Below are 72,089 nucleotides of genomic sequence, written 5' to 3' on the forward strand. Positions count from 1 at the left end.
CAAAACATGAAATATGTTTCACCTTCGTGGAGCGCTGGTGTGTGGAAGACCATGTTTATGCCTCTGATTTGCTTTTTTTAACGTTACCTGGAGATGCCTTTAAATGACAAAGAGTTGGATACTGTGGTATGACATGGCAACAGAGCTAAATTAGACCAGATATCCCAGGAATCGTGCTGAACTGCAACAGTTTAGTTTGAAAGTTTGGTGATTTAACTGGGGGTGTAGATCAGGGGATTTTAGGGTCACTTTTGTCAGATGTAAGCCTGTGATGCCTTTTGGGTCACTCTTGTGATTAAGAGCTATTCGTACAGTATGAATTATTAATCAGATATGTGGAAGGGTCCAAAATTTATCCTGAGAGTTGTGCACCTCTACTGCACTGCAGGAAACATTAGGTGGAGGTTACTGTGGCCACAGGAGGCAAGACTAGTTAATAAAGAGTTTGCTTATACTTTTTGCTTCCTGTCCCGTGAATGTTTATATTTTAAAATTTATCCATTCTTTTTCAATACTGCTTATTCTCAAGATTACAGGAGTCCTGAGCCTATCCCATATGTCTTGGGGCAAAAGATGGACTACACCAGTGGCGATTGCTGTAATACTGAAAGGGAAACTCAGCTTACCCAAAAACGTCCAAAAATAAGTGATCAAATGTATACTGTTGTGTGTACATTTCATTGACAAAATATGCGGAACAATGTGTTCAACTATTGTTAAGAATTTGCATCTAATCACTGGTTATGATCCTCTATGCAGATCTCCTCTAGAGCAGTGATGTTTTGGGGCTGTCATAGGGCAACACGGATTTTCAACTCCCTCCACAGATTTTCTATGGGGTTGAGATCTGGAGACTGGCTAGGCCACTCCAGGACCTTGATACGCTTCTTACGAAGCCATTCCCTTGTTGCCCTGGCTGTGTGTTTGGAATCATTGTCATGCTGAAAGACCCAGCCACGTCTCATCTTCAATGCCCTTGCTGATGGAAGGAGATTTTCACTCAAAATCTCTCGATACATGGCCCCATTCATTCTTGCCTTTACACAGATCAGTCGTCCTGGTCCCTTTGCAGAAAAACAGCCCCAGAGCATGATGTGTCCACCCCCATGCTTCACAGTGTGTATGGTGTTCTTCGAATGCAATTCAGTATTCATTCTTATCCAAACACGATAACCTGTGTTTTTATCAAAAAGTTCTATTTTGGTTTCATCTGACCATAACACATTATCCCAGTCCTCTTCTGGATCATCCAAATGCTCTCTAGCGAACCGCAGGCGGGCCTGGACGTGTACTTTCTTCAGCAGGGGGACACGTCTGGCAGTGCAGGATTTGAGTCCCTGGCGGCGCATGGTCTCTGTAGGTCATTGACTAGGTCCCCCCCGTGTGGTTCTGGGATTTTTGATCACCGTTCTTGTCCTTCGACAGCTCTTTGGTTTTGGCCGTTGTGGAGTTTGGAGTGTGACTGACTGAGGTTGTGGACAGGTGTCTTGTACCGATAATGAGTTAAAACATGTGCCATTAATACAGGTAAAGAGTGGAGCCTCGTTAGAAGAAGTTAGACCTCTTTGACAGCCATAAATCTTTCTTGTTTGTAGGTGACCAAATACTTATTTTCCACTCTAACTTGGAAATAAATTCTTTAAAAATCAAACAATGTTATTTTCTGCCGCCCCCCCCCCCCCCCCCACACACACACACACATTCTGTTTGTCATGGTTGAGGTTTACCCATGCTGACAATTACAGGCCTTTCTAATCTTTTCAAGTAGGAGAACTTGCACAATTAGGGGTTGACTAAATACTTATTCGCCCCACTGTATATGAAAATAAAAGTGCACTGTTCAGTTTTTTTTTTTTTTTTTTTTTTTTTTAATCCAATCCATTGCAGAAGCAGTTCACAATCCTACCACACTGTAGAGGTAGGAGTTTGAAGATTGTGCTCCTTGGAAAAGGGAAGCAGTCAGGTCTGTCAATCAAGGGTTAGCTCGTCATCTCCCTCGTCAGGGAGAATCCAGAATCCAAATTCAGTGTATTTCAAGGGTCATCAAAAAAACCTAGACTGTTTAAAACAAGGCTATTATAATCTAATTCTTTATCTAATTTTTAAGTAATGTTATGTTTAACAGTATTAACTACAGTTTAGCTCAATTTAATAATTGAGTTGAGTCTGTCCTCTTTTTAAACAAACAAAAATACTAATACAAAAATACATTCATCATTTAAAAAGAAAAAAACCTCAATGTTGCAATTGTCAAACAATTTAGTATCACAGACAATAGGTTTCGTGAGTGCATATGGTTCAACTGCTGTGACTACATTTTTACACTTGAGTGTAGTTCGCACATTTGCAGTAACTCACCAAGATGCTTTCAAAGAGCTTCCACTAGCTCCAGGCTCAAGGAATTCCGGTTCCACTCCCTTCTCTATTCGTCAACATACAGGATGACAATTATTTTACTAACTTTAGTCAATAAATTCTTATAAACGACCGAACTGGCCAGCTAATGCTAATGTTAGGGCCGAGTAGCTCGATAGGCAAAACTTACCAAGGATGAGTAAACTGCACTTTAGCCTCACGGACACCGTCTCAAACTCAGCCCACACTGATAAGGAAGTGCTACAAAAGGCTAACTCGCTTTTTGGAGGGATACTAACCGAAAAATGTTGAATAAATTTGCTCAGTGGCTCTCCTATGCAGCACCTCTCTGCTGGAGTAGCTTACGACGCGGTCAGTTGAGAGAAGGGGTTGGTCTCATCGTGTTGTTGGTAAATTTCCATTGGCCTGGTGCTACAGCAGAGGGGTGGAGACTCTTTTAATTTATAATTCACATTTTGTGAATTAGATAATTTGTAAACTAAAATAATTGAAATGCAAATATAAAATAGTAATATTAAGTTTTATCATGTTATTCAATTAAAAATATGTACTCAATTGTCTATTGGGTTACATTTACATTTCTTAGAAATACTGTAAGGTAAATAAATGATTTCAACCAAATGAGAGGCAATGACCAGTGTTGTTAATCTTACTTTAAAAAAGTAATTAATTACAGTTACAAATTACTTCTCCCAAAAAGTGATTGCTTTCGTAACTCAGTTACCTGAATGTAAGAGTAATTAGTTACTAGGCAAAGTAACTGGTGAAAATGTTCATGTTTTGTTTATTTTTTCCTCAAAAAAAAAAAAAAAAAAAAAAACACACACCAACATAGGTCACACTATGTGAAGTTTAAAAGGTTTTTGGGACAATTGGCCCTAGCCCAATTCTTTACCCTAATTTACCCTTTACCCTGAATCAACAGTTAAAAGTTGTTAAAATTGATCCCATTATTGCATTAGTTCCCTTCTGTCTACTTTTGACATGTGTAAGTTTTAAAACTGTTTCATCATTTAAAGATGGATTCAAGTCAAGAGTTTGCCGATTTAGGAGTATTTTAGATAAAAAGTTACTTAAGTTCGCTCGTAAGGTTCACTACAACAGAGCCTTCCTAAGAAGTCTACTGCTTTAAGATGGCGGCTGTTCCAAACCTGTACATGTTGCCAACACCGCCGTGTCGGTCATTTCGCATCTAGCTCTATATATATGTGATTTCTACCACGTCCACCATATCTACCATATCATGTGGGTTTGTAGGCTATCGGCTACAGTCAGGTATTATCGGAGCCACCTAGCAATCGCGTTTGCTTGGCGTCACAACTTTTTTGCCTCCTCCCCATTCCTGCTCTGCTCTGTCGTCCCGGTGAGTCCGTCTCCCTCAGACTTTTCTCGCGTCATTCAACCAATATAGTAATGCATGCCTTTCCATCCTCAGTAACGGTAACGGCGTTGGTATGATGAGAAAAGTAATTAATTAGATTACTCACTACTGAAAAAAATAACGCCGTTAGTAACGCCGTTATTTTGTAACGCTGTTATTAACAACACTGGCCCATGACTAGCATGGGTCATTGCTATCTGTTGAGGTAATTATCGAGGGTTGATTGATTAAATATTTGCTTGATTGATTGAATATTTGCTCGTGCTCATATATACCATAAATAATACATATTGCCATATTTTTCTCTTATTGATATAACAAGTAAATGATTATTGCTTGCTATACTAGGTTGCAGTATAATGCTTAAGTGTTACAAAGAGTAAAGAGGGTCGGGATGACAACTGCATTGCTTCATGGCCGCATCATTGCGTAACTAGACGTTCCGAGACATCTTCAGCACCTGGCGTCTGGACTTTCGTCTAGACCTTCGAGGACAATTTTCCATCCGAGGACATCTTCCATGGCCGCAGCGTTGCATAACTGAAGTGTCTGGGTCATTTTGACCATTGTTTACATGAGCCTTTGCTTACATACGTGTACTTACTTAGTTCCACCTACTTGCTCACACATATCCAACCAAAATCACATGGGTGTCTCCAGCTTGCTCTCCCCTCCCTCAGGGCGGCACCCTTTCTGTGTTAGGACAAACCCCTAAATAAAAATAGCAAGAAGGGTTTTTCCTTAGATCAATTTTGGTGACCATACAGCATAATCTAGCATTTCTCTGTCTGGTCACTCTTTTGCTCTCTTTGGCCAAGAAAACTGAGTGTCTTCTCTCCTTATTTTTGAGTAATTTTACAAATGTCTACCTAAGGGTCTATTTTTGATATTTTTGAACTTGACACTATCAATATAAAGTCCACAAGACCATTTTTTCCCCTTTCAAATATTTGAAACAACAAAGTAGTACAGGGAAGTACGAAGGCCCAAGTGAGTAAAAAAAAATTTGATGTAGTACTATTTAACCCCCCTCCTCCTCTTCCTACTCCACCAACAACACACATGCATTTTCTTATTTTGGGTCATTTAGGGCCAGTGGTCATGAGCCTCCACCAAAATGGCTATTTTAAAGCACACGTAGCTTTTCTGAGAGCGAGTGAATGACGTAGATGCATGCGTAAATGTTGTGCATGTTTGCTTGATGCAACGGGCAGAGAGACGCAGCATTATTCATATCCTGTTGTAAAATGTCACGGAGTCATGTGTATTTATTGAAAAGAATAAACAAAAAAACCTTGAGACTGATTTGCAATTCAAACAGAAACCTTAAGCATCATTGTTTTCCTGCGGAACCCCGCAGAGAGACTCCGAAGCCAGCAGCCATTTTGAATTCCAAACACAAAGGAGTATAAATTCTATTCTATGTAAAAGCCGTGCGTGTATTCATTTTTTAATGTGCTCTTCTATTGCATGTCAAGATCACGTTTGCCTAAAGGAGACTCAGTGGAAATGAATGAGAGCTTTTTTTGCTCCCTGGGCTCACGTCTCCCCTTATGTTTTATTAATATCTTATTTGTTTTGGTCTCCCGACTTGTAACCTCCCTTGTTCGACACCTCATACACAACAAGCCATAGCATTCATGACGTTAACAGCAAAACACACAACAAAAAAGCCCCGTGATCTGCATTTGCTTGCGGGAACCAATGTGGCTTTTTAGATAGACGCAGAGACGAATACATGTAGTCCCCGGGTTACGAACGAGATCCGTTCCTACGCCGGCGACGTGTCCCAAATTTCCGCATAAATCGGAATTAATTATAGGTATGCCTATATACTCCCTAAATAACTATCCAAAGACATGTACTATACATTATACTAATAAAATAAGGTAAAAAATAAGGTACATTGATATTACTTCCCTCTGGTGGCACAGATCAACCCATAGTTCTTCTTACAACTGACATTGATTAATTTGTTACTGTCAAATTATGAACACACTATTAGAAAAAAAAATAGAATAATGACAAAGAGTGTACAATCATGCTATAATGTAAGGGGAGAGGCATCACCGAGTCTGCACTGTTTACCGTTTCTCTGCCTTCTTGAAATGTGAACTGGCATTCACCCCACTTCCCAACGTGAATGCAACACCCAAAACTAACAATGTAGCACAGGAGTGACGTGAAAAAACGTCTTGACCACACACACAGTGCTAGCCAAAATATTGGCACCCCTGCAACACGGTCATATAATTCTCAATTTCTCCCAGAAAATGATTGTAATTACAAATGCTTTGGTAGTAATATCTTCATTTATTTTGCTTCCAATGATAAAACACAAAAGAGAATTGTGTAAAATGATAATGATTTAATTTTTTTTCCCAAACTCCAAAAATGGGCCGGACAAAAGTATTGGCACCCTTTGAAAAATCATGTGATGCTTCTCTAATTTGTGTAATTAACAGTGCCTGTTACTTACCTGTGGCAAATAACAGGTGGTGGCAATAACTAAATCACACTTGCAGCCAGTTAAAATGGATTAAAGTTAACTCAACCTCTTTCATGTGTCCTTGTGTGTACCACATTGAGCATGGAGAAAAGAAAGACCAAAGAACTGTCTGAGGACTTGAGAAGCAAAATTGTGAGGAAGCATGGGCAATCTCGAAGCTACAAAAGTAGAGCTTTTTGGGAAAAGACATCAACATAGAGTTTACAGGAAAAATACTAGGCCTTCAAAGAAAAGAACATGGTCCCCACAGTCCCTGTTTCTGATTCCCTGTTTTGGGGTTGCTTTGCTCCCTCTGGCACTGGACTGCTTGACCGTGTGCATGGCATTATGAAGTCTGAAGACTACCAACAAATTTTGCAGCACCGACAGATTGTGCGGACGGTGGATAAGCACCTCGACTAACTTCCAAACAAGTTCAAGCTGTCCTGCAGTCCGAGGGTACACCAGTGTCAACCCGTACTATTTGTCGGTGTCTGAATGAAAAGGGACTCTATGCCAAGATGCCCAGAAAGACCCCACATCTGACCCAGAGACATAAAAAGCCAGGCTGGAGTTTGCCCAAACTTGAGAAAGACAAAAACGTTTTGGACGAATGTTCTCTGGTCAGATGAGACAAAAGTAGAACTTTTTGGGAAAAGGCATCAACATACTTTTTACAGGAATAAAAACGAGGCCTTTACGGAAATGAAAACTGTCCCCACAGTCAAACATGGCGGAGTTCCCCTGATATTTTGGGGTTGCTTTGCTGCCTCTGGCACTGGACTGCTTCACCGTGTGCATGGCATTATGAAGTCTGAAGACTACCAACAAATTTTACAGCATACAGTAATGTAGGGCCCAGTGTGAGAAAGCTGTCTCCCTCAGAGGTCATGGGTCTTCCAGCAGGATAATGACCCAAAACACACTTCAAAAAGTGCTAGAAACTGGTTTTAGAGAAACCACTGGAGACAAGTCCAGACCTGAATCCCGTAGAACACCTGTGAAGATATCTGAAAATGACAATTTGGAGAAGGCACCCTTCAAATCTCAGAGACCTGGAGCAGTTGGCTGAAGAATAACTGTCTAAATTTTCAGCAGAGCATTGTAAGAATCTCTTTGATGGATATCGGAAGCGGTTATTTGCAGTTATTTTGTCTAAAGGTTGTGCTACCAAGTATTAGGCTGAGGGTGCCAATACTTTTGTCTGGTCCATTTTTGGGTTTTTGTGTAAAATGATATTGATTTTTTTCCCCATTCTCTTTTGTGTTTTTTCATTACAAGCAAAATACATTAAGATATCACTACTGTCAGGAAAACGCGGGCAGGCAGGTGGTGTGGACCCAATTCCAGGGAAACAAAAAGCAGCAAGGCAGGTGGCGATGACCTCAAAAAACGTTTTAATAACAACTAACCAAAAGAACAAAGTACAACCAAACTGGGGATCAAAAAGACAATGTTCAAACCAAAACTTACTTAAACGGAGGGACTGGTACACGAGAGCTTGGACAGGACTTGAAATTGACGTTGACATAGACAATGATACAACAAGGAGTGAAATGAAAATGAGAGCTTATATACACACACGCTGACAATGGGTAACGAGACAACGAGGAACAGCTGGGCAACACATGCAGATTGGAGGATACACTAGGAGGAGGTGCAACTGGTGAAATCAATGGGCAATCACAGGGACATGTCACACTAGGAGAAAACCAACACAAAACCTAACAACTACCAAAGCATTTGTAATTGCAATCATTTTCTAGGAGCAATTGAGCATTATCTGACAGAATTGCAGGGTTACGAATTCTTTTGGCCAACACTGTATACTGTAGTATAATGAAATACTACATATGGATATCAATTATTAACAGAATCCGTGACAAAGAGTCCAACCCTCACTGGGAACAAATTTGACTTATTACCAGCAATGCGGACAAAACTATGACGCTGGTCGTACAGGGACCGAACAGCCCTTACCAAGGGGCTCGGTACCCCATACTCCCGGAACACATGATCAAATGCCTTCTCCACATCTACAAAATATATGTAGACTGGTTGGGCGAACTCCCATGCACCCTCGAGGACCCTGCCGAGGGTGCAGAGATGGTCCAGTCATAATAATCAAAATCATAGTGTTTAATACTGTAATTTTTATTTTTACCCTTTCTTCCCAGGCTACACCAAATCATCGTATAATGACAGAGGTTGCCACCAAAGGCTCACTAAAGCATCTCGCTGTATTTAAAGACGTCATAGCACCCTCATCACATGCAGTTCCACGAGGACTTCATCTAAGACGGTGTGACAGAAGCTAGGCAGGTGAATCCCACTGGACCTTGCGGGCGAGGGATAAAGCCTTGTTGAGTAGCTTGATGGGTGGTTAGGGGTTTGTGTAGGGTAGTAACTGTGCAGCGCTATTTAAAGATCACAGTTCAGCCAGTCGTTTTGTTTACAGAGCTCTACTTGCATGTCACATAACAAACGGTGTGTGAAGTTAATCACTAACAACCCACTGGCCATGCTTCATTTTGTGTTGAAAGCAATTGTGGCTACTGCAGTGACAGTAATCTAATACGTTAGATGCATCACACTAACACAGGAATATATGTAACCGGTGGTGTTCGTCTGCATTGTGTATTAAATAATGATGGGAGCCAGGTCTGCTGTTGCGATGAGCTTTTCATTGCTGACAAAAGTTCACAAAAAGAACATCCTCCTGTCAAATTTGGCAGTAGTAACGTGCCCCTATTCAAATTAAAAAACAAAAAAAGGTAATGTAATACTTATAGATGAATGCATGTATGGAAATGAAAGTTTCTTCAGGCACATGGTTCTTACCTCCCCATCGACACCCATAGAAAAGAAAAATAGGAGAACTAACAAAGTGCACCCAACTTAAAAGAGAATGTGTCGCATTAATAATTGACATAGAGGAAACAAACAATATGGAAATTCAAAGTTCCAATTTTGAAACAGTCAAAGTTGCAAGAGACGTACTCGAACGGATTGCTGTGGTCCTGGTTCCATGAAATGCTCAAGTAAATCCATACAAGCGATAGATTATGAATTGGAACACAATATCCAAACAAAACGAGCTGAATACGATCAAGCTGCGCTTTAGTACGATACAGTGGTATGAAAAAAAATCTGAACCTTTTGGAATTTCTCACATTTCTGCATAAAATCACCATCAAATGTGATCTGGTCTTTGTCAAAATCACACAGATGAAAATTCAGTGTCTGCTTTAACTAAAACCACCTAAAAATTTACAGGTTTTTATATTCAAATGAGGATAGCATGCAAACAATGACAGAAGGCAGGGAAATAAGTAAGTGAACCCTCTGCCTAAGGAGACTTTAAGAGCAATTGAAACCAATTTTTTACCAAACATTTTAAGTCAGGTGTGCGCCCAATCACTGATGAGTGGTTTAAAGCTGCCCTACCCACTATAAGACACACACCTGGTAAGAAATGTCTTGAGAAGCATTGTCTGATGTGCATCATGGCTCGGTCAAAAAGGCTTTCTGAAGACCTGCTGCGATCAAGGATTGTTGATTTGTATAAAGCTGGGAAAGGATACAAAACCATTCCTAAAAGTCTCTTTTTTCATCAATTGACAGTCAGAGAAGTTGTCTACAAATGAAGACAGTTTGGCACTGTTGCTTCTCTCCAAAGGAGTGGCCGTCCACCAAAGGTGACGCCAAGAGTTTAGCACAGAATACTAAGAAAAAAAAAGTACCTTAGAAAGTCTGCTAAAGGCGTAAAGAAATCACTGGCACAGTCCAATATCTCACAACTATATGTAAAAATATGGCCAGGAATGGTGTTCACGGGAGGACCCCACGGAGGAAGCCACTGCTGTCAAAAAAAACATTGTTGCTCATTTAATGTTCACAAAAAGGCACTTGGACACTCCACAGAAGTCTTGGCAAAAATATTTAGTAGACTGATGAAACCAAAGTTGAATTGTTTGGGAGTAACACACAACATCATGTGTGGTGGAAAAATGGAATAGTTTACCAACATCAACACCTCATGCCTACCGTGAAGCATGGTGGATAGAGCACCATAATTAAGGGCTGCTTCCTGCCTCAGGGCCTGGACAACTTGCAATCATTAATGGAAGAGTGAATTCAAAAGTTTATCAGGATGTTTTGCAGGAAAACCTGAGGCCGTCTGTCAGACGGTTGAAGCTAAAAAGAGGATAATTGCTGTAACAAGACAATGATCCAAACATTACTGATTGGTTATTGATAGGCTTGCTGTCCTTTAATTGCCAGGTTAAGAAAGTTGTTTCATGGACGAAGACCACAAAAGTCTCCTGTTGTACCAAATGTTTTATTTGATGACAAAGCACAATACCTGTTTGGTTTATGTCTAAGGTTCAGTGCTCATTGTTCAGGGTAACACATTGTCAATGACATTGACTGATTGATTGTGATTGACTCAAATTATATTGATTTGAAAAAATAAATATGGGCACTTATTTGAAATCAAAACTTCTTGTCTTTGTTTTGTTCAGAATAGTACTGTTCATGACATCATGAAAAACTCTGGTTAGGTCAAAGGCAAATCTATGCCGAATCCACCACAAGCATTTTTGACCTGCAGGTGTTCAAGAGCTCGGGTGAATATACATTTATGTATATCATCGGTTATCGTATCAGTATCGGCATTGAGGAACAGGAAGTTATTGGTATCGGTTTCAAAAAATGGATATCATGCACCCCTATTTTTAAATTGCCAAACTTCACTGTTTTCTGAGTGAATCTCGGATCCATGCGGGCTCCAGTAGGTCTTCTGCAATATTTGCGGCGACTGTGGTGTAATTCAATGGAAGATTCATCTGAAAAATCCACCTTTTTCCACAAAACAGTGAAGTTTGGTGGTGGCAAAATCATGGTCTGGGGTTACATCCAGTATGGGGGTGTGCGAGAGATCTGCACGGTGTAAGACAACATAAATAGTCTGAAATATCAACTAATCTTAGCTGCCTCTTACATTCCTAACCATAAAAAGTTACAAATTCTTCAGCATGATGGTGCTCCATCGCATACTTCAATCTCTACCTCAAAGTTCCTCAAGGCAAATAAGATCAAGATCCTCCAGGACTGGACAGCCCAGTCACCAGACATGAACAGGATGAAAGAGGAAGCATGGAAGACGAAACCCAAGAATGTTGATGAACTCTGGGAGGCATGCAAGACTGCTTTCTTTGATGTACCTGATGACTTCATCAATAAATTGTATGATTCCTTGCCGAACCGCATGGATGCAGTCCTTCAAGCCCATGGAAGTCATACATAATATTAAATTTGGATCTCACAGAACCACTACTTAATTCGCTTATGTTATGTAAAATATTTTTGTATTCGAAGTACAATTTTTGTTCCATTTTCACACACTTGTCTTGCCAAAATTTGACCTTTATGTGTTCATTAAAAATGATTAATCTTTTTTCAGTGAAACTAATCTATTTTTGTACATTCAACATAATTTGGGAGGGAATACCGTATTGGCCTGAATATAAGACTGTGTTTTTGCATTGAAATAAGACTAAAAAAGAGGGGGTCGGCTTATATTCGCGGTCTAGACGTTATACCCATTCACGACGCTAGATGGCGCCAGCTATGATTTAAGCGATGTTCTGTCATGACAGATCTCAGCTACTCTCAAGTTTAACCAGTTTGCATTATTTTATTGCAATGTTTTTCCTTATTCAGATTTGTTTCAAGACTCCAGTTGCAGTTAGACTTCACTTTAATGGTTAATGCAGTTATTGCAATTTTTTTGTTTTATCACAATAGATTAGTTTATTTACATTTACATTAGGGCTGTCAAATGATTAAAAATTTTAATCAAGTTAATCACAGCTTAAAAATTAATTAATCGTAATTAATCGCAATTCAAGCCATCTCTAAAATATGCCATATTTTTCTGTAAATTATTGTTGGAATGGAAAGATAAGACACAAGACGGATATATACATTCAACATACTGTACATAAGTACTGTATTTGTTTGTTATAACAATAAATCAACAAGATGGCATTGACATTAACATTCTGTTAAAGCGATCCATGGATAGAAAGACTTGTAGTTCTTAAAAAATAAATGTTAGTACAAGTTATAGAAATTTTATATTAAAACCCCTCTTAATGTTTTCGTTTTAATAAAATTTGTAAAATTTTCAATCAAAAAATAAACTAGTAGCTCGCCATTGTTGATGTCAATAATTACACAATTCTCATGGTGCTGGAACCCATAAAATCAGCCACACCCAAGCGCCAGCAGAGGGCGACAAAACTCCAAAAAACACAAGTAACAAGTGCACATGACACTGTGCTGTCATTTTAATCTGTTTGAGCGGGGCATGTGCGTTAATTGCGTCAAATATTTTAACGGGCTTAATTTAAAAAATAAATTACCGCCCGTTAACGCGATAATTTTGACAGCCCTAGTTTACATCTGTAAATGTTCAGATATTAAGATTAGAATGAGGCAAAATAACATGTTATAATGTTGTTATAATCATTTGTTTCGGATGTACTGTAATTGTTTTCTGGATAGAAATTAATTTGGTGTTCAAAAAGTCTTTTTTCAAACTTGAGTCTTGAAAAAGAGGGGGTCGTCCTATAATCAGGGCCGTCTTATATTCAGGCCAATACGGTAATTAACCCTTTAACACCTAAGCCTATTTTGGCCGAATTTGAATGAAATATAAAGGCAACATCAAATGCAAAGAAAAAAATGATCACAATGGCCAAGTTGGGTCCCTTTTTTCAGGACATCTTGAACTTCATGTCCAAACTGTTGTTTTCTTCACTGACCAATTATAATCCACATTTTGGACTTTAAAAGACAAAAAAATCCCAAAATATTTTTTCAAAATTTGTAATGTTGATGTCCCATTGACAACCAAACATGCTCGACCAACCGTTTTGAAGCTTGATAATATTTCTTCAACTTGTTAGGATAAACATTCAATAGAAAAAAATAAGATTGAATAGTTTTATGTTTAACAATTCAACACAAACAGCAAGTATGGTCATAGGCATTTTTGGCCTTTACACATACTATGGTCAAAACAGGTTATATACAGTGTAAAATAGTGAGAAAAAAAATAAAATTATATCATGTAACACAAAAAATGTTGGAGGATATCTCTTTGTGAAGTTAGGTATTATACCCATCACCTTATCTAAAGTATATACATACATACAATCAAGCTTCTCGAACACTCATCTTTATAAAAACTGAAAAGATTATAGTGAAGAAAAAAAAAAAAAACATTGAAAAAAGAAAGTATTTTCAAAAATATTGACAAGTAGTTCAGTTCAATTCAAATTTTTCTGGCATACGACCCAATAAAGTCGTTTTTTTTTTTTTTTTTTTTTGCGCACTCAATAAAGCTTCTGCATGAACAGGTCACGGAGCTGCGTCACACACAACGTCACACAGCCTACTCTTTCGACGTTTGCACGCTGCTGTCACTTCTACTCGCCGAGACTCATCCCATTCATTCTGCACGTTTCAAAGTCGCTCGCTCAATCCAACCGGCCGTTGCTTGCTTCACATGCCTCCTTTTCCTTAGTTGGCGCCTCGCTCGGAAATTTATTAAAAATGTCCACATTCGGTTCGTCCTTCTTGACATCACAACGGCTCTTGGGATATGTAGTCTTTTGTGCTGCTTTCGGTTTTGAAAAAGGACAAGAAATGATGGAAATCTGGAGATACATGGTCCATGCAGCGTTTTAATGAATATTTATGAGTGCAATAAAACTATAAAACTCAAATGACATTATCTCCCGTTTTTCTTGATCGATTGAATTCAAATAAAAACTGGTGTGGACATCAACTTCCGCACTTTCAAATGAGACCAACCAGCGGCACGTGGGTGACGTAATTACAGCGTGACGAAGCTTCAAAGACGACATGCATAAACGTGTCGCTGCCGACACGTTCGGTGTTAAAGGGTTAAAAGTCAGGTTATTAGCAATTGTTTCTACAAAATGGAAAAGCGACAAGACTTTTGTCAAGGACTGTATTTGCCTGTGTGTTTACACAACAATTGCTATTTTCTTCTTCCTGGGTTGACTTTTATTTAGCCCAAAATTGTTTGATACGTAAGCTGTTGTGAATACTGGCCCTATTGTGATGTAAGAGTTGGGATAGTTTAGGCAATGCATGGCAATAATAGCACTACCAAAGCGAGTTGCACTGCCATGACCAGTGAGAAAGTAAGAAATTTGCATTAGGTTTGGATTCCCTCCCACGCCTAGCGGCATTAAAGATGGACGCGAAGTGGAAGGCGTTAAGAGAGCAGAGGTCAGGTGGGCTCAGATGGAGATGGATATTCGTGGAAAGAACCAAGATGAGCCTCCAAGGGATGAGTCACGCACACTTAGAACTCAATGTCCCCTAGGAGCCTTTGCTGGCCACTGCTTCATTACCCAGGCTTCTTACCTGCTTTTTTTCACTAAAGTTCCGCCGCGCCCGCCGTCTATGAACCCGCTGCCAGTTTGAGGCGTTATAAATAAATATGTCCGGTGGAGGTGGAGTTGGCTGGCAGAGAACACAAGATAATACAGCAGGAAGGAGAACAGGAAGAGGAATCTATTTGTGTGCGTGGAAATGAAAGAAAGTGGGCGAGGCAGTTCAAGGCTGGAGAGATGCATTTGCATTTAATTCGGTGCGCGGCTATAAATATGTATTGTATCCAAAATTATTGTTTTATTCAAATAGGGGGTTTACATACAAAACATCTGTCATCTGAGTATCTTCTGAGATACACCATTTGGATAAAATGTATCAGGATAACGGCCTGTTTGTTGGGAAAAAAAAGGTCATCCATTGTATCTGTTTATCTTTTAGTGGATTAATTTTCTTGAAATATTATTTCTGATATGTACATTTGATTAAATTCAGACATTTTGTTTTGGAAAAGAAAGCCCTGTGTTGAGAATCTGAAATCGTGTGGGGAAAAATTATACATAAATAAAAAACAATATATTCTGTACGTGTGGCAGTAGCACTAATCTATTCCTGACCTCCAAGTGCTCTTGCTTCGTCTCTAATGTTCTCTCTTCCTCTCTAGGGATCACACCGAGACACAGATGAGTGAAGGGTTCACCGGTTGCCATTATCGGTCCAGCGAGTCTGGTCCAGCCAAATATGAACCACTACACATTTCAGTGAGACACATTTGTTAGTCCAGTTATTCACTGCCATGCCATTTCACTTTGGGCAAAAACTGATTTTCCAAATAATGTATCTTCATCAATGCCAACGAAGTGCAGTCGATATCAAGAGGTTTAAATACCCGTGTTTAGATGCCAGGCTTTAGTGATTAAAAATAAAGAGATCAAGGTACAGTGCCCTCCATAATTATTGGTACCCCAGAAAAAGATGTGTTTTTTAGCTTCTAAAATTTTTTTATTTAATTCAAATAATATGGGACCTTAATGGAAAAAAGGAGAAAAATCCAACCTTCAATACAAGTGCATTCATTCAGTGGGGAAAAAAATCCCACATAAAGATAAAATTATTTGACATCAAATAATGTGTCTCACAATTATTAGCACCCCTGGTGTTAATACTTTGTACAACCCCCTTTTGCCAACAAAACAAGGTCTGGGGACTGAGATGGCCATGGGAGGAGCTTGATTTTGTGTCTGGTGAACCATTTCTGTGTAAATTTTGCCATATGTTTAGGGTCATTGTCTTGCTGAAAGACCCAGTGACGACCCATCTTCAGCTTTCAGGCAACAGATTTTGATTTAAAATGTCCTGGTATTTCAAAGCATTCATGATGCCATGCACCCTAACAAGGTTCCCAGGGCCTTTGGAAGCGAAACAGCCCCACAGCATCACTGACCCACCCCCATACTTCACAGTGGGTATGAGGTGCTTTTCAGCATGCGCATCTTTCTTGGCATGCCAGACCCACTTAGAGTGTTTGTTGCCAAAAAGCTCAATCTTGGTCTCACACAAAAATACGCACGGTCCCAGGCTTCAACTGGGACCGTGTGCTTTGGTCAGATGAGACCTTGTTTGGTTGGCAAAACAGCTTCGTACAAAGTATTAACACCAGGGGTGCTAATAATTGTGACACACATTATTTGATGTCAAATAATTTTTTCTTTATGTGGGATTTTTCCCCACTGAATGAATGCACTTGTATTGAAGGTTGGATTTTTCTCTTTTTTTCCATTAAGGTCCCATATTATTTGAATTAAAAAAAATATTAGAACCTAAAAAACACATCTTTTTCAGCGGTGCCAATGCCGATCGATCGGGTCCGATCACGTCATTTTCAAAGTCTCGGAATCGGCAAAAAAATATCGGACATGCCTTTTTTTAAATATACATATATATACACACATATATATATATATATATATATATATATATATATATAATTTTTTTTTTTTTTTTTTTTAATCGTTTTCTAATTGTATTTAACGTTACAGACAAAATGTCTTACAGAGTAGTTTTGGCTTAAAGTAGGGCTTTCAAATTTATTGCGTTAACGGCGGTAATTAATTTTTTAAAATTAATCACGTTAAATAATTAACGCATGCGCTGCACGACCCACTCACGCATTGTCGCGTTCAATCTATAAAGACGCCGTTTTACCTATAGATAGCGCTAAAAGGCAGCGTATAATGAGTACAGAGACTTTTGACAGCCTTTGGAGCCATTTTTTATGTGGCTAAAGCCTTACAATACCTCTCTCAGCAATTAAAAATATCGTGGGAGGCAATGTGGGGAAGAAAGGTAGTAGTTGATCATTTTCTTAACGCTTGTTCTTTCCTAACGCAGAGAAGATATATCAATTGGCGCCCCTACGCACAATCATGGTTGCACTTCCCATCATGCATTTGGGCAGAAGTTAAATGGCTGCAGTATCATTTACTGAAAGCTCAACAAATACACTAGATGGCAATATTTAGTCACAATATACAAAGTCACATTTATCGTTTAAGAATTACAAGTCTTTCTATCCGTGGATCCCTCTCACAGAAAGAATGTTAATAATGTAAATGCCATCTTGAGGATTTATTGTTATAATAAACAAATACAGTACTTATGTACTGTACGTTGAATGTATATATTCGTCCGAGTTTTATTCATTTTTTTCTTAATGCATTGCCAAAATGTATATGATTGGGAAAAATTATCGGGAATGATTGGAATTGAATCCGGAGCAAAAAAAAAAAAAAGCAATCGGATCGGGAAATATCGGGATCGGCAGATACTCAAACTAAAACGATCGGATCGGGAGCAAAAAACATGATCGGAACAACCCTAGTGCCAATAATTATGGAGGGCACTGTATATCATTTCTGGCATTTGAATAGGGGTGCGATGACTTTGTTGTACAGTGGATCACAAAGATGAGTACACCCCTCGCATTTCTGCAGATATTTAAGTATATCTTTTCATGAGACAACACTGACAAATAGAAACTTTGACACAATAAAAAGTAGTCTGTGTGCAGCTTATATAATAGAGTTAGTTCATTTATATTCCCCTCAAAATAACTCAAAATATAGCCATTAATATCTAAACCCCTGGCAAAAAAAGTGAGTACACCGCATGGGAACTATGTATATCCCTAAATGTCCAAATTGAGTACTGCTTGTCATTTTCCCTCCAAAATGTCATGTGATTCGTTACAGGAGTGCTGTCAGCATTGCTGCAGAGATTGAAGAGGTGGGGGGTCAGCCTGACCAGGCGAGACCATACGCCGTACTCTACATCAAAATTATGTGCATGGCTCTCACCCCAGGACGAAGCCTCTTCGGAAGACGGTACACAAGAAAGCCCGCAGTTTGCTGAAGACATGTCAACAAAGCACATGGATTACTGGAACCATGTCCTATGGTCTGATGAGACGAAGATTATTTGTTTGGTTCCGATGGTCTCAAGCATGTGTGGCGGCGACCAGGTGAAGACTACAAAGATAAGTGAAAATGCCTACAGTCAAGCATGGTGGTGGGAATGAAACCCCCCCCCCCCCCCCCCCCCCCCCCCAACACCTCTTCAATCGCTGCAGCATTGTGGACAGCACTCCTGTAACGAGTCACATGACATTTTGGAGGAAAAATGACAAGCAGTCCTCAATTTGGACATTTAGGGATGTACGTAGTTCCCCTGCGGTGTCCTCACTTTTGTTGCCAGGGGTTAAAATATTAATGGCTATATTTTGAATTGTTTTGAGGGGAAAATAAATGAACTCTATTATAAAAACTGCGGCGGCACGGTGGCTGAGTGGTTAGCACGTCCGCCTCACAGTTCTGAGATCAGGGGTTCAATCCCAGGCTTCAGCCTTCCTGTGTGGAGTTTGCATGTTCTCCCCGTGCCTGCGTGGGTTTCCTCCCACATCCCAAAAACATGCATGGTAGGCTGATTGAACACTCTAAATTGTGCGTGAATGGTTGTATGTCTCCTTGTGCCCTGCGATTGGCTGGCAACCAGTTCAGGGTGTCCCCTGCTTACTGCCCGTAGTTCGCTGGGATAGGCTCCAGCACCTCCACGACCCTCGTGAGCAAGAAGCGGCTTGGAAAAGGAATGACTGAATATATAAGCTGCACACAGACTACTTTTCATTGTGTCATTTTGTCAGTGTTGTCCCATGAAAAGATATATTTAAATATCTGCAGAAATGCGAGGGGTGTACTCACTTTTGTGATACACTGTATGTACTGTATAGTGGCTGGCTGAACAATTACATGTCCCGATTTGCATCATCATGAAATGCTTTAATGCAGACTCTTTTCATTTCAAACAGCTGCCTTGGCTGCAAGTCGAGTACTTTTTTTGAAGTGCTTTACTGAATTTTTCAGCAGATGGCAGACTGTAAATAATACTTTTTTTTATTTTTATGTGTTTCTTTTTTTAAAGTTCCAGCTAGGAAAAAACAACAACAGATTGAGTATTAAATGAAATGGACATGGTTGTGCAAATACAGTTTATGAATATAGCATCATTTCAATTCTTTGCCTTGGCTGGTTTTAAACCACAACCTACAGTAATTTTTGGACTATAAGGCACACCTGACTATAAGCCACCAGAAACCAAATTTGACACGAAAATGGCATTTGTTCATAGATAAGCCGCACCTGACAATAAGCCGCAGCTGCCCTCACTGTATTATGGGATATATACAGCAAAGGATTAACCGGTAACACTTTATTTGACAGCAGTGTAATAAAGGACTGTCATAAGACAGTCATAATTATGAGAGGACACTGTCATGAGCATTACTTAATACTTATGATAGATGCCATTTAGCATCATCTGGCAAATTATCTCACTTTTGAATGGATGTAAAAGATCTGAGCTGGACATAAATGGAGTTAGTGACAAAATTTGCCGGATGACACTTAATGATATCTGTCATAAGCATGAAATAATGCCCATGACAGGGTCATATCATAATTATGAGGGACTTATGACAGTCTTATGACAGCTCTGTCAAATAAAGTGTTACCTATTAATGCAAATAAATCAACAAATATACAGTGTTGGGCACACAAAAAGTAATTAGTTATAGTTACTCACTACTTCTCCCAAAAAGTAACCGAGTTAGTAACTGAATTACTCTATAGTAAAAGTAACTACCGTAATTTTCGGACTATAAGCCGCTACTTTGTTCCTTCAATTTGAATCCTGCGGCTTATCGTCCAGTGCAGCTTATTTGTTGATTTATTTGGGTTAATAGGTAACACTTTATTTCGCAGCGGTGTCATAACACTGTCATAAAACCATCACAATTAATGAAATGACATGATCATGGGCCTCACTGAATGCTCATGTGATAGAATAGAATAGAATAGAATAGAATAGAATAGAATAGAATAGAATAGAATAGAATAGAATAGAAAGTGTCATCCGACATTATGTCACTAACTCCATTTATGTCCAGCTTGGATCTTTTACATTCATTCAAAAATGAGATAATTTGCCGGATAACACTAAATGACATATGTTATAATCATTCATTAATGCCCAGGACAGTGTCATGTCATAATTATGATTGTCTTATGACAGTCTTATGGCACCACTTTCAAATACAGTGTTTCCAAATACCATTACTAGCAAGTAATAAAACAACTGGAAAAGAAACTGAAGGAATAATTAGCACATAAAATAATTGTAATTCTGTAGCGCTGCAATGCATGCTAGGAGGCATGTTGGACAACAACAGTGTTGACAGCAGGTGGCAGCAGAGGTTGACTGTCTCCCAAAAGGGAGCACTGGTGGCCAAATGAAGCTTCTTGAAGCAATGACGCTTTGCAGCCAATTAGTTCAAAGCCTCATGGTGGTTTATTTGGTCTTATAGCAGTCGTATGATGCCGCTGTCAAATAAAGTGTTACCGGTTAATATCTTTTGCTGTAAATTTCCCATAATACAGTGAGGACAGCTAATGCTTATAGTCCAGTGCGGCTTATCTATGAACAAATTCCCTTTTTGTGCCAAATTCAGTGGGTAGCGGCTTATAGTCAGGTGCGCCCTATAGTGCGAAAATTACGGTAGTTACCAGGGAAAGTAATTATTTCCGTTACTTTAAAAAGAAGTTGTTGTATGTCAAAGAATTTGAAATTTTCTGAGCAGTATTCGAGTCAGTTGAATAGAGAAGAACAGACAGGTAGTTGTGTTATAGAACCTTGTAATATTTATTGCACCTCACCAGCAACAGATTCATCCTACACTCGAAGTGCAACAAAAATAAACAGTAAACAATATAATAAAATAACAATCAGCAGTAAACAATATAAAGTGAGTTTAATAAATGGAATCTAACTCTCACAACCTGAGACAACTGGTCAAGTAGACATAGCCTACTGTACTTCAAGTATTTTGATTTGAAATAGTGTTTATATCGCCACCTCGTAAAGGACAAATTTTCCTCTGAATGCTTTGCCATCATATCCCTCTGCATCTGTTTTGCGTGTGTGTGTTTGCCGCACGCGCTGTTCCGGTTTGTGTGTGAAAACACTGGCTCTGATTGGCTTACCATGAGACATGACTCTAACCCTCAGCCAATCACAATCACTTCCATCGCATCTATCCAGGTGGTGCATTCAGGTAGCCTCATCCCCCTACTCCTCCCGTCACCCTGAAAGCGTCTGCCGTCCTCAAGATGGAAGCAGCATTCTTGCTGGCTGACAGTGGATGATGGAACGAGGCTAGCATTCAGGTGTAGCACAAACAGAAACGTTAGCAAGCTTCGGAAAGCATTGCCTAATTGAATGAGCAGGGACAAACAGCCTGGAGTCATAAGAAGTACGTGCTGTAATATTCTGATACAGAATTATCTGAGGCACCCTAAAGTGCACACGGCCCCAATACTGTTTTGCTCACGTGATGCGGGAGTGAGTTAGAGACACAGCCTGCCGAGAGCCGTACGTTTGTGTTAATGTTGAAGTTATATGTGCTATTAAAGAAACAGAGTGCCAGCACATCCTGTGTGGTATATCTTTGCTAAGAAAAAGCACAAAACAAAACACGTGCGCTATTCTCGAACCTGAACGCACCCCAAGTCTTGGATGACAAATAAACAGAGCAGAGTAGAATCGCTACGGCTGGTAGTTTCTTCAATTTATTCAGAGTAAGTAACGCACCGCTTTTGACCATTAGTAACGGTAACGGCGGAAAAAATAATTAGTTAGATTACCCCGTTACTGAAAAAAATAAAGCTGTTATGTAACGGCGTTATTTATAACGGCGTTATTCCCAACACTGCTGACTGACATGTGATCAGCATGGATAATTAACTCTGATTCGTTCAGATGCACCTGTAACCGGGTGAACTGCATAATGATAAGTAGTGGGAGTTGCCTGCTCACAAATTGTAGCGCTGCCACTTTGAGAATCGCGCTGGTCCCGTAGGAGATGGCAGCGCAGGGGTCGGGTGTTAATATGGAAGTGAAAAAAAAGAAGCCGTGATTACTGGCAGTTGTGAGGAGTGTTGCATGAGGACAGTTGTCAATAAATACGCTGAGAAGCCTTATGGTGACACAAAATACAGTGTAATACACAGTGTTGTCACAGATTACTTGAAAAAGTAATTTGATTACTGATTACTGATTACATCATTATCAAAGTAACTAAGCTACTTTAAAAGTAATCTATCAGTTACTTTTTACCCATTTTTCTCCCTTTGCCGCCTCAACATAAGAATGACAACAGAAGAATGTCATCACATGTAATTGACTTTCCGATGATTGAATTTAAAGGGGAATATCAGAATTTTGCGCTAGCTTAGTCACTCCGGAGCCCTGAAACTAACAAGTATTTGACAAACTGCTTGGAATTTGTTGAAATCAACTCCACCGACCAATTAAACCCTGCTAACTCTAAGATTAAGCCTAATGTCAAAACTTCTGATTTTCGGGTTATGGTTAACAGCATATGAGTGCCAATGTAAAACAATGCAAACTGACGGCACAATAATCAACAACACACAAGTGGATTGTACAGTGCAATAAACACAAAGGTGGTGGCGGGCGTGGATGCGTGTGCAGCCGTGCACATTAACAACCGGGAAGTACTCCTCTCGACACACACGCGGTCAATTTGGCCACAAAACGTGGCAGCAACTAAGCACTTTACACTCAGTCGGACTTACAACACATCCCACAGATGCTAAACAAACACATCACCTCACGGCATGAATGTCCAACACGCATATTATGTAAACAAAGCTTGCCAACTTGGAGCGATGACTGCCCGTCGTTGCTACGGCAAAGCTACGGAACGGCCGCGCATGTAGGGAGTCCAACCTTTTGCTGATACCCTCAAGAATGAAGGAAAAATACTCACCTTCATTCACGGATATCCACAGATCAACATTCCCTCGCAACGTCTCAATACTCGGCGCGAATGTCCACCCGCCTCAGTCCCACAACACGTGACACGAGACCAAAACAGGAAATAGCTAAGAGGTTGTCATGAAAACACGTACCGGGAACCTTTTATTTTAGCATTTTCTATTCAAAATGCTCTTCGTACATGACTACAATATTCTTCATTCTACATACGTTATGAGGCAATGAAAAAATAGTAACGCAGAGACACTAAGGAAACTAATCAGATTACTGGTGTAGAGAAATGAACGCGTTAGATTACTCGTTACTGAAAAAAGTAATCAGATTACAGTAACTAACACGTTACTGACAGCACTGGTAATACAGGTAAACCAATGAACAGTTAAACATTAGGAATGGTCTATTTTATTGATGGTGTTTTATTGTGACAATGCTTGCACAGTGATGGTGTTCGACATGCTTTCAAGGATGGCCGCAGTGCGCAATATTTGAAACAGCGGTAAAGCGTAAGTAGTGTTGAATGTGTAATCAGGGGAAACTTTGTATTTGTACCTATAACGGGAAATTAAAATGCATTTTTTTTGGCTCCATGCTTTTTAGAGGGGAGAGTTTGTTGCATTTCGCATGTATATGGGCGATCGCGGCACACGGGAAGTGCGGTAGGTGAACCGTTCGAGTGATGTGCACTGTGATTGGTTGTTGGCTTTGGGGATCTCTAGTGGGGTTGTAAGTGGCTGAGGAAGTATGTTTTGTTTTTTTGCTCAGCCAGCCACTGTGTTTTGTTTTTTTGCTCAGCCAGCCACTGTTGTTTTCTATTTATTTTTGTTTGAAAAGGAAAAAGATGCCAGAAAGGAGGATCCATCCACTGCTAGCCATATTAGCATGTCGGCTTTGACTAGCTTGACATTGAGCATTGACCATCCATAGCTGCGACGGAACTTAAGTCGGTGTTTTCCTCACTCGAAATCAAACTGGACTCCTTACAGATTTGATCAGATCTTTATGAGAAAGGAGAAAGTTGAAGAGCCTTATTTTAATTGAATTTTATTTTATTTGCGCTGATGGGAGGTTCAGAACATCTTCCATTTAAATGGGAACATTTGGATTTCATTTTTGTTCGGCTAATTATTTATAAGTGTAAAACTGATAAAAGTACAGGTCATGGTTTTTATTAAGAACTGCATTTTAGATGACTGTTCTGAGTTGAAATGTCCACTAGATGGCACTACATGATTCGGCATTGCACTAAAAGTGGGGGTATGAGCATTGCATTTTGGGAAATGGAGATGCTATGAATGCTAATGGAGAAACTGCTAATGCTAGCGCGTGAGACTCAGACTAAAGAGAAACTGGTAATAGTTAAAAAAAAATTTTTTTAATTGTTCAATTTTATGTACGTGAAACCATATAAGGTTGATTTTTGTTGCAGACGAGTTCCAGACTGCTCTAATGGGCGAATTATTTTGAGTTATTCTGTGTGATACAAGACTCCGGTGAGTTGCTATGCTGTATGCTACTATGCTAACGGCTATGAGATAGACACGTTTTCCTGTAGAGTTGAGTTACAAAATATTGTGTCTTTTCTATGTCTAAAAAAAACCCAATCGGAGGAAATTGGAAATATAGTAAGGTGGTATTTTTTCATATACAAATATGTTAATGTTGTATGTTGATTATTTAAAACAATAAGTCAATGTTTTCATTATCTTCAATTTATATGTACATCTTTTGTTCTTAAATTATGTTCTAAAGTTGTTAAACTTGGTTTTGCATTTAGATGTGAGGAGATGAAATCTAACCACTTTCACCTTTGCCTATTTGTCTCCATCATAGAGTGCTTTAATGCAGATTATGTCTGTTTATTGCTTTTGCAAATCTATTCCATTTGTCAAGTAAAATTGATTATTTAGAAGATGGCCGCCTGTAAATAAAATACAACGATCATTGTTTTAGTGGAAAACAGCAGATTGTGCATTAGTAGTGAAACAACTGAGTGTATAAAAATGACTAATGGGTAGGTATTCAAATTCTGCACATAAAATGTACATGCTATAGAAAATAGTAACTACTGGACATATGAATCATGGAAAGATACATCTAATAATGAGCATTGTTATATAAAACAGCACTGGTTTTGTGGCGTTTAGTCGCCATTTTTGGACGGCGGGAAGGAGGATTCCCACACTCTCTGACGACGCGGCTGTTGATGCTATTTATAGCGTTGCGTGTGGGCAATTTTTTTTTCTTGTGCGGGCAGATTTGTTGATGCTTTGATGAAATATTAGGGAGTGGCGCTCGCCTTGGGATGTTGAAGAATTGTGTGCGTGAGATTTTCTTGAACACTTGGTTTCGTGCAGTGAAAGCCCAATTTAAAATCCCTAACATTGCTTTAAGTATAAATTTCAAAACTCAAGCAGTCATGTAACGTCCATTTTGAATCCGTAAAACTGCCGTAGCTATGCTGTCGGCCAGCTGCAGAAGCATAAAACAAGTTCAACTCTTATATGAAACTCCAATTTGGGGTTGAAGACCTAATTTGAAACCCAATCCATTGCTTGAAACGCAACTCATCGGCACTGCCAGCCCTTTAAATTCAAATTGATTGGCTGTCTATCACCTCCAATGGCAGCCAATGTGTTAAATTTCCAATCCTGACTTGAAACCTCATGCTTTTCCTCAGCTAATTTGCAAGTCAGGTTGCTGACATAAAAAGAAAAGTGTTTTGCTGTTAATGGATGCTTTAGTTAGGATATGTACTCTGAGTGTAAAGTACAAGAAGCTGCCGCCATAAAAGCGTCATCCAACTCCCGCCCGCAGTTCCTGAAATGCAGAGAATATCCATCTCCCTGCATAGAAGGTTCCCACACCCCCGTAGCAACCTTAATGATATTCTCCTAGTGCCCGACAATTCATTTTGGTGTTGGCATCCGCTGCATATTAATAGAAAAGAACATAACTGCGAGGCCACCGACTTGAAAGAAACTCCTACCATCTTTTTTTTTCTTTTTGCAGTTGCAGAGGAAGAACAAAAGGTGACTGTATACAATAAAAAGGATGATGAGTGAAAAAAATGCATTTTACCGTGTGTGAATTTCACCACTAAGCGATGATTAAAAAGAAGCAAGGTGTTCCGCTCGGGGGTAAAGTTTAGTTCACGCAACCTCCGAGACGTCACGCTAAAAATAGACGAAGGAAAGCTTTCATACCTCGATTGCAAGGTGTCGCATGGGTTCACATTGGGCACAGGAGTGCAAACACTCAATTCTCAGAGAAATGAAAGATTCTCAAATCAACTGACTGATGCTTACCATGAAATAAGAAAATGCTAGATATGTGTGTACTAGGCCTGAACGATATTGGAAAAAACTACCGTATTTTTCGGACTATAAGTCGCGTTTTTTTTTCATATTTTGGCTGGGGGTGCAACTTATACTCAGGAGCGACTTATGTGTGGAATTATTAACACATTATGATATAATTTCACATGTTATTTTGGTGTTTTGCAGTGACACTGATGGTTTTGTAAAGTTGTTAGCATGTTCTTATGCTATAGTTATCTAAATAAGTCTTTATAGCTATGGCCACGTTCGTGTTCTGCCTTTGGCTGTGTATGTTCAATTGTATTATTGACTTTTTTATCTTGAAATGGCTGCATTTAGTTTGTGGCGCTTTCACGCCCACGTGAGGGCGCACTCGCGCTTGTTTACGTGACACGCCAGAAGAAGATGGACAGCTACGTAGCTCTGAGTGAGTTGAGTGGGCGAGTTAGCTAGAGAGAATAGACGGCTGCGAACCTACTTTCATTGTTTATGCTTTTAAATCATCTCTACAGAGGCAACGCCTGCGTGTATCATCTTTTCTGTTGTTGTTGTGTGTTTTCCACCCGCGATCGGACACTTAGAGCCAGTTGTGTGGTTTTTTTGAACGATGTGCTATGTGCTAATGATAGCGAACGCATGCTAACCTGTTACTTATTACTAATAGTACCTAATTATCATTTATTTACGTTGATGCGAACCTGTTTTCTATCGAGGACCAAATTGATTCAGCAAATTATACGGACGTCCAGCATTGTCTTTTGGGAGTTCGCTGTATAGCCACGACCGAGCTTTAACGTAGGACAGTATATTCACATTTCGTTGTTCATACACTGTACACTCTACATTTATTTAGCATGTTGTTCTCTATTGTATTTTAATATTAAATTGCCTTTCAAGATGACATGTCTGTTCTATGTGTTGGATTTTATCAAGTAAATTTCCCCCCAAAAATCGACTTATACTCCGGTGCGACTTGTATATGTTTTTTTTCTCTTCGTTGGGCATTTTATGGCTGGATCGACTTATACTCAGGAGCGACTTGTAGTTCGAAAAATACGGTACTGTTGCGATTTTTGGGGGGTTTGCACTATATTGCGATATTATATTGTGATATTAAAAAAAAATGTATATATATATTTTTTTAAAGAAATTTTCACTGGATGACTCATCATCACTTCGTGATTAATGGGGACCAGAACCCGCCTAAGTGAAAAACCGCGAAGTAGCGCCCTCCCCTCCCATTTTTTTTTTTCTTTGCTTAATATATTTATTCAGATTTAGCATTGGAAAGAGATACATATAAGCCATGTTTTTTTCCTCACTTTTCCCCCAAAGTGATTTAAAAAATGTATATAAATAAATGTTTTTTAAGCACTTCAAATGTCATAATTATGATCAGTTTTAAACATAACAGTCCAACCAATCATTTTTGAACAAGAATAAAGTACTGTTGTAGTAGATAAATGCTTGGCTTTATTAAATGCTTCTGTTTATCTACCTTAGCTGTGACAGTTGGAGTGACATGTAGAAATTTCAAACTCCTCATGATCACTTCTGGCATTTTTATGTCTCCAACGTCTCCACACACACATTCATTCCAGCGCGGCTTCCTTGCAGAAACTGTTTAACAAGTTAAACGATGATTGACAGATTGCTGCCCGGCTTCTTTGGCCAGATCAAAGCCATCGTTAACTTTAATAAGCAAGTGCCGGAGTGACTGAGAGGAACAAAGGGCTGGGAGAGGGAGGGTGTGAGGTTGTGCGCAGAGCAGAAAGCAAGGCGAATGTGGATTAAAAAAAAAAAAAAACTATCGCACGTGCTTGGGATGGGACTATCGCGCACGCGCACATCGCGATGGCGATGTTTAAATGATATACAGTATCATTCAGGCTTAGTGTGTACTCATGTAATTTGTTCAAATTTAAATGTTGATACACTACTATCCCCACACAATCCCATCACGGTGCTGGGTAATGGCTACCAGTCGGGGACCGGATAGCCTAAATAATATGGTGGTAGGTGCGTCCCACACTTTTTCTCTATGTCATGGCTCCTGGGGCGTGGCCCCCTCGTTGCCTGGCTGCTAGTTGCGGGGATATGGGGGGATCGGGGCTCCAGTCCTGCGCCGCCCAGCGGGGGCTTCTTGGCTTCTTTTCTACCTGGGTATCCTCCTTGGGCTCCGGCACGGGTCACTGGCCGGGTTCCGGTGTTTTGGCGGAGTGTCAGCAACTCTGGGTGGGGACCCTGTCTTGCCCTGGGCCTAGTTGGCTGTGGGGCTCCCGTAGTATGCCGTGTCGCTTGGGGGGGGGTTGTGGCGGTGGCACATCCCCTCATCCCTTTCGAAAGGCCGGTTAATGGATCCCTGTATCCCGGGGGGATGATGGCGGCCCCCTTGCTGGAGCTGCGGGAGGGGGGACGGGCTGCGCTGGCCTGATTGGCTGGGGAGGGGCCGTGGCCCTGGGGCAGCCCCTGCGCAGCATTTCGACTTGTCTACTGGACTATCACACGTCTGATGGGATTTACACATGACTGGGTGCAATTAGACACACTCAAGTAGAGAAACTATCGATGCCAGGATTAGCGATCAGGCAGCATAGAATAGGATGTCAACATATCCACACTTAAAAGTGATTCACATACTGTAAAAGTAGGTTCTACACCTCACATTGTCGATTTGTGTACACTCCACCCGACCTAATCGCATCTCTTTCTGACCCCCCCTCCTTTTTCTATCTTCGGACATCAGGCCCCCCACATGGTGTCAACCTTAAATACAATTTGCTAACGAAAGCGCTACTATATTCATAGTTAGTGTAGGCGTTGAATGTACATACCTGTCAACCCGAGGCCGTTGGCAATCTTACAAATAATGATTTATACCCTTACAAATTGGTGACTAATATTACAATGTTTTATATCGCGTGCAATATGAAACAAAAATAAAACAAATTTGTTGGTAGTATTGTCACATATAACCTGGTGCAATCAAAGAACAATCAATATCTTCAGCTACATCATGATTACTACAATTTAACAGTGACTTGTGTTATAATTAATTGTATGTAGCACTTTTGGCAATTTCTATGTCTTGATGGCTGCATTTCAGCTCGCAATTCAGTTTGACTGGAATGTAGTTCGTTAGTGTGTCCAATTATAAATTAAAAAGGTCAATTGATAAAATCAACTTGATTATTTATTAATTAACCAATGCAATCTTTTAGTCAGGGAACATTTCTTTTGCTAATTCTGAGAAGAGATCAGCCATAGTTGCAGGCAAATTGTGTACGGCAACAAATTGGCAGAATGAAATCTCCGCTTTCGTCACTTTTCATTCTGCAGACCTCATCTTTCTGACCAGTGTTGTTAATCTTACTTTAAAAAAGTAATTAATTACAGTTACAAATTATTTCTCCTAAAAAGTAATTGAGTTAGTAACTCAGTAACCTGAATGTAAGAGTAATTAGTCCTTGGCAAAGTAACTGGTGTTACGTTTTTCATTTAAAAAAAAAACAAACAAAAAAACAAAGAAAGAAACAAAACATAGTAACCTTTGCTATGTTTGGAAGTCATTTAATGTTGTGAATTGACTGTTAGAGTTGTTAAAATTGCTCCCGTTTTTGCATTAGTTCCCTTCCATCTACTTTCGACATGTGAAAGTTTTAAAACTGTTTCATCCTTTAAATATTTTCAAAAGATTCAAGTCAAGATTTTACCGATTTAGGAGTATTTTAGATAAAAAGTTAGGTTCACTACAACAGAGCCTCTCTGAGAAGTCTACTGCTTTAAAATGGTGATTGTTTACTAACGCCGCTGAGTCTGTCATTTCGCATGTAGTTCTATATGATATCTAGTGTAGCATCAAGTGGGTGTAGATTTTAGGCTGTCGGCTACAGTCAGGAAATATTGGCGCCACCTAGCCTAGCATCGCGTTTGCAACAGCGTCACAACACTCTTCCTTCCTTCCCACTCCCGTTCTTCCCTCTCCGTGTCTGACTTTTCTCATGTCATTCAACCAACGTAGTAATCAACATTGTCTCGTTGCCGAAACGGTGACAAAATCCGGAGAAAAAAACCCCGTAATGCACGAAAAACGTACAGATTTTGAACGTACGGTGTACACATTTAAAAATCAGTGCTCACTTGTACAATTTACGCCAAAACTGTACAACTTGACGGGTATGAATGTATTTCTTGTTGTTGTTTGTTCTTCTCTTCTCTCCTGTCCTATTTCCCTTTCTGTCCCCTCCATAACCCCTTCCTGCTCACTGCTTTCTCCTAATAAATGAAACACAATGAATAATCTTCACAATGGGAGTATATTATACTCCCATGTGGTACATTTAAGTTGTTCAGACCAATACAACACTCAGATTCCCATTATCCGTGTCAAGCAGCTGAACAGGAAAGGTTATAATAAGTTAATAAATAAATGTTCATATTTGGCATTGAATGAAGTTGAATAGGAATTCTATGTTTTCTGTCAGGGATTGCGGGCAGGCAGGTGGTGTGGACCCAAATGCAGGGAAACAAAACGCAACAAGGCAGGTGACGGTGAACTCAAAAAACGTTTTAATAATAACTAACAAAAACACAAAGTACAACCCAAAAGGACTGGGGATCAAAAAGACAATGTTAAAATAAAACTAACTTAATCCGTGGGACTGCTACACGAGGGCTTGGACAGGACTTGACATTGACATTGACAATGACGCAACAAGGATTGAACAGAAACTTGGAGTTTATATGCACACAGAGACAAGGGGTAACAAGACAAGGAGGAACAGATGGGTGACACAGGAGGATGTAGGTTGGAGGATACACAAGGAACAGGCACGAAAGGTGAAATCAATGGGCAATCACAGGGACACACTAGGAGGGAACCAACACCAAACCTAAGAGTTTTCAACTACTTAAACTAGCCGAAAAACCCTTATTTGGGGTCAGTCTTTAGTTTTAGTCCCAAGCCCTGTCCTGCAACACAACCTGAAATGCCAACCTCCCCAACCACCAACCCTGACTTAAAACCCAATTTCTTCAATCAGATTTTTTATTTTTATTTTTTTTGGGCAAAGTATGTAACGTAAGCCTACTTAGACACTCGAAGGCGAAGGACGCATTTTCCTGAGCTCCGTACGAAATCTGAATGTCAAAAATTGATATTCAATATTTTCTGCGTCCTATATGGTATACTGGGGACGGGTTTCAATAAGCTTCAGCTTCTCCCGTCAGCCCTTTTCTTTTCGGGTTGAAAACACATATAAATGCTGTTTGGATTTGTCATGCCTGAAGGGAAAATAAATAAATAAATAAATAAGTAAATAAAACATACATTTAGGACATAAAATCCAACCTTGAACCTGTATTGAAACCCTAACTCAGGCTTCAAAACCATATTTTTAAAACTAATCTTGTCTTGAAACTCTACTATGAGCTCATAACTATAATTTCAAAACCTCAGTTATGCTTCAAAAACTACATTACAAGGACAGTATCTGTGTTTGAAACCAGAAACCCAGGTTTAAAATATACATTTGAAACCCTAATCCTGTCTTGAAACCCTGAGTGTTGACAGGTGTATTGTACCATGTCAGTGGGGATTTGTGAGGAGGCGTCAATGCAAAGCCCAATGTTTTGTGCTCCGTCATTGATCGAAAGTTTAGAACAAGTCAAGTGTAATGGAGTGTTTACACTGTCACTTGGCTTTCTCGCTTCCTCATGCTTGAGGCTAGGAATGATCCCAAAAATGAAATCATAAAAGAAGCTCCTTCAACACTCAGAGTCAAGGAAAGCCAGCAGGGACGGAACAGGAGCAACAGTAGGAAACAGCTTTTTCTCCTTTCATCTAACCGAGTCTTTTTTATCTAATCAGCACCAGTCAGCATAGTATTCCAGGAAATTCGAAATGCTGCACAGGATGACTTCCTATTTGTAGTAGAGAACTCTAATTTACGGCGTATTCACACATGCCCTGCTTGGTCCACACCAAACAAAAAAAGTTAATGCTATGCACGAGGGGTGTAACGGTACACAAAAATCTCGGTTCGGTATGTACCTCGGTTTTTAGGTCATGGTTCGGTTCATTTTCGGTAGAGTAAGAAAACAAAATGCAAAATATAAATGTGCTAGTTGTTTATTACACACCTTTGTGCTTTCAACAATAGGAACATTAGCCTATACAAAGCTAGAATTCTGCTCAAAAAGTAGCGGGTATTTAAAGATAATCCAACAACCATTTGCCTTTCAGACCCCGCGTATTGATCAGCTTTCTTTCTGAAAGAAAGACGAAAAAAGAAGTCCTGTGCTAAAGAGAAAAGAAATCCCAATGACAAAGATTTTAATATGTATTTTACAAATGAAATGCCTCAATGAATCATTTTTTCCCTTATGAACGGTTTTCAAAAGCTTGATTGGTGGATTTTCTCAAGTTAAAGCGCCACACAGAAATTAATAAATCTAATTGTGTAAGCAGGATCTGTGTATTATTCTTATTATTTAATTACATGTGTTTTAGCTCATTTTATTTTATTTAAATGAGCTATTATTTATTTTATTATGTGTTTATATTTTACAAATGTGTTTTAGTATTCATTTATATTGTATATTTTATGTTGTATAACTTTAGTTCCTATGTGAATATTAGTTCCTACTTGTTTTGTTGTGGTAGGAGGGTTTTGTATTGAACACGGGGCCGTGTTGGTTATTATTACAGCAGAGAAGACAGCAGTAAATCAACATAGACAAGTCAACTGTGCCCCGATCTACCACTCAAGAGATCTGATGGACTCAAAAAGTGGGTTACGATTGCATATTAGTTTAAAAATCGACCGGATCCACCATATTTTTACACGAGTGACTTCCGGTCTGCCCGATCCTAGCTACCTGTAGTACGTAGTAGTATTGACTCAGGAGGGTCGCGTCTCGCGTCAAATAATAAATTCTGCCGTTCTTTTCGCGTGCGTCGTGTTGAGCTACTTCTGGGACGTGTCTAACACGCGGCCACATTGCGACTGGTGTGCATTGGCTGATTGACTTTAACGCTCGCGTTTCACCGCGTTCTCACGTTGTCGCGCCGTTGAGGTTTCTGGGTTATACTGTCCTACCGTGTTGGTCCTCATTATAGTAGAGAAGACGGAGTAAATATAATCTACACAAAGAAACTGTAACCCGATCGACTCACAGCCTCGAAAAGTAAGGGTTACATTACGTCAGAAACTCGTTCGGTACGCATCCGTTCCGAACCGAGCACCACGTACCGAAACGGTTCCATACAAATACATGTACCGTTACACCCTTACTATGCACCTTTTGGGCAGGTTTGAATACAAACCAGCGAATTCTGGTGCGGGTCAAAAATCTGGTCCGAGACCTCTTTAGAGAGGTGGTCTCGGTTCGCTTCCAAGCAGACTGTGGTGCGGTTCGCTATAGGTGTGAAAGCAACCTCACTGTGGTCCGGACTATAGCTAAAATCACATACCTTTTTGCACGTAACAGGCTTTGGTGGCAAGGAAATGTTGTTTGGTTAGTATCACAGTCTGTGGTTTGCAGTACATCAAGTACCGTATTGGCCCGAATATAAGACGGTGTTTTTTGCATTGAAATAAGACTGAAAAAGAGGGGGTCGTCTTATATTCACGGTTTAGACATTATTCCCATTCACGACGCTAGATGGCGCCAGATATCATTGAAGCGATGTTCTGTCATGACAGATCTCAGCTACTCTCAAGTTTAACCAGTTTGCATTATTTTATTGCAGTATTTTTCCTTATTCAGATTTGTTTAAAGACTACAGTTGCAGTTAGACTAATTTGTAAATCTACCCTAATTTGAAACCCTGACCCAGGGGTCTCCAAACCGGTCCTCAAGAGCTGCTGTGGGTCCTGGTTTTTGTTTGTACCGATCCTGCACATACAGTTGAACCAACAAGGTTTCTGCTCAAAACAAATAAAACCGGCACCTGACTGCAATTGACTAATTACACTTGTAAATCACCACATAGTTATAAGCGGAGTTTAAGGGGGGCCCATGTGGTCCAGGCCCCCCTGGTGGCCAAAAATTGTAATTGCATTGACTTTCCTATCTATATAAAAGTTGTTAAGCAATAAAACAAACAACAAAAATGTATGAAATGAACAAAAAACAATATTTTTATTATGGGTCAAAATGATTTTTCGAACAGATCATGTGACGAGCACCTTAGACGGTCATTTGCTTTGCATTTTATTTAAAAATAAATAAATAAATAAATAAAAATGAATGAATCAATGAAAACTTTTTAAATGAAAAATTAAGTGTTCAAATGCGAATATTTGAGTGTCAAATATTTTTTCCGTTCAAATACTTTTTTTATATTATTAAAATTTTTCTTTTTTTTTTGATTGAAGCGATTTTTCTTATGAAAATATATTTTGATATAACATTACTTCAATAAATTAGTTGCTTCAACCCAAAAAAAAAAAAAACTGACTTCAATTTTTTTTTTTTTTTTTTTGAGTTTCAAATGTATTTTTGCATTCAAACACATTTTTTTTAAATTGAAGTGACTTTTTTAATTGAAAATATATATTTTGATTGAAGCAACTTTTTTGGGGATGGAATAATGAAGACACAAATCTGCCTCCATATATATATATATATATATATATATATATATTTTTTTTTTTAGAGAAAAAAATATTTCTATTTCTCTTGTCCTAATCATAATGTGGCCCGAACGCAAAAAGGATTGCTTCAATCAAAGAAAAATTTTCAATGAAAATTTAAGTGTTCAAATGCAAATTTTTCAATCTCAAATATTTTTTCGCTTTTTTCTATGATTGAAATTTTTCTTTTTCAATTTTAATTTTTCTTTTTGAAAATGTATATATTTTTTTAAGCAACTTATTTTTGGTTTGAATAATAAAGAGAAAAACGTCCTAGCCAAATGTGGCCCAGACACAAATCAACGTTACCGTAATTTTCGGACTATAAGCCGCTACTTTTTTCCTACATTTTGATACCTGTGGCTTATAGTCCAGTGCGGCTTATTTGTTGATTTTTTTTTTTTTTTTTTTTTTTTTTTAGGTAACACTTTATTTGACAGCGGTGTCATAAGACTGTCATAAGATCATCAAAATTATGACATGACACTATCATGGACATTACTGAATGCTTATGTCATTGTCATTTGGCAAATTATGTCACTAACTCAATTTTTGTCCATCTTGGATCTTTTGCATCCATTCAAAAGTGAGATCATTTGCCGGATAACACTTAATGACATCTGTTATAAGCATTCATGAATGCTCAGGACAGAGACATGTCACTATTATGATTGTGTAATTACAGTCCTATGGCACCACTGTCAAATAAAGTGTTAGCAAATACCATAACGAGCAATTGATGAAACAATTCGAACAGTAACTGAAGAAATATTTAGCACAGAACATGATTTTTGATTGTTATTTACATCTGCAGCTCTGCAATGCATGCTAAGAGGCATGTTGGATGTCAACAGCAGGTGGCAGCAGAGGTTGACGGTCTCCCCCAAGGGAGCAGTGATGGCCAAATGAAGCTTCTTGAAGCAATAAAGCTTTGCACTAATTGGCCCAAAGTTTAATGATGGTTCATTTGGTTTTATAACAGTCGGTCGTATGATGCCGCTGTCAAATAAGGTTGTACCGGTTAATATCTTTTGGTATAAATATCCCATGATACAGTGAGGACAGCTGCGGCTTATAGTCCAGTGCGGCTTCTCTACGAACAAATGCCGTTCTCGTGCTAAATTTGGTGGGCTGCGGCTTATAGTCAGGTGCGCCTTATCGTGCGAAAATTAGGGTATTTCAATCAAAAAGTTGCTTCAATCAAACAAAATAAAATAAAAATCAATCAGAGAAAAATAGTTTTGACATGCATTTATTTATTTATTTTTGTCTTTTGAGTTTCAAATTTATTTTTGCATTCAAAAACTTTTTTTTTTGATTGAAGCGACTTTTTTTGGTTGAAAATATATATTTTGATTGAAGCAATCTACCTCCATATGGCTCCGCCCAGGGGATACAATTTTTGACTGGGGTAACTACATTGGCACGACACCGGCGGGCGTACCATTTTCAATGGATGACAATTTTGGCCAAGAGTATCGCTGTCCTAAGCAGCCTGATTTAGAATTCTCCGCAAGAATAATGGGAAACAAAAAAACGCTCACTTTCAACTTATTATTATAAATATTCAGGTAATTTAATTTTATTGCTGACACTGCATTTTGGGGTCATCAACATGTTGTGCACCCCCTGCCCCAAAAGTCAAACTCCACCTATGCACATTGGTGAAAGGGGTTTTGTCTTGTTTGGTTGGAGTGAAATCTTGCACCCACTGTAGCCCATGTGGAATAGTTTGGAGAACCCAGCCCCAACCCTTTCTTGTAATGCTAATTTAAAACCCCAACCCTCCAAGGAAACCCTAATTTAAACCCAAAACCTTGTTTGTCAACTACAGTTCCAATCATTTTTAAGTCCATTCCTTCAATGCTTACTGTGCGGACGTGTTTGCTGACGCTCAGAACTATTTGTCATCCGACAAGATGGCTTCCAGCCAAACAGGAAGTGAGAATCTCTGTGCTAGTCTAACGTCATATTCCATCAATAGCAGTCGGCTGAGAAGTAAGCGTGCATCTAATTGCCATCGATCGTCTCAGTTTGAACAAATAACCTCGCTCGGCGCTTCTCCTTCGAAGACCGGCGCGGATGCTAATTTCCCCTGGAGGTAGTTCATATGTCGCTCATTTCAACTTTTTAATGGCATTAATTCCTGGAGTCAATAACAAGTTACAGAGCGACTGGCGCATTACTCTCCATTAACTCACCTGTACGACAGACGGAGCGCCGATATTAGGTTTGTCGCCCTGAAGTCATTCCGGCTACCTTGAGGGGATCACAAATGACGGCGGTCCTGAGTGTCAGGAGGCATCAACGGGACGATGCATCAAAGCCACAGAGAGATTGTTGCCGTTCATTCGGAGCCTTTGTTCACAGACGGCTTCAATAGAATCGTCTGTGTGGGTGGCAGTTTGTTTGTCAGCTGTCGCCGCGTTCCTTTCTCGGCGAGGTCGTAATTGAGCAGCGGGAGGCGAGGCGCGACAGGTCGCCCGGGGCTTATCCAGCGGTCGGGTCTCGATCAAGATCTGCCTTGGAGGACAGACTACTGAAAGTAACTCGTCGATCATGGCGGGCGAGGTTCCGCAACAGTGGGTTTGATATACAATAACACCCAGCTGGGACCAGATACAGCAGATTTCAGAACATAATTGTCTTTGAAAATACATTAGAAAGTTTTTATTATTAATAATGTATTGTTTTTTTCCCTCAAATTCTTGTACATAAATCACTTGTTGTTTACACAAAAAAGAATTAAAAAAAAAACAAAAGTACTGAAAACATTTCAAGAGTTATTTTTTTTTTTTTTTAAACAAAGGACATGATGAATTCGCATGTCCCAAAATTTAAATAAGCAGGGTTACCACCAAGTAGCACTGGTGCCTAATGTGCTCCAATACAGCACAACATATATTTTTTACTGCAAAAACTCAAAATCCTATCATGACTTAAAGTTTAGAATAATTTAAAACTTAACTAGAACTTATAGCTTAACACAAGCTGAAATTTAATTGAAACTCGTGGGAAAAACTTTTAAGTGATGTGTGTTATCAAGCGTAATTACATTTTTAGGTAAGAAATATATTTTTTATAAGATCTAAAAGTTTTTGGAGTGAAAGCAGTGAATTAGTCTTTTTTTTTTTTTTTTTTGTCACATTTGAGACGCAATTGTTGGCTGTTTTCAACAATGTACATCGAAAATAAAGTCATTGATTGACTGAAAATGGTTCAATATTAGATGAAATGTCTTGTTATCTCATCTTTATTTATAATTGCTCTTTACCTAAAAAAAAAAAAAAATGTTTTATCCGATTACTTGATAGAATTTTCAGTTGATTACTAAAATATTCGATAGCTGCAGACCTAATATATATATACATATATACAGTATATATATATATATACACACACACATATACAACCCTGCAGAGTTCTCAGCCATTCTAATGAAATGTAATGTACAACTAAAGCAAGCACTCAAAAATTATTAAAAGTCTCTTTGTGTCAAATATGCATTGCAATGGAAAAACTGCTGCTTTTGATAACTAGCAAAGCAGTTTCCCTACAAACTCACAAACCAATCCATCAACAACAAAATCTGATTAGTCAGTCTCTGTCAGGCAAACCGGGCAGGCAGGTGGTGTAGACCCAAATGCAGGGAAACAAAAGACAGCAAGGCAGGTGGCGGTGAACTCAAAAAACGTTTTAATAATAACTAACAAAAGCACAAAGTACAACCAAAAGTACTGGGGATCAAAAATGCAAGGTTCAAACAAAATTTACTTTATCGGAGGGGCTAATACACGAGGGCTTGGACAAGACTTCGACATCGACATTGACATAGACAATGACGCAACAAGGAGTGAAAAGAAACTGGGAACTTATATACACACAGAGATGAGGGGTAACGAGACAACGAGGAACAGATGGGCGACACAGAAGGATGCAGGGTGGCGATACACTAGGAGCAGGAACAACAGGTGAAATCAATGGGCGATCACATGAACACACTAGGAGGGAACCAACACAAAACCTAGCCCTGATTTAAAGGAGCTAACAGTTTGAGCATACTTCAGACGTTCGGGTAACTTGTTCCAGAGGTGAGGAGCATAATAACTAAATGCTGCCTCACCGTGCTTGGTTCTTGTTCTTGGAACATGCAGAAGACCGGTTCCAGACGACCTTTGGGGTCTAGATGTCTCATAGGAATCTAACAAGTCAAGCATGTATTTTGGTCTAAGGCCATTAAGTGTTTTGTAGACGAGCAGTAGTATTTTATAGTCTATCCTTAGACTCTCTGGAAGCCAGTGTAGCGATTTCAAAACCGGTGTAATGTGGTCCAGCTTCCTTGTATTTGTGAGGACTCTGGCTGCAGTATTCTGTACTAGCTGCAGCTTCCTGACTGATTTTTTTATCAAGACCTGTAAATATACCGTTGCAATAGTCCAATCTGCTAAAAATGAATGCATGCATAAGTTTTTCCATGTCTTGTTGAGTCAGAAGCCCCTTAATTCTGGTTATATTTTTTTAGGTGGTAATAAGCGGATTTAGTGACGGACTTTAGATGGCTATCAAATTTTAGGTCTGAGTCAATAATTACGCCAAGGTTTCTGACTTAAAGAACAAATTAATAGTAGCATGTTACAGCCCCTAATGGTAGATCACTAAAAACAAATCAAACAATAGTCACTTGCCGTTTTTGAATGTTATTTTACTAACACAATTTATAAACAGATTTTGAAATAATTAAAACAGACCTTTAACAAAATAAAAATAAATAGCAACAAAACATAAGAAATCAAGAATTTAATTGTAACATGTGTGACTGTGTTGGTGCCTCGTGAGAGGGGCGGAGGAAAAGCATGCTGATCAACACAGGATAGGGACATAAATGGGGGCGGGAGCAGACGCAGGTGCACTGCTTATGTGCGTGCACTGCTTACGTGCGTGTAGAACGCAAAAGGGAAAAGTAGTACAAAAAGTGTACACAAAAATATACCCAAAAAATAGACAAAGAAAATCTAATTCCAAATATCGATACTTTTGCTTGGGGATCGATACATCGATATTTTGGTATCGATCAGCCCATCCCTATCTGATTCAGTTGGGGCCATGTGAATGTGGATTGAACATGAATCTCTTTACTCAAACTTCATGTATAGAGATCAAATCCTATTCACTTAAAATGATTGATTTCAATCGATGGAGGAAAACTACCCATGTAAACGTACTAGGGCTGCAGCTATCGAATATTTTAGTAATCGAGTAATCGACTGAAAATTCTATCGATTAATCGAGTAATCGGATAAAACAAATATATTTTTAGGTGAAGAGCAATTATAGATTTACATGAGAAAACAAGACATTTTATCATTTTCAGTCAATCAATGTCTTTATTTTTTATGTATATTGTTGAAAACAGCGAACAATTGCATCTCAGATGTAACTAGAATTAAAAAAAAAAAAAAGACTAATTCACTGCTTTCACTCAAAAAACCTTTGGATCTTATTTACAATATATATATATATACTGGACTGTCTCAGAAAATTAGACAATATTCTAATTTCCTGAGACAGTCAGGAAATTAGAATATTGTGTATTCTAATTTCCTGAGACAGTCCTGTATATATACACAGGACTGTCTCAAAAAATTAGAATATTGTGTATTCTAATTTTCTGAGACAGTCCAGTATGTATATATATATACACACACCTAAAAATGCCTTTACGCTTGATAACACACATCACTTAAAAGTTAGGATTTTCCCCCACGTTTTTCAATTGAATTTCTATTTGTGTCAAGCCATTTTTAAGTTCTAGTTAAGGTCCTGATAGGATTTTGAGTTTTTGCACTGTTCAAAATAAATGTATGATACAGGCTGTATTGGAGCACATTAGGGACTAGTGCTACTTGGTGTTTTATCCAGCAATGACTACTGAGCTAAAATTGATAGTTAGCATTATTGAGTTTTTATTTGACACCCTTATCACTCCACAACGCTATGTTATGTTAAAGCCTGTATGTAAGACACGTTAGCCACGCATCGAAAGTGGTTTTAATTGATTGAAACCTAGCCCTCCGCAGGGCTAACGTAAGATGAGCTAGTAGTGACAGTAACGTTAACCTTATATATTAGCGCTTAGCGCTTTTTATTAGCGCTTAGCGCTCTACTGCTTTAAGATGGCGGCTGTTTGCTAACGCTGCCCAGACGCGGCCTAGTCTGTGATTGCGCATCTAGTTCAACATACATGTGATCTCTATGAGACTTACCAGACGCTAGCTGCAACTAATGTAGCATGTGCGGGCTAGTATTTAGCAACGTCGGCGTCGTTTGTAGCGGTTGTCGGCTGCAGTAAGTTTTTTTTTTTGCTTCTTCCTCTACGCACGTGACATCAGCGCGTTGTCCCGCATTAAAAGTAGTCCGAGCAAAACGTGATGCTTAGAGCTGTCAAAATAAACGATTACTCGAGGTGAATAAAACTACTCGGATCAGTTTTTAAACTCGAGTTACTCGAGTTGCTCGAGTATTCGTTTCAGCTCTAAAACGTACCCACTGTCAATGCTGTTGAAACAGTTAAAAATGCAAAAATGGTTTTGGTAGCAGCTGTCTCCAGGGTGACCAGATCAGGAAGACAGTCTCCAGCCTGATCACGCCAAAAAAAAAAAAAAAAAAACCCACCAAGTTCAATAACAAGCATCCCAAATTACAAAACATTATTTTCCTCTTTCACTGTGTGGAAATTGAACCCACACTTCATTCAACATAGTCAGACAAATCTAGAAATCTAACACTTATAACTTTTCATTGACTATTGAAAGGTAAATCTTCAACAACACTGTGTACCCCCTTTGAGGAACCAGAAAAGTGTTTTGTGAAAAACTTAAAGATGCCATAATGAATCTCAGGGAACATTGGTTTTCATCTGACTTCCTCGATAGAGTTTGTCAGCCAAAATAGCTCTAAAGCTGGCAGTGGTGTAAATTCCCTCCCCCTCCCACGAAGAAAATCCTCATTATCCGTTACGCAGTTGGGAGATCCAGACTTTGGTGGTAACCCCGGGAGACGATGCGCCAAAGGAGAAAAAAACCTGAAAAAAATTGGCATTTCACAGACGCTGACACAGTTGAATCGAAAAAGTGTTTTGATTTAAGCAAAAAAGGGATAACTGGCATATCGACTTGACCGTCCCCGAGTGACCACGGCGCTACATTTGCATGTTTTTGTTAAATTCTCCTTTGCCAATTTGACAATTGTGTATGCGCTAACAATCCTCACATTCAGAGATATTTCATACCCAGACAACAAAGAGCTGGCAAACGCGCCATTGCCGTGGCAACACATATGTCCGTGTCATCTTTTGACAGCTGCAGAGATTACAGGAGGGATTTGATGCAGGTAAATATTAGCATGGAGAGGAGAAATGACAGTTGCCCACTGTGACTAACACCCGTAGATTATCATTATTCTAATACAAGTCATTTTAGATTTGAGGATTAACACCAGATTGTACAGTATTTTTCTTTTGTTGTAACGTGTAACACACAAAGGTGTGGCATTATGCTACTTTCTCTGGGTTGTGTGCAAAAGAAATGAGCAGAAACATTCCTGTTTTTCTGATACAACTTTGACAAACACAAACTTAGTGTTAAATATTATTTACAATGTAATGAGTAGTTAAACTTTGATGGGCGCCAAAAACTGCTCATTTCGGACTTTATCACTGCTTAGTCAACATTTTCAATAGCCTTCAATCGTTTCTACTATTTAAGTTCAGGCCAAAACCTCTTCATTAAATGCAGTTGCAATGTCTTCGTTGGGTTCTGTGTGAAAGGTATTGGGAAAAACAGGGTGCTTTCACACTAGACCAAGAGGACCAGGGTCCGGTTGGAGAGCTACCTCGCAGTAACACTTGCAAATGACTAGTTGAAAATTCTGTCAGATAATGCTCAATTTCTCCCAGAAAACGATTGCAAATTACAAATATTTTGGCAGTAATATCTTCATTTATTTTGCTTGCAATGAAAAAACTCAAAAGAGAATGAAAACCCCCCAAAAAACAACAACAACAACAAAAAAAACATTATCATTGTACACAAAACTCCAAAAATGGGCCGGACAAAAGTATTGGCACCCTCAGCCTAATACTTGGTGGTACAACCTTTAGACAAAATAACTGCGAACAACCGCTTCCGGTATCCATCAGTGAGTTTCTTAAAATGCTCTACTGGAATTCAAGGCCATTGTTCTTTGGCCAACTGCTCCAGGTCTCTTGAGATTTGATGGGTGCCTTCTTCAAACTGCCATTTTCAGATCTCTCCAAAGGTGTTCGATGGGATTTAGGTCAGGACTCATTGCTGGCCACTTTAAAAGTTTCCAGTGCTTTCACTCAAACACTTTTGTAGTACTTTTTGAAGTGTGTTTTGGTTCATTGTCCTGCTGGAAGACCCCCACTGAGAGAGACCCAGCATTCTCACACTGGGCCCTACATCATGCTGCAACATTTGTTGGTAGTCTTCATACTTCATAATGCCATGCACACGGTCAAGCAGTCCAGTGCCAGAGGTAGCAAAGCAACCCAAAAGCATCAGGGAACTTCCGCCTTTGGGCTTCTGTTTTTTCATCCATGCTCAATGTGGTACACACAAGGACACAGAGGTTGAGTCAACTTTAATCTATTTTAACTGGCTGGAAGTGTATTTTAGTTAGTGCCACCACCTGTTATGCCCCACAGGTCAGTAACAGGTGCAATTAATCACACAAATTAGAGAAGCATCACATGATTTTTCAAAGGGTGCCAATACTTTTTTCCGGCACATTATTTTGAGTTTTGTGTATAATGATAATACTTTTTTTTGTCCATTCTAGTCTTTTAGTCTTAAGAAAATCTATGAAGATATTACTACCAAAGCATTTGTAATTGCAATCATTTTCTGGGAGAAATTGAGCATTATCTGACAGAATTGCAGGAGTGCCAATAGAACCCAATCACTTGACGTCACAACTCCGCCCCCCTGACTGGAGCCGCCATATTGGCCGTCAGCTCGTCGTGTTTACACATTACCGCTACGTACATGCCTCCTATTGCGGCGTGTTTTTCTGCTCGTTAACATTAATAATCAAAATGGTGAAGGCGTGTGTGGCGGTTGGACTTGAAGTTCTACCGTATTCCGAGAGACCCGAAGAGGAGAGCGAGATGGACTGCTGCAATTCGACGAGAAAACTGGGCACCAAACGATCATCACAGACTATGTAGTAGTCATTTTATACCTGGTAAGATGCATTTAATATATATTTAGAGGGTTTTGGGCTGACAACCACAATTAAGATCATTGCGAGGCTAATCGCCGACAACATACAGTTTCAAATTCAAGATGTTTATTTCTTCCACCATCATTATTTTTCGAATAATATTTAGCTGGTACCAAGTGAAAGAAGCTGGCCTTGTCTACGGATCATCAGTTAAACAGGGGTGTCCAAACTTTTTGCAAAGGGGGCCAGATTTGGTGTGGTAAAAATGTGGGGGGCTACCTTGGCTGATTTACGTAGAACACTATATTTAAACAAATTTTAGCAAGCCCTTCTGTTTGTCACATTTGCTTTATTATTATTATTTTTCTAATTCATAATTTCAACAATCTCGCCTTTGCTCTTGCGAAATACTGCTGCTGTGAAATTAAACTAGCTCTAAGTTGCTTTAATTTCTCGCTGAGTATCTTCCCTGTAATGTCGTACATGTCAGCGTGTCTTGTTTGGTAATATCGCGTCACATCGAACTCTTTGAAAACAGCGACTGTCTCTTTGCAAATGAGGCGGACACAGTTGTTGCATATTTTATTGAAGAAATAGTCCAATATCCACCTATCCTTGAAGCGTCGGCCATCGCAGTCAACTTTTTTTTTAATTGATTATCGCCATTTTAGAAAATTGGAAGTAAAGGGTCACACGGGGTAATGTTGCTTAGAGTGCTGCTCTTAAAGTTTTTCAAAGTTTCGTGAGAATAGGCTGAGTTTCTGTGGACAAGATAGTTGTAGATATCAGGGTAGCAGATGTCAGGCAGAGACGGCGAAGACAGCGGGTCGAATAATATCGATTTAGGCATCAAGTATGGATCTGGCGAATGGATCGACCGAAGCTTTTCCACATAACGCCTTTTATGCAACACATCCAATGAGTTTACAGCGTCTGAAAGCACTGGGGCTTCCATGAATTGCACTATAAATTGCACGATAAATTGAGACCATTGAGAATACGGACACACAATGACGGACAATATGGCGGCACAATACAGCGACACGTTATTGTGTGACGTTGGTTATTGGGGTCTATACTTTTGGCCAGCAGTGTATTTACGATACTTATCGCTGGTAATTCGATACAAAACCTACCTAAGAACACTCGCAGCCGCGAATAATACAAATGGGTAAGTTTTCAAGAAAATCGGTTGAGCTGTTTGAGTCCTTAGGGAACTAACACACACGGACACAGACAATTCCATTTATATGCAAGTTTAGATTTCTCCATATCAAAACAACTTTTGGTTTTAGAGGTTTCTGTGTAAAATGTGTAAATGAAAACATTCTATAGGCTATCTCCTGTTACAGCTGAGAAAGAAAATTACTATCAGCCACAGTTTCGCCACATCTTTAAGGTCATTCGAATACCTCAAGCCAATTCCTAAACACACATATCCCCATTTTAGTCAACAATGAGCCTTTGAGTTAGTGGTTGAATCTCTCCCTTTGTGCCACAGAAGGAATTGTTGTATCTTTGAAAATAATCCCTCAGAATTGTGACCTTGCTCTGACCAGACTTACAACTCAGTGCAAAGATCTTTTATAATAACCCACAAAGACAGATTGATCTTTGACACTTTATTATCATTGAACAAAACATCCACAAAGGGAAGAGACTTTCATATTAATCTTTTTTTTTCCTGACAATTTTTTTCTCTTTAATTCGTCTTTACACTGAAGCAATTTTTTAAAAAAATTATTAAATGTTCAAACATTTTTTTAGGCTTTTGCTATTTTGTTGCTCTCTGCTTGAAAGTTACTATGATTCAAGCAATTTTCAATGTCCAGCAGTATTTCTTGATTTCTGTAAGTTAGAAAATACTGTACATACCCAGTATAGTGGTACCGCTACGAAGTTAATTTCTTCCAGGACCTTGTTTGTAAATCAAAATGGTCGTATGTCGAACAGGATTTTCTCATAAGAATACATTATAATTCTTTTCACAGCCCGAAAACTTAAACTAAATCCTTAATAAATACTGCTGTTACTATTACAAATGGCAGTTACACATAGTAAAATTAGGGCTGTCAAACGATTAAAAATTTTAATCGAGTTAATTACAGCTTAAAAATTAATTAATCGTAATTAATCGCAATTCAAACCATCTATTAAAAAAATGCCATATTTTTCTGTAAATTATTGTTGGAATGGAAAGATAAGACACAAGATGGATACATACATTCAACATACGGTACATAAGTACTGTATTTGTTTATTATAACAATAAATCAACAAGATGGCATTTTAACATTCTGTTAAAGCGATTCATGGATAGAAAGACTTGTAGTTCTTAAAAGATAAATGTTAGTACAAGTTATAGAAATTTTATATTAAAACCCCTCTTAAAGTTTTCGTTTTAATAAAATTTGTAAATTTTCAATCAAAAAATAAACGAGTAGCCCGCCAATGTTGATGTAGTTAATTACACAATGCTCATGGGTGCTTAAGCCCATAAAATCAGTCGCACCCAAGCGCCAGCAGAGGGCAGCAAAACTCCCAAAAACACAAGTAACAAGTTGGCATTGCACTGTGTTGTCATTTTAATCTGTTTGAGGGGGGCATGTGCGTTAATTGCGTCAAATATTTTAACGTGATTAATTAAAAAAAATTTACCGCCCGTTAACGCGATAATTTTGACAGCCCTAAGTAAAATAATTAAATTATAAATAAAGATACGAATAATTTAATCCCTGTAATAATGAAACGAATCAGGTTCTAATGTGGCGGTCGTATTTTGCGCGCTGTACCTGAACGCACCATGTGGTTAACTTGACAGAAAGAGAAAGGTTCGGTAGAGATTTTCTCTTTTTTAATGTGTTGTTGTTAGCGTCAACTGCGGCGGACAGTAGGCGTGTTGTGTTGCACAAGTTCTGAAATAAATGATTAAAAACCTGACGAAGCTGGCGATTTCTTTGGTGATGTTACCACAATAATAATTGTCACCTTAACTTATAAAGACTGGCGAACTGAGGTCGGAGGAGGACCGTCGAGATCGTAGATATTCTACGGCTGTATTGTTGAGCCAGTTCACGGATGCGCACACCACGCTCATATTTTCTATCATTTCTATCTTTATTTCTGTTAGGTTTTGTGTTGGTTTTCTCCTAGTGTGACTTGTCCCTGTGATTGCCCATTGATTTCACCTGATTTCACTCCTAGTGTATCCTCCAACCTGCATCCTCCTGTGCTCACATGTTCCTCGTTGTGTCGTTACCCCTCGTCTTTGTGTGTATATAAGCTCCCAGTTTCTTTTCACTCCTTGTTGCGTCATTGTCTATGTCGATGTCGAAGTCCTGTCCAAGCCCTCGTGTATTAGTTCCTCCGATAAAGTAAGTTTTGTTTGAACCTTGCATTTTTGATCCCCAGCACTTTTGGTTCTACTTTGTGCTTTTGTTAGTTATTATTAAAACGTTTTTTTTTTAGTTCACCGCCACCTGCCTTGCTGCCTTTCGTTTCCCTGCATTTGGGTCCACACCACCTGCCTGCCCGGTTTTCCTGACAATTTCAATGGTAAGCGTCACCTTTTTCCTATTTTCAGCACCTGCACTAACCCATGTTGATTTCTCTCACAAGAGAATCCGCCTTGCGTCCGTCTTAAAGTGCCTGTGACACGAAAAAGCATGTTTATTTCATAATACACACGGTATTTTATGCTCCTGAATGAAATGGACCACTTGGATGTGTGAAGAAGCGATCAATATATTTATTAAATTTTTTTAATCCCGCGCTACGAATATGACAGACTTCCAGCCTCGGTCTTGCATTGAGGAAGAGGGCGCTGTGACGTGTACGGGAGAAGGCGTCCTCTTCACTATACAGCCGTACTGTTGTATGAGAAGGACTAAGGATTCAGCTGATTTTGCGGATTAATTTGTTTATTTTTCGCATCACACCAGCTAAACAGCTGCAGAAAAATCTTGCTGTACGAGGGAGAGGCGTGTGAGCCTTTCTGGGGTTTCAAAAGGTTCCCATTCACCAGTGGATATTGGCCAAAACAAGTCCTACTACTGTGGGACCATTGGACTTACGAGGAAGTGAGTAAACATCGTGTTTTGTATTATGTCAAATACTGGGATCATTTTGTAGGTGGCTTGCGTTTTGTGGCTGACATGCTCCTTGTCCCCTCGGCCGACGACCGGCGGCTTATCGCACATCCCCCCCGCCGGGAGAGCACTATACTCGGCTTATTACCCTATTCGTGGGCCCGGTGTTCTGTCAAATTTTCCAACTTTGTGTTAAAAATAGCCGCGATTATGGCGATTACAAAGTAAACACTACAAACTTTCTTTAGAGACCAAATGTGAAGTAATTTCATGAAATGCCAAATAGGCTCACAAGTAAAGTAATTAAACATTGTCCTACAAATAAAGCATGAAAAAATAATTTTTATGTTGTGTATTTGACAAAATAATCACGTTTCCGAAGTTCGAGCCTGAAAGGGGACGAACCCGGAAGTGATACGTCTCACCGAGAACAGCGATGGCAGCGCTCCATGCGGCCGCCATACAAAGCCCTTCAAACAATGATTCAAACAGCGATAGATCGAGCGCAAGTGACGAGATCCAAGTTTTTGAAGAGTTGGAGGAAGAGGAGGAGGTTGGAATTTTATGTTGGACCGTACACGTACAGACGCTAATCAGGATGCAAACAATGTGCCCAGACTACCTGACATGGAATGGAGACAAGACCCATCGAGATTACAAGATTGGTAAGATATAGGCTGTTATTATTTTTATGATTTGAAGCATGTCAGGTATATAAACCACCTACTATTGCCTGGGATAAAAGAAAAGTTTTGACGAATCCCCGATCATGTTGTGGAATGAACAGTAGAAGCTAGCGACGTTAGCTTTTATTTGGCTGACATGTTTCGGCGAACACCTCTGCCTTCGGACCCTCTGACGAAGGCGGAAGTGTTCGCCGAAACGTCAGGTAAATAAACCACCTACTATTGCCTGAGATAAAAGAAATGTTTTGACGAATTTATAAGTGTAGGTAAAATGAACTCAATACAGCTATGATTGGGGATTGCCACGAGTTAGCTTTCGGCTAACGTCTCTAGGTTCTACTGTTCATTCCACAACACGATCGGGGTTTTGCCTCGAGTTACCTTTCGGCTAACGTCGCTACCTTCTACTGTTCATTCCACAACAGTTGGCAGCTCTGCTTTGACAAAGTCATCAGTCATCTATCCAAAAATCACACTTACATTTTTTGCAAATCCTTGATTATAAGCAGACCGGTTGAGGAAGCAGGCATCTTCGAAGTGTTTGTGGCAGAGAACACTACTCGATGATGGTGTGAAAGTCATTCGCTTCGTGCGAACGAAAGATGTCCATTTACATGCCCTGCTAGCCTTTGGCCACTCATACAACTTTTCTTTAGATTGAGAACAATACATCACCGCACACTGCCGTGGCATCTTACCGAGAAGCAATGCAACAATACTGTTCTATGGCGGACTTCCCTCGCAGTTCTCTGTGTGACGTAATTTCCGAAGATTTCTGAAGATTGTCGAAGAAAAGCATTTTCGTTGTCAAGGGCGTTGCTATGGGTTAAACAAAGAATCTGGAAGGGTTGCGTTAAAAAAATAACGAAAATATAATTGTTTAGCCATTGATATTACTCAAAAACATGGTTGGCCAACCTTACTTCACATTTGGTCTTTAAATAAAGGACTACCTACGTATGATCATGGATGGGCTTCTAAAAAGCTCTCCTCATACACAAATTGTCATGTTAGCTGCATATCAACTGCAGCCACCCTCCTATGAGTCTCTCGCTGTTTACGACTTCGCTGTGTAGTAAAGCATTATTTTGCCATATTTGTGTTAACCATTTGGCAGTTACGCGCTCCTCCGACGTCGGCCGGTTTGTCCGGCAGTCATTGTCCAGCTGCTTACCCGCAAACGAGCCCTCTGCCCTCAGCAGGGGACAACCGACAATCGACAAACCTGTTGTCATGTGAAATGATCGTTACAGTGGGCTAGTTACAGTAGGGCAAATAAGTATTTAGTCAACCACTAATTGTGCAAGTTCTCCCACTTGAAAATATTAGAGAGGCCTGTAATTGTCAACATGGGTAAACCTCAACCATGAGAGACAGAATGTGGAAAAAAACAAACAGAAAATCACATTGTTTGATTTTTAAAGAATTTATTTGCAAATCATGGTGGAAAATAAGTATTTGGTTTATACCAAAAGTTCATCTCAATACTTTGTTACGTACCCTTTGTTGGCAATAACGGAGGCCAAACGTTTTCTGTAACTCTTCACAAGCTTTTCACACACTGTTGCTGGTATTTTGGCCCATTCCTCCATGCAGATCTTCTCTAGAGCAGTGATGTTTTGAGGCTGTCGTTGGGCAACACGGACTTTCAACTCCCTCCTCACCCCGTGGCGTCAAAATGACAACAAGAACGGTGAGCAAAAATCCCAGAACCACACGGGGGGACCTAGTGAATGACCTACAGAGAGCTGGGACCACAGTAACAAAGGCTACTATCAGTAACACAATGCGCCACCCAGGACTCAAATCCTGCACTGCCAGACGTGTCCCCCTGCTGAAGAAAGTACACGTCCAGGCCCGTCTGCGGTTAGCTAGAGAGCATTTGGATGATCCAGAAGAAGACTGGGAGAATGTGTGATGGTCAGATAAACCAAAATAGAACGTTTTGGTAGAAACACAGGTTCTCTTGTTTGGAGGAAAAAGAATACTGAATTGCACCATACCCACTGTGAAGCATAGGGGTGGAAACATCATGCTTTGGGGCTGTTTTTCTGCAAAGGGACCAGGAAGACTGGTCTGTGTAAAGGAAAGAATGAATGGGGCCATGTATCGAGAGATTTTGAGTGAAAATCTCCTTCCATCAGCAAGGGCATTGAAGATGAGACGTGGCTGGGTCTTTCAGCATGACAATGATCCCAAACACACAGCCAGGGCAACAAAGGAGTGGCTTCGTAAGAAGCATTTCAAGGTCCTGAAGTGGCCTAGCCAGTCTCCAGGTCTCAACCCCATAGAAAATCTTCAGAGGGAGTTGAAAGTCCGTGTTGCCCAATGACAGCCCCAAAACATCACTGCTCTAGAGGAGATCTGCATGGAGGAATGGGCCAAAATACCAGCAACATTGTGTGAAAAGCTTGTGAAGAGCTACAGAAAACGTTTGGCCTCCGTTATTGCCAACAAAGGGTACATAACAAAGTATTGAGATGAACTTTTGGTATTGACCAAATACTTATTTTACACCATGGTTTGCAAATAAATTCTTTAAAAATCAAACGATGTGATTTTCTTTTTTTTTTCCACATTGTCTCTCATGATTGAGGTTTAACCATGTTGACAATTACAGGCCTCTCTAAATTTTCAAGTGGGAGACTTGCACAATTAGTGGTTGACTAAATACTTATTTGCCCCACTGTATGTGTGATTTCCCGCTTTGAAGACTTTGAAACATCACTCTGTTCGGTTTAGCGTGTCGGCTAGCTGTCACACCTCTTGGTTTGTTTACATTCTCCGAGGCCGGGGAAGGGAAATGACATAAGCCTGACTTAAGTGGCATAAAATATCGTTGGGGAGGTGCGACAGTAAAGGTGAAGTCGACAGTTTTGATCATTATGGAGTAATTTTGCCATGTCGTCCTGAATAAATGCATTTTTATTATTTCGTATTCCATTTCGCACAAGACTGTTATTTGCCATGACCGTGCCATTTATTTAGCTATTGTGAAAAATACTTGCATAAAAAGAATATCTTGTAAAATTATTGGAGTAGAGAGACTGAAACAATGACATTTTGCGGCTCTCTTTGTCGCGTTTTCCTCGTTCTGAGTAATGGGCGGCATACTAAATCAGATGAAAACGTGACTCCGCTGACGTCATTCACCTGTTGGGGACGCTACAGCCCTATAATGATAGGCGTGGCTAAACGGCAGATTAAAAGACTAATTTCTCGTCAACTGCACTTTGCTAAATTGTTGTATGGAGTCGAATCGTCTCAAAATATGATTTTAATTCATATAGTAATGCTATTTAAGACTTTTTTTTCACCTGTCGTACGCACTTTAAATCACCGTCATAAATCGTCGTATTTCAAGCATGTCAGTAGAAACAAATAGCAAGTCGAATTTTACGTCGGATCGTGTGTCAAAGCGATCGTATGTCGAGTTACCACTGTATTCCTTTTGTTATCGTTAAAGACAAATATGTTTCGTTTGTCTAAATTGCATATTCAGTAAGCGCCAGGGTTCATATAACATTAAAGATGAGTTGCAGCGCACGCGCTTGTCACTCTGCACTCCCACACGCTGCAGTAAGGCACAAACAGATGCTCTATAAATAGCTTTCCTGCTGCAGGTCTTCTTCCTGTACACCTTTTATACTGCAGGATTTGTGTCAGAAGAAAAGGCAATTAAGGGAAAGTTTGGCAGGCGGGAAAAATATGTGCTTGTGTGCGTGCGTGTGTGTGAATTGCATCAGGAAAGTTAACTCAAAGAAAAACGTTTATGAAAGCAAGTTTCACCAAGATCGAGAGGGATGATGGGGGAAACATGAATTTATGAGGTTAGGTGCCACCTGGACAAAATTGTGATTTTCCTAAACTCTATTATCAATGAGAAATGTTGACTAGCAGTTTTACAGACACGGTATAAAAACTTGACACCTAGAATCACCTAAACCAGGGGTCACTGACATTTTTTTAAACTGAAAGGTACTTGTGATGTGCTACCAGTTTGATACCCACTCCTTAAATAACAAATGAGTTTTGCATTTGCTTTTCAAAAGTACTTAACTATATCATTTGTTGAAAATTAGCAGCATCAACCTGACAACTGCCTTTAGCAACTGAAGCTTCTCAAAAATGGGAAACATTGGGGTATCTTTTTTTCTTAGTTGTTGTCACAGCAGGGGGTGATGGAGGACCCAAAAGCAGGGAAACAAATGCGAAGCAAAACGCAAAGGCAAGGCTGGGTGTCGGGGAACTGAAAAATACTTTAATAATCAAAGACTGAAAAAGAAAGTACAAGCAAAAGCAGCGGGGATCAAACAAAAATATCAGGAATAAAAAAACTTGAGCAAGAATCAACACAAGAGCTCGGACAATGATATCGACACTCGGAAAGACTGACCCAAGAAGAACAGACAGCACATGGGGAACTTAAATACACACATGGGGTAACGAGACAATGACACACAGGTGGGTGACACAAGAGGCAGCGGATTGGTCAACACACAAAGAGCAGGCCACGACAGGTGAAATCAATGGGTAATCAAATTGAACATATATACAGTACCACCCCAAGCCCCCCTCCCATCCTCCGCGAAAATAAAAAACCCGCTAAGTAGTGGCGGAGCTTATTTACATCTTAAAAAGTTAAACTTTTTTTAAAATAAATTTTTATTAATACCGATATAACAGCATTGGAAGTGATACCTGGAAGACATTTTTTCCCCCAATGTATAATTGAAAAAAAAAATTTTTTTTTTAAATCCAACTGCAGAAAACCTTCCGTATATGTACAGTGCCCTCCATAATTATTGACACCCCTGAAAAAGATGTGGTTTTTTTGCTTGTAATATATATATTTTTTTTAATTCAAATAATATGGGACCTTAATGAAAAAAAGGGAAAAATCCACCCTTCAATACAAGTGCATTCATTCAGTGGGAAAAAGATCCCACATAAAGAAAAACTTATTTGACATCAAATAATGTGTGTCACAATTATTAGCACCCCTGGTGTTAATTCTTTCTACAACCCCCTTTTGCCAACAAAACCAGGTCTTGGGACTGAGATGGCCATGGGAGGAGCTTGATTTTGTGTCTGGTGAACCATTTCTTTGTAGATTTGGCCATATGTTTAGGGTCATTGTCTTGCTGAAAGACCCAGTGACGACCCATCTTCAGCTTTCGGGCAGAGAGCAACAGATTTTGATTTAAGTGGATGCAGTCCTTCAAGCCCATGCAAGTCATACAAAATATTAAATTTGGATCTCACAGCACCATTACTTAATTCGCTTATGTTATGTAACGTATTTTTGTATTTGAAGTACATTTTTTGTTCAATTTTCACACTACTTTCTGTAGGCGACAAAACTTTTGTCTTGCCAAAATTTGACCTTTATGTCCTCATTAAATGCTAAATCTTTTTTCAGTGAAACAAATCTATTTTTGTACATTCAACATCATTTGGGAGGGTCTCATCTTTCATATGAGCCATTTCTGAAACCAATTGAATAATTAAAAGTCAGGTTATTAGCAATTGTTTCTACAAAATGGATAAGCGACAAGACTTTTGTCAGGGACTGTATATAAAACACGTGTTTTATCTTGACTCCATTTTTTGGCTCTCAATAGAGAAAGCATTAAGAAAAGTTAATTTCAAGTAGGGCTGCAATGATTAATCGATTAACTCGAGTATTTGATTAGAAAAAAACATTCGAATTAAATTATGCTACTTTGAGTATTCGTTTAACCCTTGAGAGTCGAAGGACGCGCCGGCGCGTCCTCAGCGCACGTCGTCTTTGAAGCGCCCTCACGTTTTAATTACGTCACCCACAGTCTGTTGGTTAGTCTCGTTTTAAAGTGCGGAAGTTGCGGTTTACTCTCGTTATTATTTGAAGTCAATCGACAAACTAAAACGTGAGATATTGTCATTTAAGTTTTATAGTTTTATTGTCCTCTCAAAAAAACATTAAAACGCTGCATGGATCATTTGTTTATGTCTATATTTCCATCATTTCTTGTCCTTTTTCAAAACAGAAGCTCCATGAAAAAAACACAAATCAAACGAACCCTTTCGAAGTCACAGTGGAAGCACAGAATGCGTTTTTTTTTTTTTTTTATTAATATAACTGCCGTGCGAGGTTCCACCGAACGAGAGGGAGGAGTGTTCTGAAGCAGCGAGGTGGCGAGCGACGGCCGTTTGGATCGAGCAGCGACTTTGTGTGACTTTGAGAATGAACGGAAAACTAAATTTAGCGCAAGCAATTGTGCTTTTTGATCAACTTGAGGAAGAGGATGGTCCAAATTCGTCGTCATCGTCTTCTTCGGAAGAGTCCTCGAGTGAAGAAAGTGATGGATTTGAACACGTAGATGACACCATCGACGAGCAGAGGTAAGCCAACTCACTTTTTTTTTTTTTTTTTTTTTTTTATGATGAAAAAGTTTCTTATGAAAGTTTCTTTTGATATTGCAATACAAAGTTAATTTTGATGCAATATAAGTGTGTGTTTGTGTATATAATAATAAAATGTGCATATCAGATCAAAGTCGTACGTGCACTGTGTGTATCCCAGGTAGGAATTTATAATTTGTGGTGTTCTTCTTTCTATATGAAGATTAGGGATGTAGCACATATTCAGCTATGGTATTCTTTCTATTGTCATACATATAGATTTCCATTATTATTTATTGCTGTATATATTTTTATTTTATAGTTTATTATTTTCATAAATACTGACTTTTTTTCATGTACATTTATAGTGACAATGAAAGTAAAGTGAAATGAAAATGGAAGGGTGGAAAGAGGACCGACACCCCATGGAAGTGTGGGCTGTGTGATTTAGCCCTGTGTCTAATTCCAGGACGAAACTGCTTTTCGGAGTGGCATGCCTGAAAAAAATTGTTATATATGTTTTTTTACCCCCCACAATCAGTCTTCTCAATTTGTGGATATAAATGTGTGTTCAAGAAGCTTGATTGTGTGTACATAGTTTTCATCAGGTGATGGGCCGCAATACCTAAACTCATTAGAGCATGTATAAAGGCAAAAAACGCCTATGGCTATACCTGTTGTTTATGTTGAATTGTCAAATATAAGACTATTTATTCTAAATTTTTTTGGTTGAATGTTCATCCTAACATGTTGAATAAATATTACAAAGTTTCAAAACGGTTCGTTACGCATGTTTGTCTGTCAATTGGACATCAATATTAAAAATTTTGACAAAACGATTTTGGAATTTTTGGTCTTTTTGGGCCCAAATTGATGATTTATAATTGGTCAGTGAAGGAAACAACAGTTTGGACATGAAGTTCAAGGTGTCACAAAAAAAGGGACCAAACCAGGCCATCGTAAACAATTCTTTCTTTGAAATATAAAGGCAACTTCAAAGGCATGCAAAAGCAGACAAAATAGGCCCAGACCTTAAAGGGTTAATTAAAGTGGCGTTGCAATGGTTTATTTTGAAAGTGTTTGCATTTATTTTTATTGATTTGGATGGATACACTGCCTCATTTTACATGGCTGAATTCAGCTGCTCCATGTTCAGACCAACATAAGAATAGTTTTTTTTTTATGCATTCTCAATTTAGTTTACAGGTAAAATTGGCCATTTATTGTGGGACTATGTGTCTATGGAACCATTTGTTAAGAGCATTGAAAAAAAAAAAGTTTGCGTTTTATACAGGCATGAAAATCTCTCACCTTTCGGCGAAATTCGCCGTTTTGAAGTAAAAAAGGATGACCTACGTGAATCGTGTAGATCCGAGGAGAAAAATTTTTAAAGGGGGGGGGGTCGTTTGTAGGCATGTGCCAGTTACCTTCACGGATTACCATGCTATGAAAACGTCGCGGTTACAAAACCACTAAAATTTTCCGTCATACAGTAGTACGTATTCGTTATTTTTCATGTGTCGAAAATGCAGCCAGAATTAGCTTGGCGCGGCAGCGCTTACCCCTTCCCCTGTTTGATGCTGCGTGTGTCAGTGACGCTATTCCAGCAAACCCAAAAACAAGCACTCCAAACGCAAGGCGTAAATTCTTCAATTTATTGATCTCTCAAATCGTGGTAACTGAAATATACCAAATGAATACATTTAAAACGTTGTACACTCGTATTTTTCCACATGTGAGTAGCTTCAACAGTTTAGCTTCATGAAAAAGTTCGTCAAAAACAAAACACACATTTTCCTTTCAAATTCAATACACAAAGTTACTAAAAACTTACAAAGACGAATGATAGGCAAGGCTTAGCTAGGACAGCAACTTCATTGAGGTTAATCACAGCCGCTGAGAGAGAAACAAGTTTGTATGCGGGGAGGAAAAAAAAAAAAAAAAAAAAGAGCGTCAAAGATCGCTAATTGCGACAGATGATCTTGTACTAAGCACAAATTCACATTCGCTGGAGGAGGTAAAGTATCACTCCCAATTGTTTTTAGATGAATGCATTTGCCAGCATATTGAATTTAGTGAGTAATGGTTTTCGTTTTCATATTTTGTGGTATGACAAAGTTACTGCCGTTCGTTGCAGCTTGCGTTGAACACTGCCGGAGCGTCCGGTAAAAAAATAGCTCCCGTTAAGGTAGCGTCAAGCTTGTGTATTTAACGGTAATATAAAAGCAGTGTTGTCAATAACTCGGTATCGTAATGCGTAACTAATCTGATTACTTTCTTTCATTAAAGAACAATCTAACGCGTTCATTTTTCTAAATCAGTAATCTGAGTAAAATTACTTTCCTTGATGCCTGTGCGTTACTATTTTGTTATTGCCCCATAATGTGTGTAGAATGAAGAATACTGTAGTCATGGGAGTGACATCACATGTCACATTTTTTAATCGGGGATGGAACAAAAAGGGTCTCGTGTATTACCATGATGCGTGAGCGCTGGGAGTTTGCGGCCAAAACAACATAGCCTTGCTACCTCGCCAGGATGCAATGAAATAGGCAGGAGATATACTACAAACGGCTGCATTTGCACACTGGAAACACAGCCATTACTTCACATTTTTGTCCAGTAAAGATAACAAAAACATCCCCGTGCGCTGCAAACTTTGCGCTGGCTCAAAAAGACTGTCCACCGCTATAAGCATCCATTTCAAGCACCACTTGGAATTACAGCACAACAGGTAACACGACAGCCAGGACTTTTTGATACTGCTCGTGCTCAATCCTCGGTTCAAGCTCAGTTGTTGTTGAGGGTTTTGAAAGCTTAGGTTTAAAGAAATTCTAAATATCCATTTTGCCTCCTCAGCTGTAGTTTTGGCTAAGCAATGCAAACGGCTGTCTCTAAGGTTATATAGTCACATGATCTGTTCGAAAAATAATTTGGACCCATTATGAAATACTTTGAAGGATTCCTGTTCATTTTATTCATTTGTGTTGTTTGTTTTATTGCTCTAAAACTTTTATAGACAACATTTTAAGGGCCATATTCAATGGGCTTTATTTTAAAGGGGAAGTTCAGAATTTTTTACATTAGGCTTAATCTTTGAGTTAGCCGGGGTTTAATTAGTCGTTGGAAATGATTTGAACAAATTCTGTGCAGTTTGACAGTTATTTGTTAGTTTCAGGGCTCCGGAGTGGCTAAGCTAGCGCGAGTCAATGGTGGTTGAAATCAACTCCTTCAACTAATTAAACCCCCGTTAACTCGAATATTAAGCCTTATGTGAAAAATTAAAATGGTCAAATTCGCCACATGTAGGACGTTTTGCCGACGGCAGACATTTTGGCAGAACGCCGGAACATATTTCCTCCACACCTTTCTCACCTTTTTAACCCCTGACCCATTTTCATGCCTGTTTATAGCATTTCAGCTAGCGGACTTAGGCTACATAAGTTGTTCTATAGTTGTACATAGATTCTTATTTTTTTTAGGGGTGTCAAACGATTAAAATTTTTAATCGAGTTAATTACAGCTTAAAAATTAATTAATCGTAATTAATCGCAATTAATCGCAATTCAAACCATCTCTAAAGTATGCCATATTTTTCTGTAAATTATTGTTGGAATGGAAAGATAAGACACAAGACGGATATATACAAATGATATATGTATTTGTTTATTATAACAATAAATCCGCAAATGGCATTATTAACATTCTTTCTGTTTAAGTGATCCATGGATAGTAAGACTTGTAGTTCATAAAAGATAAATGTTATAGTTACAAGTTATAGTAATTTTATATTAAAACCCCTCTTCATATTTTCGTTTTAATAAAATTTGTACAATTTTCAATCAAAAGTAGGGTTAATATAATAATAATAAGAATAAAAATAACAATAATAAGAATTGAGTGACCAAACTCTGAGTAGTTCACTTTGCATTGTTGTTTAGCTGTGTGAGAATAGGGCCTCATTACTACAGACTGAAGTGCTTTTCTTTTTGTGAACATTATTTTTTTTGAGAGATAGCAATATTATTTTTGTTGTGCTTTCACTAAATGATACTTCTGTTTGTTGTGAAGGAGTTGCAGAAGCGTATGCCAATAAACGGCGGAGACCAAAGAACGCCTGTGTCCACTCGCCTTTATAAAAGATATATCTCTGTGCATATCTTACCCAAAATACAACAAGAGACAAATAATTGCCACTAAAAGAAAGCAAACTTACCGAAATATGTGTGGAGCACAAAGCAACAGCATAAACGTCTCATTACTACTAATTCTCCCACTATTAGAAGGAATAACATTAGTATGGAACGGCGCTGCGCTGCCCCCAAGCGGCTGGTGGCATGCTCTTCACTCTTAATGTCCATAAACGGCCTCATTGAAATCTGTTTGAGGCAATGCGAGAGCGGCTCATTCAGTGCACGCGTTAATTGCGTCAAATATTTTAACGCCCGTTAACGCGACAATTTTGACAGCCCTAATTTTTTTTTATACCGTTTGAGGCTCAGCTCAGGTATTTTAATTTGTCATGTTCCTTATCCGATTACTCGATTATTCGAACTAAGTAGTTCATCGATTAATCGACTACTAAAATAATCGATAGCTGCAGCCCTAATTTCAAGAACATGTTGGTAAAAGCAAGTTTCGGCTGGACAGAGAGAGAAAGATGAGAAAGCCTGAAGTGATGGGTTTATATTACCTCGCTTCACGTTCAGCATGTTATCTTCTAAACTATGACATAATTGCAGCTGTGAAATGTCATTAGACGACGCTGCCGCTGATTGGTTACCATGCTTTTCTTTTACTAAAAATGAAAAAAGGCCCAAACTCGATTGTGGCTGCCATTGAGTTGTCGTGATAGTATTACTGCAGACAAATGTCAGGTATTAAGACAGCAGAGAATATGGAGGGAATAAAACCTGAAAGGAAATTTAATAATAGGGGAAGAGAAAGACCAATCAAAATAATGGCGGTCTCTCTGTACACTTTAAGGCGAAATCCATAGGTTGTATAAGCTGCAATATTGCGAACATAATTCTACGTGTTTCACTAGCAAGCTGAGAGGTGTTTATTTGGAGTGAAAGTGGCTGGAATTAGTCACCCGGTAGTGAAACGCAAAAGAACAACTTTCAGATAAAAGGTGTTCTTTCACAGTTTTTAGTAAATTGTAATAGTTTGGATTAAGATATTGAAAAGCTTTTTGCCAAAGTACAGGATTGAGTAGTAAGCAGAATTTGCTTCATAACGATTGCTATCCTCTTGATAGTATCAGTATGTCAAACTTTATAACACGTTAAACAGTGTTGTTTTTGGCAGCTTCTAATTTCTGTCTTAGTCTATTGGACGGAAATACTTGTTAGTCTTAGTCATATTTTAGTCATCTTAAAATGTGTTTGTCTTCATCTAGTTTTAGTCTACGAAATCGCATACTAATTTCATTTAGTTTTTGTTGAAAGTTACTCAAAATGAAGGAAATAAAGGCACTACATCACTCCAAGAGCACTTTCAGGTCCTGATCTGGTCCCAGTGTTGTTTGTGGCAGCTCTTTTAATTTTTGTCTTTGTCTTTTGGACGAAAATACTTATTAGACTTATTAGGCTGTACTAGTGTTCGTCTAGTTTTAGTCAACGAAATGTCATAAATTTCGTCTAGTTTTAGTCAATACTCAAAATGTTTTCATCTGTAAAATTCAAAAGTTGTAGTCCAAAAATAAAGGTTTCCAAAAATTTTGAATGAACAAACACAGACGAGCACATAGTGTAGCACATATTGAGTTTCCATAGGCGGCACCATCTTGGAAAATTTCTGCTCCGAACTTCCGGTTTAGAAAGAACAACACGAATTGCGGTTGAAGTAAGCAGTGTGTTGACAAAGTTAAAACTGCAAAATCAAAACAGAGGAACCCACATAATCTCCCAAAATGCATTCAGCAAGACGTAGATGAGACTCCGAGAGTTTCTGTGTTGTGCGTGAACTCCTTGATGCGCCTATATGTATGGTTTGAAGTGGAATGTTTTGAACAGCGTCCAGCTTCAAAGCGCCAGTGTAGATCTACCTCGCCATACGCCTTGAATCGAAACCAGCTGCAGACAAAAAGTTAAGGACGTGATTTAAACCTAAGGATATACAGTGGGGTAAATAAGTATTTAGTCAACCACTAATTATGCAAGCTCTCCCACTTGAAAATATTAGAGAGGCCTGTAATTATTAGACAGGGCTGTAATTGTCAACATAGGTAAACCTCCACCATGAGAGACAGAATGTGAAAAGAAAAAAACAGAAAATCACATTGTTTGATTTTTAAAGAATTTATTTGCAAATCATGGTGGAAAATAAGAATTTGGTCAATACCAAAAGTTCATCTCAATACTTTGATATGTACCCTTTGTTGGCAATAACGGAGGCCAAACGTTTTCTGTAACTCTTCACAAGCTTTTCACAAACTGTTGCTGGTATTTTGGCCCATTCCTCCATGCAGATCTCCTCTACAGCAGTGATATTTTGGGGCTGTCTTTGGGCAACACGGACTTTCAACTCCCTCCGCAGATTTTCTATGGGGTTGAGACCTGGAGACTGGCTAGGCCACTCCAGGACCTTGAAATGCTTCTTACGAAGCCACTCCTTTGTTGCCCTGGCTGTGGGTTTGGGGTCATTGCCATGCTGAAAGACCCAACCACGTCTCATCTTCAATGCCCTTGCTGATGGAAGGAGGTTTTCACTCAAAATCTCTCGATACATGGCCCCATTCGATCTTTCCTTTACACAGATCAGTCGCCCTGGCCCATTTGCAGAAGAACAGCCCCAAAGCATGATGTTTCCAACCCTATGCTTCACAATGGGTCTGGTGTTCTTCGGATTGAATTCAGTATTCTTTCTCCTCCGAACACGAGAACCTGTGCATCGACCAAAAAGTTCTATTTTGGTTTCATCTGACCATAACACATTCTCCCAGTCCTCTTCTGGATCATCCAAATGCTCTCTAGCGAACTGCAGACGGGCCTGGATGTGTACTTTCTTCAGCAGGGGGACATGTCTGGCAGTGCAGGATTTGAGTCCCTTGTGGCGCATTGTGTTACTGATAGTAGCCTTTGTTACTGTGGTCCCAGCTCACTGCAGGTCATTCACTAGGTCCCCCCATGTGGTTCTGTGATTTTTGCTCACCGTTCTTGTTATCATTTTGACGCCACGGGGTGAGATCTTGCATGCAGCCCCAGATCGAGGGAGATTATCAGTGGTCTTGTACGTCTTCCATTTTCTAATAATTGCTCCCACAGTTGATTTCTTTACACCAAGCGTTTTACCCATTGCAGATTCAGTCTTCCCAGCCTGGTGCAGCTACAATTTTGTCTCCAGTGTCCTTCGACAGCTCTTTGGTCTTGGCCATAGTGGAGTTTGGAGTGTGACTGACTGAGATTGTGGACAGGTGTCTTCTATACCGATAATGAGTTAAAACAGGTGCCATTAATACAGGTAAGGAGTGGAGCCTCGTTAGACCTCGTTAGAAGAAGTTAGACCTCTTTGACAGCCAGAAATCTTGCTTGTTTGTAGGTGACTAAATACTTATTTTCCACTCTAATTTCGAAATAAATTCTTTAAAAATCAAAGAATGTGATTTTCTGTTTTTTTTCCCACATTCTGTCTCTCAAGGTTGAGGTTTACCCATGTTGACAATTACAGGCCTCTAATCTTTTCAAGTAGGAGAACTTGCACAATTGGTTGTTGACTAAATACTTATTTGCCCCATTGTACAAGAAAAAATACTATTCCCTGATTGATTATCTTAAGTGTGTTTGGGTAATACAAACAGTCAAACAGTAAATACGAGAAAAGATACTATTCCGGTCATGTATGAAAATAAACTCGTTCATTGTCCGTCTGAAAAATACGCTAACAAAATGAAGCAAATCACAATGTATTGTTACAGTTATTTGCATTGTTCATTTCTTAAAGGACAGAATCTACCTCTACTGTTACAAGAATACAGCAGTCGGCAAGCTGCATTCAATAATGCCAGTTTTTATTAACAATTTATTACAATAGCAAGCCTCTCTGCTCGGGAAAACTCGGAAAAGATGGGGCAATACAGTATCAGCATAACATGCTGCCATATGTAAGGCATCCAAAATTAAAGCACACCTGTAGAATTATTAAAATTGCTCTACTTGGTTTTCCCTTCACACTTGATAAGTTTGTATTCAAATGAGTCATCTTACTGTACAATTTATAAATCCAAAGAATAATCTGTTAAAATTCCTCTTGAGAAGCCCTGCCTTGATGTTTTTACTCGCGTGTGAATAATAATTTTTAAAAATCAATGCGATCATCTACTTGTTAGTGCTGCTAAAGTAAGCTTAAGAGGGGCAAAAAAAAACGGACTGATAACGAATGAGCTTCATTATCGAGTGATGATTTTTAAGAGGCTTTGGGAGTGGGGGAGATTCACTGGAGGGATGCAAATGATCCATATTTCATCAAGAACGCACTAGTTGGTTCCTGTCCAAAAGCCGTCGATTCCTCTCATATTATGGAGCGCAAGTGTTGGGGGGTGGGGGGTTGGTGAAGAAGCAACCGGGGTAATGCAATTAATTTCACCTTAGAGCAGAGATGTCTGGGCTGCGCTAATGAATGTAAACACAAAGTTTTTTCCTCCTCTTTCATCTTTCTGCAACGTGAGCGTGTTGATCAGTGAGTCATCATTCCGCAACCCACCCCTCCCCATCCTAGGACCCCCCCCCCTCCCCACACCACCTACTCCTGCGCTTCTCACCATGCCGGGACAACCTTCTAATCTAATTGTTTTGTAACCCAGGGATTGCGCTGGGGATGACTCATAATTCAGTGTTAAAAAGAGGAAGCATTCTGCCCTCCCATACTTGTACTTCTGTCATTGGTTTCTTTGAGAATTTAATCGAAAGGCATGTTGATAGAAATACTCATATGTGTTCTACTCTGCTGGCCAAAAGTATTGGCACCCCTGCAATTTGTCAGATAATGCTCAATTCCTCCCAGAAATTGATTGCAATTACAAATACTTTGGTAGTAAAATCTTCATTTATTTTGCTTGCAATAAAAAAAACAAAAGAGAATTTGAAAAAAAAAAAAAATCATTATCATTTTACACAAAACTCCAAAAATGGACCAAACAAAAGTATTGGCACCCCCAGCCTAAGACTTGATAGCACAACCTTTAGACGAAATAACTGCGAACAACCGCTTCCTGTATCCATCAATGAGTTTCTTACAATTCTCTGCTGGAATTTTAGACCATTCTTCTTTGGCCAACTGCTCCAGGCAAGGCCAGCCCAGCCTATACGCAGACTATGCAGCTGCTTAAGGCCCCTAACCACTAGGGGCCCCCCAATATGGCAACCTCATTTTATACGTTGTTAACAGAGCATCGTGAATAATGAGGCGCGCATTGCCGTTTATCTATGCAAACATCCATTTTCTTGTCATTAAAATCTGGCAACCTGGGGAGTGACGTTGAACCTGCTTTAAACAGTATATACTTTATTTGTTGTAGTGATATTTGACTTTCACTTTATACAACAGTTGTGTACTGTTGTACTGGTTGTGACAGTACAGTATATTGTGAGACTGTAAAATTGTTTAATTTATATTCCATTTTGTTTACTACAGTTTGCTTTATTTGACTTTTGTGAGTTTTGATACTTGGTTACAAGCTTAAAAATGTAAAAGTTCTTCCTTAACTTCTCTTCCTCTTTTAGAAAAAAGGTTGGCGCCATCTACTGTACGTACTGACAATCATTTTGGGTGAGAAGTTTGAAGTATGCAGTGCAACAAAATCGGATTAATATACAAAATATGGACGTATGGGTTGGATTGCATGTATGGGTTTCACAGTACACTGTGACGAAATGGTGGGCAAAAAATAAGTGCCCCTTGGCATTATTTTGCTTAGGGCCCCCAAATGGCCTGGCTCCAGGTCTCTGAGATTTGAAGGGTGCCTTCTCTAAACAGCCATTTTCAGATCTCTCCACAGGTGTTCTATGGCAGGGGTCCCCAATGTTTTTTGCACCACGGACCGGTGTGATTTGGGTCTTTTTTTTTCACGGACCGGTGTTCTGTCAAATTTTGCACCCTGATAAAATTTTGCTCCCAAAGCTTTTGTGGTGGTGAAAAAAGCCTTCTTTTATATTCTGTTGGACTCTCAATGTTATCCAACGGTGCTAAAAAACTATTGTCATCATTAAAGGGTATGAAAACGCAAAGGGGGTGTGAGACATCAATAGAACCGTTATGTGCCAACATAACAAATATTGATAAAGTTAACAAAAAAATCAGTGACATTAATGAGCAATTATCGAAAATAGATCGAAAATGACGAACATTTCCGAAAGTGTTCCAGAAACAGCCGAATGGGGGGAGACGTCATAACAAGGAAACAAAAGGTCGAGGCAGGTGCCATCGTTGTTTATCGACGAGAGAGTTGCATTCTTGTTTTATCAAAAAAATCGCTAAAATGGTTCAAACCTGTCATGCTATGTGGTTTACAAATAGCCATTTGTCGCAATGTAGTACCCATGAGTTCCCGAACGCGAGAAAAAGAGCTGGACTACGCAGACAATGATTAAAGTTCGTCAGTGCTAAGAAGGCAAATTTTGCAATTTCACGGGGAAAAGGGAACCTGATGAGCCAGAAGATTTGCCTACAACCTCAAAGAAAACAAAATTTATGCTACTTCCCAATCACTAAAGACCCACGAACTGCGAAGGAGTGAATTCGTGACCCGTATGTGAATAAATCGAGTGATTTGAGCATGTCTGTGGAACAGGAATATCAGCTTGTAGAGATCGCAAATCACGGCGACTTAAACGTACATTTGAGACAACAACTCTACCGAAGTTCTGGATTAAAGTCATTTCGGAATATCCCGACATCGCTAGGAGCGAACTGAAAACTGCTACAATTTCCAACATCGTGTATTTGTGATGCTAGCTTCTCTCACTCTCCCATCTCGGGACCATCTCGTCTCAACGAAACAAACTCAGCCCTCCCACTGATTCAGCGGGTGAGTTGTATTTTTTCCCTGCACTTAACACGCAGGGCTAAAAACAAATGCTATTTTATATTTGCTGTATTTTTCTGCCGCACATTGCCGGTGTTCTGACAAAGTAGGCATGCGCGTAACGTTAAAAAGGACCGCGAATGCAGCGATTCCTAAGTACACACTACAGACTTTCTTTAAAGAAAGGAATATTAACTTACGTTTGCCATGTTTGGCGCACACAACAACTGCACGTAGCCCTCTCACTTAACGACTTCGCCATGTCATTAAGCGTTCATTTACGCCATTTCCGTGTTGCACATGTATGTTTGTGATGTAAATAGTTTTTTAGCACCATTGGATAACATTGAGAGTCCAACTGAATATAAAAGAGAGCCTTTTTCACCGCCACAAAAGCTTTGGGAGCAAAATTTTATAAGGGTGCAAGATTTGACAAGACACCGGTCCGTGAAAAAAACACCCAAATCACACCGGTCCGTGGTGCAAAAAAGGTTGGGGACCCCTGCTCTAATCCCATTCATATTTGTGTCGGTTGGCAGAGCGAAACCGATGATAGCATATTAAATGATCATTTTTCTATACATTACTTTATTTTGCGGTCACGGTGTATCAGCTTCACAAAAAGAAATGCAAAACAAACCATTCGGTGATTCTGTTGCGGCTGGTGTTTCATCAGTGTGATTGCTCCCCTCAATGATCCTTTAGTTAGGCTGCATTGGCTTTCGTTTGGGCTCAAATTGATAACCCAAAACACCAAAGAAAGGTTCATAACTCTCCTCGTCACCATTAGAAGAATGTTCGTTACGTCGGATTCGTCGCTGCAAATAGAAACAAAATTGTCCTCCACCATCGCCGCAATTCAGTGCTAAGCACTGAGCGGGTTGTTTCCCTACAGTGACGTCACGCACTCAATATGCTAGATTTCCGTTTTCTCGGGGGCGGGTCCTTTTAGCTTGACAATCGACCTAATTTCTATCATTTTCTTGGTGTTGCGATGTGTGTAATTACCCGAAGTGGCATGATATGAATTCAAAAGGCATGCGTTGATGGATAAATGATGGAATATTAGCATTTCCCCAGGTGTTGTCATACCCTTTAACATACATGTGCAACATGAAAATGGCGTAAATTAAAGGGATCCTCTATTTTTAAGACAAGTAATTCATAAAAGATAAATGTTAGTATGAGTTATAATAATTTGATATTAAAACCCCTCTTAATGTTTTTGTTTTAATAAAGTTTGTAAAAGTATTATAAGTGATAGGTCGCCATTCTTGTTACGTCGCAGTGCCCGTTGCCGAAATTCCAGCGTGTCACTCGTTAGCTTTCCCAACATGTCGTCGGTTCTACCCTTGCTATTTGAACCATATCTGAAAAGTGAGGAGCAGGACAACACTGTAGGTCGTTCACAAGACGAGCTTCAGAGAAAAATGCGTCCAGCAAATACCTGATAAGACAAAAGTTGGGCAAAAGTCTCAATGACAACAGAGCGAGAGAGCGTATGCTGTTGGGAACTCCGGTTGGGAGCGAGAGTGTATGCTGTTGGAAACTCCGGTTTTAGTAGCAGATATTCAAGGTAAGCATATTGCGTTTTCAAACTTATCCCAATATAATTATGTAGATTGTTAGCATCCAGAGCTGTCGTGTGCTTTACATACAGTATAGGCCAAAGAGCACACCTTGTGTAATCCATGTCTTGTACATTGTAACGTGTGGTAGGTAGGATGCGTGTATAAAAGTACCAAAAAGGGGAGAAGCTTCCACCTATGCAAATTTTATTCACAAAAAATATTTCCACCTTGACCACTCTTTACTCGGGAGTTCAGCAGTACGCTAATACGCGTTCCCTGACGAACTCCAACATTGTTGTAAGGTCCATGTCAGAGTCCCTGTCGTCACTATAGCGTGCCATAGTGCTTTGATTATTTGATATGATTTGGGGAAAACTCCCACGAAGAATAGTCAACAAAAAGATAGCAATAGTAATCCAAATCCGCGTTTTTTACTCACTCAAAGATCCAAGAATTAGACCGATCCAATGGCAATGTTGCAGCCGCGACCAGGCCATCGATTCCACAAAATAGACGAAAAGCCGCTGTGGGACCGACGATCAAAAAAATGGACAAATCCGAAACCAATTTTGCAGACGCGGTGAGACTGTCGGATCCAGAAAATAGATGGATCCCTTACTTGACTGAGGATCCAGGAAAAATGTTCGGGCGCCAGTTGTAACGCGTGGTGGGTAGGATACGTGCATACAGGGACCAAAAAGGGGGAGAAGCTTCCACTTATGCACATTTATTCACTAAAAATAATAATTCCATCTTGACCACTCACTTCACTCCCATTGTTTCCATTTGACTGGAAATTGCATTCAAAAGCAGCACATTGTGGCATTGTACTTCGCGAGTTTAGGCAGCAATAAGCAATTGTTAAACACGCTACACATTTGGAAAGATCCCAATGACGTCATCACTGCGAGCCCGCAAACCATGGCGCCAATTAACGGACAAAATAAGTAGTAAATATTATAAAATATTGCCTTTGATTTAACATTTTATGTGTTTCTAACAACATATTTTAGTACAAGAGAACAATTGTGGTTTATTAGAGCCTACATGTATTTAAGGTAGAGGATCACTTTAATGCTTAACGACACGGTGAAGTCATTAAGTAGGAGAGCTGCGTGCAGTTTTTGTGTAGCTAACATGGCAAACCTAAGTTAATATTCCTTTCTTTAAAGAAAGTTTGTAGTGTGAACTTTGAAATCGCTGCATTCACGGTCATTTTTAACATTACGCGCATGCTAAATTTGTCTGAACATCGGCAATGCGTGGCAGAAAAATACAGCAAATATAAAATAACATTTGTTTTTAGCTCCGCCGTGTTAAGTGCACGGAAAATACAACTCACCCCTGAATCAGTGGGAGGTCTGAGCTTGTTTTTGTTGAGACTCCTTCGCAGTTCTTGGGTCTTTAGTGATTGGGAAGTATCACAGATTTTGTTTTCTTCGAGGCTGGAGGCTCATCCGCTGGCTCGTCTGACGATAACATGTTCTCCCTGTCCTCTTCTGGATTATCCAAATGCTCTCTAGCGAACCGCAGACGGACCTGGACGTGTACTGGCTTCAGTAGGGGGACACGTCTGGAAGTGCAGGATTTGAGTTCCTAGCGGCCCATTGTGTTACTGATAGTAGCCTTTGTTACTGTGGTCCCAGCTCTCTGTAGGTCATTCACTAAGGTCCCCCTTTTGTGGTAAATGGTGTTATACCTATATAGCGCTTTTCCACCTTTCAAGGCGCTCAAATCGCTTTACACTATCTCGCCATCCACCTACTGGTGGGCGCAGCACCAGGAGCAACGTGGGGTTCAGTATCTTGCTCAAGGACTCGTCTACTGTAAGTTAGACTTAGACGAGTTCATCAGGGCGGAGAATTGAACCCACAGCCTCTGGGTTGGGGGACAACTACTCTACCACTGAGCCAAGCCACCCCACTCCCTGGTTCTGGGATTTTTGCTCACCGTTCTTGTTATAATTTTGACGCAACGGGGTGAGATCTTGCATGGAGCCCCAGATCGAGGGAGATTATCAGTGGTCTTGTATGTCTTCCATTTTCTAATAATTGCTCCCACAGTTGATTTCTTTACACCAAGCGTTTTACCTATTGCAGATTCAGTCTTCCCAGCCTGGTGCAGGTCTACAATTTTGTCTCTCAAGTCAGAAACCTTGGCGTAATTGTTGACTCAGACCTAAAATTTGATAGCCATCTAAAGTCCGTCACTAAATCCACTTATTACCACCTAAAAAATATAACCAGAATTAAGGGGCTTCTGACTCAACAAGACATGGAAAAACTTATGCATGCATTCATTTTCAGCAGATTGGACTACTGCAACGGTATATTTACAGGTCTTGATAAAAAATCAGTCAGGAAGCTGCAGCTAGTACAGAATGCTGCAGCCAGAGTCCTCACAAATACAAGGAAGCTGGACCACATTACACCGGTTTTGAAATCGCTACACTGGCTTCCAGTGAGTCAAAGGATAGACTATAAAATACTACTGCTCGTCTACAAAACACTTAATGGCCTTGGACCAAAATACATGCTTGACTTGTTAGATTCCTATGAGTCATCTAGACCCCTAAGGTCGTCTGGAACCGGTCTTCTCCATGTTCCAAGAACAAGAACCAAGCAGGGTGAGGCAGCAATTAGTTATTATGCTCCTCACCTCTGGAACAAGTTACCCAAACGTCTGAAGTATGCTCAAACTGTTAGCTCCTTTAAATCAGGGCTAAAAACGCTTTTGTTTAGCACTGCATATCCATAACTGTCTATATAATTCAATCTATCTGCTTTCTATTCCTCTTGTGCTTATCTCCATTGCTGATTTCAATTATTATTAGTAGTAGTAGTTTTTGTTTTAATTGTATTTATTTATTTTTATTCTGTGATTAAATGCGATCTTTTGTCTTGGTTTTTACGTTGTGTTGATTTAAATGTGATTTTTATGGTCTTCATGTTATGTAAAGCACTTTGAATTGCCTTGTGTTGAATTGTGCTATATAAATAAATTTGCCTTGCCTTGCCTTGCCTCTGGTGTCCTTGGACAGCTCTTTGGTCTTGGCCATAGTGGAGTTTGGATTGTGACTGACTGAGGTTGTGGACAGGTGTCTTTTATACCAATAGTGAGTTAAAACGGGTGCCATTAATACAGGCAATGAGTGGAGCGTCGTTAGACCTCGTTAGAAGAATTTAAACCTCTTTGACAGCCAGAAATCTCGCTCTCTTGTAAGTGACCAAATCCATATTTTCCACTCTAAATAGGAAATATTTTCTTTAAAAATCAAACAATGTGATTTTCTGTTTTTTTTCCACATTCTGTCTCTCATGGTTGAGGTTTAACCATGTTGACAATTTCAGGCCTCTCTAATCTTTTCAAGTAGGAGAACTTGCAAAATTGGTGGCCGACTAAATACTTATTTGCCCCACTGTACATTGCGATTTTTGTGTAGCGATCGCAAATGCTACTCAGTGACAGTCAACGAACACTTTTTTTCAGGTCACTCATTGTCAGACAGAAGCAGCACGGCAAAACGCCACCCTAAAACATAAGTACAAATATCAAAATGGCTTACCTATTCGTCCTCTGTCGTACCATGGCCCCCCAACAAAATGTTTGCTACATATGAAATGTGAATGGCTTCACCTTGCTGGCCTTAAACTGGTCTTTTTGACGATCCATTCTTTACATTTTTTCCTCCAAGTTTTTGGTTTCGGAAAATATATGAGGAAAACATCCTTCATATGTCGTAATGTCTAGAGCCGTTTCTACAAGTTCCATAGCAGCAGTGTTTGATTGGCTTTTTCTTTTTTTGAAAGATTACTGGAGAAAACAAACAGAAATAACATGGATTGTATGTGATGGCGTGTCAATAATGTCCCACGTCCGCGTTACGATGGCGTCGTCACGGTCTAAAAATAGCATTCGTGTGGTACGCTATTGCAGAGCTAACCTCGCCAAGCCTCCAATGTTTTTTGCGGTTGAAAATAAAAATCATCTAGATTTTTCTGACTTCCCTTCTTGTACTTGCCTGTTAGGGCAATGTTTTTATCTTCGT

General features: G+C 39.4%; 1 long non-coding RNA gene across 1 annotated transcript; it reads left to right on the forward strand.

Annotated features, from left to right (window-relative positions):
- Nucleotides 1-24,372: 24,372 nt before the first annotated feature.
- On the forward strand, nt 24,373-47,843 carry LOC130929345 (uncharacterized). Its single transcript, XR_009066866.1, has 3 exons — nt 24,373-24,439; nt 24,517-24,580; nt 47,758-47,843. It is a non-coding gene; the product is annotated as an uncharacterized LOC130929345 (long non-coding RNA).
- The last annotated feature ends 24,246 nt before the right edge of the window (nt 47,844-72,089 follow it).

Source organism: Corythoichthys intestinalis, chromosome 14 (genome assembly GCF_030265065.1).
Source record: "Corythoichthys intestinalis isolate RoL2023-P3 chromosome 14, ASM3026506v1, whole genome shotgun sequence".
NCBI classification, from domain to species: Eukaryota; Metazoa; Chordata; class Actinopteri; order Syngnathiformes; family Syngnathidae; genus Corythoichthys; species Corythoichthys intestinalis.